Consider the following 72,089-nt stretch of genomic DNA (forward strand, 5'->3'; position numbering starts at 1 on the left):
GGTTGCTTCTGACAATCCAGACTTGATCTGCTTAACAGAGACTTTCCTCCTTCAAGATGTCTCTGATTCCTTAATATCTCTTCCTGGTTACTCCCTCCTCCGGTATGATAGACCTGAGCCTCGGCCTGGTGGTGGGGTGGCTATCTTTGTCAAAAACTCTCTTCCTCACTCTCCTTGCACTGCTCTCCTTCCTCCTCACCCGCAGGAGTACCTCTGGTTACGGCTTCCTCTCCGCTCCCACCTTTTGTTCATATGTGTTCTGTACCGTCCCCCAAACAGTGATGACTCCATCTACATTTCAATGTCTGACAACATGGACCAACTTCTATCCACTCATCCCAACTCTCTCTTCCTCATATGTGGTGACTTCAACTGTCATCATGCCACCTGGTTGGGTGTGGGTTCCTCTCTCACTAGTCATGGCACCTCAGCAAAGGACTTCTGTGACTCACTGGGATTGACACAATCTGTCAATTTCCCGACCCGGATCTCAGCCAATGGAGTATCTTCTCTTCTAGACTTGGTTATGACAAACTTCCCTGCTAATGTCTGCTGCTCTTCTTCTGCTCCAATCTGTTCTTCTGATCATGTGCTTGTCAAAGTGGACATCTCTCTGGCCATTCTCAGAGAGCCTCCTCAGCGTCGACGAGTCTGGCATTTCACTCAGGCCGACTGGGACGGTCTTCAAGCAGCCATCAATCATCTGGATTGGTCTCCCATCTCCACTGCCTCTGACATCAATTCTTCCTGGGAATTCTTCCAAAGCAAACTGATCTCTCTCATGCACAGATTTATCCCATCTCGCCTTCAATTGTCTTACCCTTCCTCCCGTCCATGGTACACTGAATCTTGTGGTGAGGCAGTTGCCCTGAAACAACTTGCCTTTGCCTCTTGGAAGGCTAATCCAACTGAAGGAAATCTCAGTTCCTTCCACCAAGCTCGGAACAAGTGTGTGTCTACCCTCAGGAGTGCCAGGAAGCACTATCTCTCCTCACTCAAGAATGAACTCTCAAACCTGTCTCCTTCCTGCAAATCCTGGTGGCGTCTGGTCAAATCCGTTTCTGGTGTTTGTTCCCCCTCCATCCCCTCCCTTACCTCAAATGGCCACGCAGTTGACATCGCACGTGACAAAGCCGAATGCCTCAACTCTGTGTTCGCCTCGAAATCCTTAGTCCCAAACCCATCTCTCTCTGTTCCCACCTTTCCCAGTCGAACCCAACTGCTCCTGGACTCTGTGTCCTTCTCTCCTGACAAGGTGGAGGAGTTTTTGTCAAACCTCGACTCTGATTCTGCAACTGGACCAGACGGCATCAGCCCACGGGTCCTAAAATCCTGCTCTGCCGCTCTATCTCACCCTCTCTCTGTTCTTTTCACCCTATCTTTTGCTCAAGGTCATCTGCCAGCATCCTGGAAATCAGCTAACATTACCGCTTTACACAAAAAAGGTGCAAAAACAGATCCTTGCAACTACAGACCAATCAGCCTGCTCCCAATTATCAGCAAAGTCATGGAATCCATCATTGCTTCGGATATGAAATCTTTCCTCTTCTCCAATGGCTTGATCTCTGATCATCAATTTGGTTTCAGACCAGGTCACTCTACTCTGGACATGCTGCTTCTGCTGTCTCAACAATGGATGGAGGTCCTCAATGCCAAACAGGAAATCAGAGCTGTCTCCCTTGACATATCAAGGGCCTTTGATACGGTCTGGCACCCAGCTCTGCTCACCAAACTCTCCTCCTATGGTATCCATGGAAATCTCCATGCATGGCTTGCGGACTTCCTCTCTGGTCGTAGTCAACGTGTGGCCCTGAATGGATTTCTCTCATCTCCCCTTCCTGTTCAGGCTGGAGTTCCCCAAGGAAGTGTGCTGGGCCGTGTGCTTTTTCTGGTCTTTATCAATGATCTCTCTGACTCTGGAAAATCCTCTCTATCTCTTTGCTGATGACTCCACTCTCTGCCGCTCAATTCCTCTTCCCTCAGATCGGCAGTCTGCAGCCTCCTCACTCTCTGAAGACCTGGACAAAATCACAGACTGGTCAAACAAGTGGAACATGTCTTTCAATCCTGCCAAATCTCACTCTCTTACTATGTCTCTCCAAAAAGATCGACTGGACAACCCTCCCATCTACTTTCTCAACAATCCTCTCCAAGAAGTTCTGTCACTCAAGCTTTTGGGTCTCACTATCTGCCATGATCTTTCTTGGGAAAACCACATTTCCAAGCTGGCCTCCAAAGCCAGTCGCCGACTGGGCATCCTCCGTCGTGCGAAGTCCTTCCTCGGCACACCTGAGCTCCTCACCACATACAAGGCTTTCATCCGCAGCTCAATGGAATACTGTTCTCCCCTATGGGCTGGTGCTCCTGCCTCACACCTGGCTCGGCTTCACGCTGTTGAATCCAAAGCTTTCAAAATCATTGGAATCTCCCGCGATGAAGCTATCTCTGAGGGCCTTTCACTCACTCACCGCAGGCAGGTAGGTGGTCTTTCTGTCTTCTACCGACTCCTCTCCGGCCTTGCTCCCCCAGCTCTCTCTGTGCTCTGTCCCCCAAATATTCCTACAGGTCGCACAAGATCTGCCAGCAACCCTCTGATGGTTAAACTGCCGAAATCTCGGCTCTCTGCTCACCTTCACTCTTTCATTCCTCTTTTCTCCCGCCTGTGGAACAAACTCCCACACTCCCTTCAATCCCTCTCCTCCCTCCAGGTCTTTAAAACAGCTGTTCACCACCATCTCTTATCTTCCCCCATCCATAACCTTGATCTTTTCTACCCCCACTAATTCACCCCAGATCCACCTTGTTTGAAATTCCAACTTATTTCCTGGAAATCCTGGCAGTGTCCATATGTTTATACCTCTCCCACCCCCCCCCCCCCCCTTCACATGCCTCCCCCCCAAAGCCCTCTCCCTCCCACAGATCTCTCGATGTCTCCATGTCTCTCGGTCCCTGCTCTCAAATGTTGTTTTGTGTCCTTCCCCCTCTCTCCCCATCTTGTCTACCGCTCCCGATGTTATTTGTTTTATGTGTCTGTTTGTCTTTCTGTGTGATTAATGTTCGCTCTTTCACGAGCCTCGATCTTGTATACAAAAAAAAGAAAGAAAAGAAAAAAAAAAAGCATTCAAGCTGGGGTCTTGATTTTTTGCATATGGGTGTATCTTGACTATACCTATTCGTGGGTCGAAGGTAAAAGTCATAGGTCAAGGTCAAAGGTCAAATATCTGGGTCAAACTTGTACAACACAGCATTGTTTATCTTTATACAGTGATATATTTCTCATTATACTGAACCTGTATCCATTGTTATAACATCTAACCACTCTAATGTCTTGTTATAAGGTCTCATGAGCTCAATACTGAATGAAGAATGCTAGACTACATAATATTTATTGAGTTCTTTATGATTTTATGTTCGAAGATTACCTCAAATCTGGTTACGTAAAGGATCTGTATATGGTGTACCTATTCATAGGTTACTAAACCATCAAAATATTATGTATTAGATGTACTCGGGGACCAGTTGACTTCCTGCAGGAACTGTAGTTGGGCAGAGCATATCCCCATCTTTGCTCCATCCATACTCTAATGGGTCTAACTTCTGAGGCTCAGACATCAAGGCATTCTTCCACAAGAAGGTTTGTGGGTGTGCTCTTTTCAGATTTCCCTGGAAAGCAGCATCAGTTGGTGGGAGTGAACAGAGTTTTGGCATTGTGCTGCTCCCCTTGCCTATTCTGGTCTTCCATACCTTTGCTCTAGCCTCACGGAGAGTATGGCAGCTTTTCTGACCACAAGTAGCAACAGCGAATTGAGTTGCCTGCTTCACTACTTCAGGCCAGGGGGCCGCAATTTCTCCAAGAAGACTCAGTGAGTGTTGTTTTATAGTGTTCAACATCTTCTTCTTCCCGATGCCAAAGCATCCGGCTGCAGTATCACATCCAGATAAGGAGTGTCCTGCAAGCAGGTTTGGAATGAGGTCTGCATATTGGGCAGCGGTTGCGTCTATGACACTTCTTCTATGTATAGGAGATTGCATTATAATTGGGATGTCAAGATTCTGCTCCAGATAGTGGTGCAACAGAAGGGCCCAAACATCTATCATCAGCCACCACAGCTACACCGGATGCACCCTCTGAAGCTGCCATAAATGCCTGCTGCACTATAATATTGTCAGCTTCCTCATGACTGGTATACAGATCTCGTCTTTCTATGACAATGCCCTCGCTAATCTCGATAGTTTCCTCCTGTCCTGTTATCAAAAGTGTGTGCTCCTGTGTATGGTTCTGAACAAAGTCTTCATCTCTTTGCAAGTCCTCGCATATCAGTTTGATGAGCTGCTTCTTATTGCCTGTAACAGTCAATACTGCTTTCTGTGCGGGGATTGGTGTTGAGGGTGTCAACTGATACACCCTGCCAGCACCCCTGGCTAATCGTGTTGAATCTTTGGTGGTGAATTCATTGTATCTATCAAAGACTAGATAGACATCACATCACATTTGGAGAGGTTCTCTGCTATTTTGTGCTTGAAGGCATCAATGTAAGTCTGCACATTTCCAACAGCAGGCCAACCAGGTATCCAGAGAAGGGCACACCCATCAACGACAGTGACTTCTATTTCTTCATGGGGTACTCTTGATGACACCTCAATTTTCATATCTCTTTTCAAGATGGATTTAGATGTGGATATCCGCATATCACCAGAGTCTGCAAAGAGAGCCGTTGGCAGTGGAGCCAATTCATAGGACAATGGAGTGGTCAATGTCTATATCCCTATTACTGGCCTGCAGACATATGACACGACTGTAGATTAGGTTTGTATCAAAAACGATCTGTGTGCCGATATTTACAGACTTCTTCGTGTCTGCCATTGAAGTTATCCTTCTTTCAATCTTATGATGAAAGCCTCGAGGTAAAGCCTCTGTAAATTCCCCGGATTGTTTGCTCCCGATTTCAATTGATTTGTGAACATAAACTGTTGAAGATGATTGTACCCTTCCAGTAACTATGTTCACAATTGATCCCTCTGGGTGCTGCTGGTGGTCAAGTGGTGGTATGCACTGGGCCATCTTCTCTTCACTTCACTTCTTCACAAGGGGAAGATGGTGATGATTACAATAACACTGATGATTGATGATGTTTATGATATAAGAAAGATTTTAAAACCAAATACAGAATATGTACAATTTTGATGGTTTAGTAACCTATGAATAGGTACACCATATACAGATCCTTTACGTAACCAGATTTGAGGTAATCTTTGAACATAAAATCATAAAGAACTCAATAAATATTATGTAGTCTAGCATTTCTTCATTCAGTATTGAGCTCATGAGACCTTATAACAAGACATGAGACGTTATAACAATGGATACAGGTTCAGTATAATGAGAAATATATCACAGTGTATAAACAATGCTGAGTTGTACACGTTTGACCCAGATATTTGACCTTTGACCTTGACCTATGACTTTGACCTTTAACCCACGAATAGGTATGGTCAAGATACACCCACATGCAAAAAATCAAGACCCTAGCTTGAATGCTTGTAAAGATATAAGGGTGTTTCTATTTTTCCACCCCCCTAAAACCAGTGTTATGCGTCCCAATAGCCGCAATTGTATAAAACCTGTTATATGAAAATGCTCAATGATGGGAGAATGCCATCACGCAGTTTTATAGAGTACAATACCGATATAACATGAAAACACTGAGAAAAAAACTTTGGACCCACTTTCTAGGTCAGGCCAAAATATGCATTTGACCCCCTGACTAATTGGGGGAAACTTTTTAAGGGACAATGGTGGCTAAGTGGGTTCCCTACACCTCGAGCCGGTGTTGCCATTTGCCGAAGTCACAAGATTTGTGCTCAACAGGTTTCATTTAAAGAAATCTATAAAGGGCATTTGATCTCCGTAGAATTTCTTTACAATACCCAAAAGATTATAGTAGTGAATGTTTATGCACCGTGTGACCCAATGGAGAGGAAAATTTTCTTTTCCACTCTGCGGGATTTTGTAAAAACTCTGGGCGCAACAGCTTTTATTTGTATCGCGGGAGATTTTAATTGCACAATTTGTCCGTCGATTGATAGGAATGGTCATGAGCCTCATGTTGCCTCTACGAAAGCTCTAGAGGACACCATCAACATCTTTCGGTTTAAGGATGTGCGGAGATCACAACACCCACTCTCACGCTGTTATACATGGTGTAGATGCAATGATGGTATTATGTCAATGGCAAGGCTGGACAGATCCTATGTGAACAAGCCAATGTTGAATGTGGTGTCTGTCTCCAAAATTTTACCAACTGGATTCACAGACCACAGTTTAATCTCAATGTCCTTTAAGTTACCCTTTCCACCCGGTGGTAGTGCTTACTGGTCTTTGAATACTCGTCTCTTACATGACAAGAATTTTAATGAGGCCTTTCACGTCGTGTGGGAGAAAATTCGCTCCTCCAGACCTGAGTATGATAGTCTCCGGCTGTGGTGGGACATTGCAAAATCCCAAATTAAGAATTTCTGTCAACAATATAGTGCATACACCACCAAAATCCAATCAATATCAATCGATCAGTTAAAATCTGAAATTGTATCCTTAGAACAGAATGTTGACGAGGTTGGGAGAGGTGCACGTGACCAACTAATATGGGCAAAGAAAGCAGTGCTAGCGGAAACGGTACGGCAACGGGCGATGGGTGCCTTGGTCCGAATGCGAATGAGCTATTTAACTCTGGACATGCCAAACAAAGAATTATTTAAGTTAGAGTCTTCCCTCAAAGGGTCACAACAAATTCATACTTTACTCACTCCCAATTGGTCCCTGGTGACCTCCCAGCAGGCGATCAGGTGTACTCTGAAAGGGTTCTATTCTAACTTGTATTCTCCTCAGAACGTGGACAATGAGGTGATACGAGAGTTAACTGCTGGGCTTCCGAGTGTCGAGGAGGATGAGCGATGCATGCTCGATTCCCCAATTTCGGCTGATGAACTTGAAGCAGCTGTGCGGAGCCTGAAAGATGGGAAAGCTTCTGGAATAGATGGCCTGCCCACAGAATTCTACAAGACCTTCTGGGCCCTTGTGGGACCTGACTTACTCGATGTACTCGATGAAAGCATACGTGTCGGAGAACTTCCAATGTCTTGTAGACGAGCAGTCGTTTGTTTGCTACCAAAAGCTGGGAATCTTCAACTGGTTGATAACTGGCGACCTGTCTCCTTATTGTGTGTTGATTACAAGATTTTCTCTAAAGTACTTGCTAATCGTATGAAGACTGTGATCAGTTCAGTTATACACCCGGACCAGACCTACTGTGTGCCTGGGAAATATATTTATGATAATATTTTTTTGGTAAGAGATATTATTTCATGCAATAATTTCCTGCGTGACGATTTTGGATTGCTGTTTCTTGATCAAACTAAGGTCTTCGATCGTGTTGACCACAAGTACCTTTTTCTCTCCTGAAAGGAATGGGGTTTGGTGAAACTTTCACCTCTTATGTGAAACTCCTGTATACTAATACTCAATGTATGATAAAGATCAACAATAGGTTATGCTCTCCCTTTCCTTTCCAACGGGGTATTCGCCAAGGGTGCCCCCTCTCTGGGCTTTTATATATAGTCGCCCTTGAACCACTCCTTCGGTCTATTAGACAGCAAATACCTCAGGGAATGAGAAGTATAGAAGGAGCAGAATTTGTGCAGACGGCTTATGCTGATGATGTCTGTGTTTTGATTAGAAGCTCCAATGATGTCTCTGCTTTACAACGTTGTATGCGAGCTTTCTCTGCAGCCTCTTCCGGTGGGATCAATTGGAATAAAAGTACAGCATTATGGTGTGGCAAAGGCAATCTCTCTTGTGTATCACCACCCTCACTCCCACACAAGCTGGTCTGGAGAACGGATGGGGTTAAATATCCTGGAGTGCATATTGGTAATCGTGAAACAGAAATGAAATATTGGGAAGGAGTGCTGGAACAAATTATGCACAGATTGAAAGCATGGGAAGGACTGCTGAGGTCCATCTCCTATCGAGGCCGTACCCTTGTCATAAACAATCTGGTTGCAACAAAATTATGGCACAGAATTATTGCTTTACAGCCATCAAACCAACTAATTATGGCTACTCAGCGAATGCTGGTAAACTTCTTTTGGAGTGGCTACCATTGGCTGAGGCCTGAAATATTGTACTACTGCCGGAAGGAAGGTGGCCAGGGCATTGTTGATATCTCTGGTCGGGTTGTGGCCTTTCGGCTGCAGTCTCTGCAGAGACTACTGTTCGCTGAACAGCTGCCCTGGCGGCCTTTTGCGTTTTTTCTGTTACAACAGGCTGGTAGACTGAGATATGATCGGCAGCTTCTTTTGATAGACCTCGAGCATATAAATTTTGCCCCTCTTCCGAGATTCTATCAGAGTTTATTGGATACTTGGAAAAGGTTTGACGTCCACCGCTTCCTTAAGGGCTATAATTGTCGAATGTTCCTTCAAGAACCCCTTTTCTTCAATAACTTTTTTCCTGGTATCCCTCATAGCCATGCCCTGTTTAAAAATTTTTATCCAAGGAGGGATTAACAAAGTATGTGATCTGAGAGATTCATCTGGAGTTAAGTGGAAACCTGCTGGTTTGGTGGCAACCTCAGTTGGATCTCGGTCTGTCCGACTTGTAGACCAAGTTGTACGTATAGTCATTAGAAAATTTAGACAGCTAAACATCGGCTGGGAAGGTGTTGGTAACATTGAGGACTTTCGGTTAGGTTTCCCTGAAATCAAAGTGCTCCTTTCTTCCTCTCTTCAGCCGGAGATTGAACATATCCACCTTTTTCATCTTGTAACTAAGATTGGAATCCGTGATCTCTCTCGACAAAATAAGAATGTACCCCTCTCTGGGAGAACACGAGTAGCTTTGTGGTCAGAGCGGTTAGGGTCGGGGTCTCCGTCTACTGCCCTTTGGCCTCACATGTACACCTTACCAATACATGGTGTGTTAGCGGATATACAATGGAGGTCAGCACACTGGGCGCTCCCCTCCAATATTTTTGTTCACCCTATTAACAGCTCGCTGCCGGAAACTTGTCCTTTCTGTGACCAGAGGAGGATTTGTTTCATGCTCATGTACAGTGTCGTAGACTGACATCGCTTTTCTTGTTCCTTGAATATCTTTTTCACCAACTGTCCTTCCCTCTCAATATGCATATTGTTGTGGAAATGAGGATTGTGTTTTTTTTGTTTTTTATTGCTTTATTCTGGACCATCCTGCCTCCAGTCTGTTGTATAAAGGTCAAAGGGCGTTCCCGTAGTTAATTCCATAAAGCATACACGAAGGACACCATATATCCCTGTTCAGTAGTTATATCCTTATTATGTGTATTAGGCTAAGGATTTGTCTTCCATTAATTTAAATACTCCATTGCACCAAGTGAAATAAGAGTAGATCCCCTTTCATTCACATTCCCCTTCCAACAATTGCCAACTGTTCCCTCCGCGACTCCATTCGCCACGAGGTCGGCTTGAAGAAGAAGGGGGAGGAGCTGCCGACTCCTGGGCGTGCCTGCCCATCGTCATCAAGGGCGGAGCCAGAGGGCCGTGCCGACCAATCAGGGCCGAGGCAAGCTGACCGATGGGCGTGTCCTGGACACCAGCGGCTTGATCGCCGGAGGCGCTATAAAGAGTGTGCGCGAAAGGAAGAGAAGTTGTTGTTGGACTAAGAGTTGGACTGAGTGGGACTAAGAGTTGGACCAAGCAAGAAAGTTGTTGTTGGACTAAGCAAGAGAGGACTGAGTTGGACTAAGAGTTGGACTAAGCAAGAGAGGAAGTTGTTGGACTGGGTTGGACTAAGAAAGAGAGAGGAGAGAAGGGGCGAAGCGAAGCAAAGAGAGAAAGAGTCCTGGAGTTTTGTGAGAGAGGGAGAGAGAACCCGTCATGCCAGACCCCCCACCAGCAGCGTTGGCTCCACCAAGCAGCTCCGACCCGTTACCCCGCGCACACGACAGGATCGGTGGCATCGGCGGCCGTCGAGGTCCAGCCCGACATCCCGTGCGGGATCAAGCTCCAGCCAGCTCCGTGCCTTCCTCCCCCTCCAGCCACCCACCTCCTGTCATTCCTGCCTGCAATTTCCTCATTCGTGTACGTGAGTTTGTTCTGTTTGTCTTGTCCCTGGGTTAATTAAGACTGTAGGTAAGCTAGCGATTTTCACTGTGTCACCTTTCCTCTTCTGTATTTTATTTTATTATCCTTCCTTCTCCTTGGTTTCTTTGATTGTGTAAATAGTAGGAATAAATTTAGTAGCATTTCCAACCTTTTTGCTTTGGTGTTCTTCTTCTTCACATCCTTCGCTTTAGTCTTTTCCCCATTGAATATCTGTGGCGCGATTTTGGCCAACGTTCAGGAATCGGGTTAGTCGGGGTAACTGTTCGGGCGCGGCGGCCATCCGCTCGGCAAACAACATCCTAGCCGTGTCCGTAACAATTGGTGCCAGGAGCGAGAACGGACCTGAAGCGCTTAGTGCGCTCAAATTACGAGTGGGCCGAAATTTGTTTTATAAAAACTTAAATTTGAAAATCGTGCCATGGACAATCAAGGCGATCGGATGCAGGTGGGGGCAATAGAAGAGGGGTTAGGGGTAACCCAGGACCGGAGGGAAGAAATGGTGGAGGAGAACAATGAGGAGGTGGTTGAGGAGGTATCAGGCACGCAAAATGGCGTCCTCGCACACGTGGTTGTGGCTGCACAAAATGGCGGCTTCCCGTACGTGACGGCGATAGCCGGGCCTCCTGTGCAAGACTGGGTGAGCATTAAACTATTGCTAATCCAGATGAATGCAAAAATGGACGCCATGATAGACGAAACAAGGTGTGATAGGGGAAAATTGGAGGGAATAAATGACCGGGCCAAAGAAGTAAATGAGGGACTGGCGAGGGACAAGGCCAGGTATGAGGCAAAGCGGGTGGAAGGGGACAGAGACCGCAGGTTGAGCGAAAAGGTCCCAAAGGTACACGACGAGGTAACGCGGGTCGAGGAGCACTGGTTGAGTGAAGTGGAGAAAAGCGCGGGTAAAATGACGGGTGTTGTGGAAAACCAATCAGGTCCACACAACTTTAGTCCAACGGGTGGTTTAATTGCATTTAGATCATGACATCATCCTGTAAAGTAGGAAATACAATAAGTATACGATGTGACATCACATGGGACCATTCATAACATTCAATGCAAGCAAGCTGGATATTCTATGCAGGCGTACCGTTAGCGAGTCTACCAGATGTAACGTGTCACAGGAGAAGTCTCGGAGCTCCGTCCGCAGCAGCGGGTCTTATAGTCACGCCCCTAGTGGTGTCAACGAGCAGCGAGCATCACCCCGGGTTCAGTACGAATACGATTTCACTACATTCTCCCCCCGTCAGAATTATACGGCAGCGCGGCTAAAAGCGAGCGAGCGTCAGCACGAACAGGGTGCGGAACATCAGTTGACCCAACCGTATCGGGCCGGGCGGCGAATTTCTTTGCCAGCACGCGTCCGAAATTCCCCGGGTACGGCATCACGTATCCCTGTGTCCCCGGCGTCGGAGGCGCCAACAGGGTCGGGTGACGAAGGGGGTAACTCCAAGTCGTCGGGCCCAGGTAGTCTCGGCGAGGGGAGGGTCGGTAGACTTTCGGCGATGGGAGCGTCGGGAGAAGCCATAGTCTCATAGATGGGTTCGATCGGTTCGTCCGATTCCCTACTTAGGTCGGTGACCCCGCAAGGGGCAAGGTGACGGACGGAGACAGTAGTCTCACGGCCATCAGTCGTCATCACACGAGCATGCTCAGGATTAGCCTGGAGAATCTGCACTTTGTCCACTAGGGGGTCGTACTTGCTCGCGCGAACCGCCCGTTTAAGGTAGGCCGGCCCGGGCCCAGCGAGCCAACTGGGCAAAGACCGTATACACCCCGAGCTCCTGGGGTGGTGGAAAAGTCGCTCGTGGGGAGTTTGGTTGGTTGCCGTACTCAGGAGAGCCCTGATCGAGTTCAACGCCGCAGGTAGCGACCAAGCCCATTTATCGAGGCCCCGGCCGAGGGTCCGGAGGTTGAGCATGACGGCCCTCCAGATAATCCCGTTGAAGCGTTCGATCTGCCCATTAGCCAGGGTCTGTATGGCGTGGTGTAACTAGAAGCAATGTTATTTTGGAGCAGATAGCCGCGCACCTCCTGAGACAAGAAGACCGCACCCCGGTCGGTATGGACATAGGCCGGGTAACCGAACATTGAGAACAAGTTCTGTAAGCATCGCATCACCGTGGCAGCAGTCATGTCCGCGCACGTATAAGCAAAGGGGAATCGCGAGTACTCATCAACGATAGTGAGCAGATAGCGAGAGCCGCTCGACACCGGCAATGGGCCCTTGAAATCCATCGCCAAGCGTTCCCACGGGCGCGTAGCCTTCACCAGAGTCCCCATGGGAGGGTTATAGAAACGCGGTTTGATTTCCGCGCAGATAGCGCAGTCGCGACAGATTCGGCGGATATCGTCAATCGAGTATGGGAGATTTCCACACCGCACAAAATGAGCGAAACGCGTTACGCCGGGATGGCCCGCAGTGGCATGCAGCACCCGTAGGCCCTCCAAAGAGGTGATACCCGCGCATGTAGCCGGTCGTGATAAGGCATCGGCGGCCCGGTTATCCTTCCCCGGGCGATATTTGATGGTGTAACAGAAGTCGGCGAGTTCGATACGCCAGCGAGTGATTTTCTCATTCTTAATGCGCTGGGCGTGTAAGGTGTCGTACATGAACGGAACGCTTTGCTGGTCCGTGATGATTTGGAAGCTCCGCCCGAGTAAGTACGGGCGCCATCGCCGAATAGACTCGACGATCGCATACGCTTCCTTTTCAACGGACGAGTGTTTCCGCTCAGCGGTGGTAAGAGTCCGTGAAAAGAAAGCCACGGGACGCCCCCCTTGGGAGAGGGTCGCCGCGATGGCCAGATCCAAGGCGTCACTTTCGAGGACGAACAAGCCGCTCTCGTCGATTGTCGCCACGGCAGCTCGGGCGATGTCGGCCTTAAGGCCTTCAAAGGCCGCCAATGCGGCCGGACTCAGGGGGAAGGTGTCGCAGGCCACGAGGGGGCGAAGTTTCGCGGAGAAACTTTGCACCCATTTGGAGTAATGGGCGAACAGCCCAAGGTCGCGCTTCAGGGACGCCCGATCACAGGGAGGGGCCATGTCGAGCAAAGGTCGCAGACGCTCCTTATCCGGAGCGACAGAGCCATGGGTCACGGTGTACCCCAGAAGATCTATCGTGCGTAAGGAGTATTGGCACTTATCCTCGTTCATAGTTAAGTGATACCTCTGCGCGACCTCAAGGAAGCGCTTCAGATTAGCATCATGGTGCCCTTGGTCATATCCACAAACCGTAAGATTATCGAGGTAGATGAAAACATCGGTTAAGTGCTCCCGCGCAACGAGGTCATCCATGGCCCTCTGGAAACAAGAGACCCCGTTCGTTACCCCAAAAGGCAATCGCGTAAATTGGTACAACCGCTGCCCCGACTCAAATGCGGTATAGATACGATCCGCCCTAGAGATAGGGATCTGGTGGTACGCACTACGGAGATCGAGAGTGCTATAGACCGAATACTGGGACACCTGTTGCACTAGCGCGTCCATCCCCGGAAGGGGGTAGGCATCCAGCTGTGTAAAGCGGTTAATCGTTTGGGAATAGTCGATTACCATGCGTCTGCGATGGGCCTCGCTGCGCACCACCAAGACCTGGGTGCGCCACGGCGACCTACTAGGTTCTATGATGCCGTCTTTCAAGAGCTGAGCCGTTTCGTCCGCAATGAATTGCATGTCTGCGCGAGAGTAGCGCCGTGATTTCACCGCGACAGGGGTGCAGTCGGAGGTTAGATTGGGGAACAGCGAAAGCGGCTGGACGTCCATTTGCGCTAGGGCGCACACCGCAAGCGCATCATCCGCCCCCACAACAAGCGTGTCAGGCCCACCAAACTCCATTACCAGACGTCCATGCAGCTTAAGAAAATCGTGTCCTAACAGAATATCAGCACATAATGCGGGTAAAACCATAAGGTGTACATCAGGGAAAACCCGTCCCTTTAGCACGAGTTTCAATCGGCATTCCCCCTTCGTGCTGAGTCGAAGCCCCTGGGAAGCCATGAAGATCCGTCTCGTAGACCTCCAGATCCGCCATCCATGCCTGAGCACAAGTCGCTGGTCGATAAAACTATCCGTAGACCCTGTATCCACCAAGGCCCGAACACAATGGCCTTCGACCATGAGGGGAATAAGGGCTTGAGCCAGGCCAGACGAGGCTGCTGGGAGCGGGACTGAGCCCCCCGAATGGGTCGGACAAGCCTCGCGGGTGGATCTTACGCCAGCAGCAGTTTTGCGGTCGTGGCCGGAGTCTGCGTTGACCATGGGGAATCCATTAACGCCATCAGAGGGCTTTCCCAAGCATTCCGGTGTTTCGCGATTCAAAATCTGACAATTCTGACGGGAAAAGGCCTCCGTAGTATTCGAAATCGCCTTTTGACACTTTTGGCAGAAAAAGGCCTCCGTAGTATTCAAAATCGCCTTTTGACACTTTTGGCAGCAAAAGGCCTCCGTAGTATTCGAAATCGCCTTTGTCGGGGCGTGGGCCACCGTTAGCTCGTGGACGACACGAGGAGAACGTTCCGCTGGGGCTTGGCGAGGCTTCAAAGCCCCTTGCGTGGCCCGGAGTTTGGTCAAGGACACGTACTTCGTGCCCGATGGAGGATGAGACGGTGGTGGCTGTCCGGTGACGCCCGCCAAGGACGTCTGAGCGCCCAGGGGCCCGCAGAGAGGGGCCCTCCCCTTCAAAGTCGGGTAAGGCGCCGGGTTTCGGGCTCGGCTCGCGGGCTCCGCAATGAGCCCATTCAAGGTCGCCGCGCCCGCGCGACCGCGCGATTCAATGAGCCGCGAGCCGCGTGCCGTTTTCCTGCACACTCTCGTGTAATGTCCCTTTTGCGAGCACAAATGGCATATAGCGTCTCGTGCCGGACACACGAGCCGGGCATGGCGTGGCCCCCCACAGAAAAAGCATGCGGCCCCACGTAAGGCCTTGGGTCTGGTCGTAACGGCAGCCGTCAGGGCTGGGTCTTCCTCCGGAGCATCCCGGAGTTCCGCGAGCTGATCCGCGTCCTCGGCGGTAGCACTCTCCGGCCGGGCGTGTAGTGTAGTGCCCGCCAAGAGGCGCGTGCGATCATAGGTGTTCGATTGCATCCGCGCTTCAGTGTATACTTTCCCTTGCTCGAGTGCCGTAGCGAAGGTCAGGTCGGTCTTCTCTAAGAGCTTGAGCCTTAGTTCCTGGGAGGAGACCCCTGCAATGAAGGCATCTAAAAGAAGATCATCCTGAGCCTGCGCGGGAGTCCGTGGCTCCCTGATGCTGTCCAGCAAGAGCTGCCGGAGCTCCTGGGCGTAGTGGTCCATCGCCTCGTTGGGTTGCTGACGTCGCGTTTGCAGCAAATATCGTGCATACACCGGGCTTTTTTCCTTTATGTACAGCCATTTGAGCTCCGCGATGGAGAGGTCATACGTCGCGCATTGAGCGATAGAGTTGTACACCCGGTAGTCGATTTTTTAATGTAGTGTTGCTCGCTTCGCGGCAGCCGTCGGCGCGGTCTCAGGCTCATCAAAATGATTCTCCAATGTTCTGAGCCAGTGCTTCAGTTGCAAGCCACCATCCGGGGCTTGCAGGTCGGCGCAGAATACGGAAACCGTCAGCGTCTTGTTGCCAGCCATGTCGGTAGATCTTAAATGCAATTAAGTGTTGTGGAAAACCAATCAGGTCCACACAACTTTAGTCCAACGGGTGGTTTAATTGCATTTAGATCATGACATCATCCTGTAAGGTAGGAAATACAATAAGTATACGATGTGACATCACATGGGACCATTCATAACATTCAATGCAAGCAAGCTGGATATTCTATGCAGGCGTACCGTTAGCGAGTCTACCAGATGTAACGTGTCACAGGAGAAGTCTCGGAGCTCCGTCCGCAGCAGCGGTCTTATAGTCACGCCCCTAGTGGTGTCAACGAGCAGCGAGCATCACCCCGGGTTCAGTACGAATACGATTTCACTACAACGGGTATAGAGATCGCGACCCAGGGTATGGGGCAGCCGGCGGCCACTGAGGTAGAAGAGGGAATTTTAATAAAGCCAACGGTCGTCGAGGTGAATAAAGAAAAAGTGCTGGGAATTAAAATTGAAGAGACGACGGAGGTAGCCCAGGAATTGCAGGGAGAAATGGATTATGCTCAAAGTCCCTGCTCACATCATGATGCTGTGCTTAACTCAAATGGAAGTTTGCAGGTGCGCGTGGAGAAGGGAATCCCCCAGGTGAGTCGTGCTGTGTATTGTGCGGGGAGATTTTGCAGGAGGATGTTTGACGACAAGAGAATTGTCGCGCGATTGGGATCGAGGAAGCACCCGGGCATTGGTGAAGGGTCGCGTGTGAAAAAAAAGTGTGCGTCAAGGGGTGAGCGTGTTACGAAGCGCGAGTGTGATACCGAGTGCGAGCGAGAATGCACGTTGGGGTGTACGGAGTGTGACACAGGGAGTGAGAGCGATACGGAGTGTACGTGCGAGGGTGAGTGTGACACGGAGAGTAAGGTGGTGGTGGAACATGTGCGAGGAAGCACACCTGAGTTGGTTGTGGCGCGGGTGTGGGAGAGCCCATCTGAGCGCGTTTGTGGGTGGATGCAAGAGTGCACGCCCATGGTGAGTGGTACGGAGTACGTACCGAGGGAGAGTGCGCAAGACGGTGCGCGAGGTGTGTTAAGGGAGTGTGCGAACGGCGAGTGTGCGCGAGAGGTGTGGTGTGTAACAGGGAGTGCGTTGGTGGAATGTACGGACGGCGTTGGAACGCCGGGTTTTGTGAGTGTCAAAAGGGTCGCGTGTGCGTGTGGGCATGCGAGTAAAGCATCGACGTTGAACGGGGCAGCGTTTAGGGCGACGGATAGCCGATGCGAGCACTCGGGGCGCGGTGCACTTTGTTGGATGCCAGGCCCGGCGCGGATCGATGCTGCGTCGCTTCTCTTCGAAGCGTCGTTGCCGATTCGGGCTTGGCCCCGCCCTGCACGGTCGAGTCCGGGCCTTGTCGGGCGAGGCGATCGGTCCGGTTCAAGGGCGAGTAGGAGGAAGCGGACTAGCCCCCTGGCGGGGGCGGGGTTCCGACCGGGCGAGCCTCGGTCATCGGGCCCGGGACCGCAAGGTACCGCGCCGAGATGGTGCGTGGAATCTCGGCCCGACCAAACCACCTCCCTTGAACCGAAAGCCGGACGGATTCAACCTGCAGGTGACCAAACCACCCGCGTTCATTGCTCGGCTTTGCGAAGCCGAGTTTAATGATGTCATGACGCACCGAGGCTAGGATAAAGCGGACTGTGATGATGATGATAGTGTTTTTGATCCGAAATTTAGAAAAGTGAATAGAATTGGCAGTAATTGGAAAATTTTTGATTGGTTGCAATTGGATGAGCCAAATTGGTAGTGAGAGGTGCCCGATGTGGTGGGATGGCAACTCTGCCATCTCTCACAGCGGGGGCAAAGGAGCACTAGTGTTATGGGGTTTGGCAGTGAAAACTAGCCCGGGAGGGTTAGGATATAGTGTGTAGGGACCTAGAAGATGACGTTAGGTAACGTTAAGATTAGGTAGTGACAATGATACCTGTAGTGGGGACGCAGGTAGATTAGTTTGGATGATAATGACGTGGTATGTGCTTAGTTTAAAGGGAAGACGGGGAGCACTAAGATAGCAGGGCACCAGGTAGATTAGATGATGCCGTGTGAGTGTTGGAGGTGTATTCAAGTGTATTGAGCAGGGTATGAGTAAATGATTGTGAGTTGTAGTGTGATTGCACAGGTGTGCAACTGAACAGGTGGATGGAGCAGTGTTTGAGTGATAGTGATGTGAGTGTGTTGACCCAAATGTTCCAGGAAGGAAGGAGGGTGCAGGTGGCACCAGGTGTGATTGCACAGGTGTGCAACGACAGGTGTATGGAGAATGGTTGTGTGGAAGACATGGAGTGTGGGATATATGGAGTATTGGAATGGATGGTCGTGGAGTGAGTATGGTGGAAACTGTGAGGTGGAGTGGATGGTGCGAAGGTGTGGATGGGGGAAAGGAGGATGGACCCCATCACGAATACCCGGGGAGGGTAGTGTAAGAGTTAGGTAGAGGGTACAGGTAAATTGTGGTTGGATATTGGCATCTGTGGTGCGTGGTGGAAGAATGATGGTTGAATGGGTGCATTCGTGTTGTGGAAATGGCTGGGCGTGTAGCCTGTTAGTGTGTGTAGTTGATTGGGCACTCCACCACTGTGAGGATGTCGGCCAGGTGAGGCCGCAGGTGGGCTCTGGGAGCCGGTAGAGTTGTTGTGGATGGGGCCCGAGGATCCGGAGGACGGACCCGGGTAGCCCAGTGCCAGAGGGCACCGAGGGGTGACAGAGCCAGGAGGGGCCTTCCCCAATTAGATAGGTTAGGGTGAGGAGCTAGGTAAGCTCGGGTGGCAACTACAGTGGTGGAGGTGTGCAGGTGGGTAGACCTGCTGGGAGAGCTACACGACTCAGCCCGGAAATTGTGCAAGGGCACCGGGAGATGAATCGGGGGAGTGAGACCCCAAATTGAGAAGCACCACAGTTTGGTCAATGGGAATTGGTTTTTAGAACCCATAGAGTAAGTTGGCCAATGGATTGGCAGGGAAAGACCCCGGGTAGTGTAAAGTGTGTTAATGTCATTTAGAAGATAGTTAGGATTAAGAATCTCCTCACACCATCTGCATCCACTCACCTGAGATGACGTACCTCCACACCATGCCAGGTGGTTTTTGTTATTTTTATGATGCAAATGTTTTGGATTGTGAGATGCATCATGACGTGGGTGTGACATTGTGCTTGTTGTTCCATCTCTCCCTCCTTATGAGGATTGATGATGAATTGGGTGATGGCAAATTTTGGTTAGAGGGATTGTGGTGACGATTTTGGTATAGAAGAGATATGGGGAGACGTGACAGTGGTGATGAATTTGTAAAGGTGTAGATTTTGTAAATATGGGGTAAGGGCAAGGGTAGAGTAGGTGACAGGGGGGGTGAAGTACGGTAGGGACGAGCTTTCTCACTTCGCTCTCCATACGCACTTCGCCTTGCATTGCCTTATTGATGTGTACCCTTGTGACCTTACCCCTCGCTCATCTGTCTTTTCCCCCTTTTGTCTCCCACATGAGGACCTGTGTGCCACTGGGCACCGAGGGGAGCATGCGTGGGTCTGCCATTGTGCGCCTGAAACTCCCAGAACCACAGCTGTCTGCATCGATGCACCACCTTATGGACCACATGTCAGTGGCTGAGCACCACTTATGGACCCCATGGGTTGGGGCATGGCCCCTCTGCTGGAACCGGCCGTGAAGGCCCGAAATCTTGCTGGCGGACCTTGGCCACAGGGCACCGATGCCCCACAGGTGAACCATACATAGTCGGCCCCTGTGGGCCATAAATAAAAGAAATGGACACGTTTTGTGCATGTTTTATGTCCAAATAGGCCGCCAGCAAAGAAGATGACAACAACAGGAAGATAGCAATAGCCAGCAGAGGGAGCCGAAGAGCAAGAGACCACCAGCAGGGTTTGTTGGTTTTATTTTTTATTGAACTGTGGTGACTGATATCGAACTCAATTCACAGGCAGTACTGTGTTAAACTTCTGTACGTTTTCCAGAAATATCTCTTTATTTTGCACATTATCCAAAAAAAATTTCAACAAAAACAAAAGCTAAATGATGACTGGGATTACGGACAGTAAAATTACAGTTCAGTACTTCGTGTAACCCCCACGAGCATTCAGGAGAGCACGTTCACGTCGAGGCATGCTGTTCAGGAGATTTGCCAAGGTTTGGACAGGAATCGCTTGCCATGCAGTGACAATAGTCGGCTGCAATTCACGCACAGAGGTAGGGTGCTGGTCCAAGTTGTCGATTTGACGCATTAATTCTGCCCACAAGTTCTCTATCGGATTCATATCCGGGGACATGGCAGGCCACTCCATATGCTCCACACCATGGTCAGCAAGAAAGTGTTGGATCATGCAAGCACGATGAGGCCGTGCATTGTCATCTTGGAAGACAAATTTCCTCGAAAGGCTGCACGAGCAAATGGAAGCAATGTTTCTTCCAGAATGACCCTGTACTTGAACTGGTTCAGGTTTCCATTCAGAACATCCAGGTCAGTTTTGCCCCCTGCATGAAAAGCAGCCCAAACGGTCACCCCACCACCTCCAGCTTGGACTCTTGGCACTATACAATCTTCGTTGTGGGCTTCATGCACTTGTCTGCGCACTCGGACATGGCCATCTTGACGATAGACCAGAAATCTAGACTCGTCACTGAAGGTCACGTGATTCCAGTGTCCTGGCTGCCATTGACGGTGCTCTCTGGCCCACTGCAATCGGCGCTGGCTGTGTTGTCTGGTCAGGCGTGGCTTTCTCAGGGGACGCCCGGCACGATAGCCTGCTTGAACCAGTCGGTTGACTAGCCTTCTGGATACAGGCACATTTGTCAGTTGCTGCCACTCAGCCCTAAGCCGATTAACTGACTTGGTATGGCCATTGCAGACTAACCGGTGCAGCTGGCGATCATCTCTCCTTGTGGTTCTACGTGCACGTCCTGGCCTCAGTATTGGAGTAGGGACACCCCTCTGAGCATGTCGTTTCAGGATCTTTGACACCTGACCTTGAGTGATGCCATACTGCCGAGCAATAGCACGCTGTTTCATGCCAGAATTTCGTAAAGCCACCACTCCATGACAAACAGCATTGTCAAGTTGACGGAGCATCTCCAGAGGAAGCGGCAATAACTTTTGTAGATGTGCAGCAGTTGTTTTCCACTAATACAGAACGCAACAAGCCTTATATACCCGATTGTGAAGCCAATCGTCAAATGTATCCGTCCTTACATTTTGTCATGCCACCTGTGATATAATCCTGTTATTGACTTCTTGCTGCGAAAGACAATGAGTGACATGGTTCTTTCAACAAAGACATCACCGAAGGGTAAAATAAATTCACCAGATTGATATACTGAGTTCAGAAAGTAAACCCAAGTCAAGAAAAAAAAATATTCCATATTAAATGCCAAGTCTGTATATATATATATTGTTACAGATACGGAGGACGGCTCTCCCATTAGCAAGGGGTGATTAGCCCCTTGTCCTGTTAAGCTGGCCGTCTCCCCGTTCCTTGTACTTGTAACGCTATCCCACGGGATGGAACGGATCAGGGTTATGGGCCCAGGGTTTATCCCGAATACCTTTATCCGTCCCTCCGCAGACTAGGGAGACAAGTACCGCTCGAACCCCGGTTTGGATGGTCTAGTTAGTTGCCGAGCGGTTTTTAGCAACCTGACGTTCGAGCCATTAGCATTACCAAAGACTAACCCGATTCTCAAACGTTGGCCGAGTCGCGCCACGTGCACTCAATATGGAAACCTCGAAAGCGACCGAAAGAGCATGAAGAAGTAAAAACAAAGTAGGGAATAACAAGATTTATTACTATTTATACACACTAAGCAGAAAGGAAAAGAAAGATGATTTATAAGGCAATTGAAGGAGCAGGAGACATAGTGCAATGATTAGCTTATATATGGCAGTCTTAATTAATACCCCAAGACAACATGAAAAACGGACAAACGGGCACACTTACACGGGGGAATTGATGGCAGGAATCACTGGAGGGAGGAGAAGGTCCAAGCCGATGGCAGGGCAGGAAAGGTCCGGGCAATTCCACACCGTCGAGGTCCACGTTCCGTGCTCGAAGCGAACAGCAGCTGGGTGCTCCGCGTCTCCACAGCCGGCAATAGGGCCTAGAGGGTCTCGGCATATTGCTCAGTATCAGCACCCCCTCACGTCTCGTTCTCTCTTGGCTGCTTTAGCTGGATCGCGCATCTGCCGCACCTCTCTCTCACTCTTCTTCGGACCTCCTCTTCTCCAAAAAGCTCATCTGCTCATCTCTGTAAAAGCTCATCTCTCATCTGTAAAAGCTCATCTGCTTGGGGAGCGTCCCGCGGCGGGTTATATAGGCCCCGCCCTTCACCCTTTGCGAACCTCCCCCAAGCGTTCTCTCTCCGCCCTCTCAAGCCAAACCCCTCGCTCTGGGTTGGATGAGGGGGGCCGACTTACTCCTCCCCTTTATGACGAGGTGGAGACCCGCCATTCTTCTTTGTCGTTACCTCGTGCGTAATGGAGTCAAATGCAGCAAAGTGGACGGCAGATGAAAATGCAGCAAAGTGCCTGAAGGGTCAATTGCAGCAAACTGGATGGCAGATGAAAATGCAGCAAAGTGCCTAAAGAGTCAATTGCAGCAAAGTGGCAAACCTGGCACTTGGAAGCTGCCATGGGGCGTCGGAGGGCCTACTCTTATTTAATTCGGTGCAATGAAGAGTCAAACTAGTGGGAAACACATCCTTAACCTACAGAGAATAAGGGACTAACTATTTAAAAGGATATATGGTGTCCTGTGTGTAGGTTTATGAAATTAACTAAGAGGACGAGCTTTGACCTTTCTTTACATTACGAGGGTCAGTTACACACAACAAAACCATACTTCTCACATTCGTTACACTTTCTCAAAATCGTTACACTTCTCAAATTCGTTACACTTCTCAAATTCGTTACACTGCACCCTCCTTCCTTCAGGCCCGGGCTCGGGCCTATAAAACTTTAACTTAGTGTGACACGTAGGTGTAATTCCCTCTACAATTAACCTGACCCTGAGTGTGACGATTTTAAAACACAAATAAATATGTCCCCCTGCTGCATTGCACCCTGCCTAACAGATTTGCGCCCACAGGATAACCGAATTGCGGAATTGTTTTCAAGCTATACATTTACGGTGGGGAGCATTATTTACAGTGACGTTATTTCTTATTTACAACGCAACCCAGGACCTGTGTTTTTTTTTTCTTTTTAGGGAAACAAAAAGAAGGAAATTCCTGTTGGGAGGGAGGAGACAGCACGCATTGCATCGATGCACCAGTACCAATAACACCAAAGCACCCAAACGCACCAACCAGTGCACAGTCATTACTGTTTGTAATAAACACACCAAAAAAAACAACTGGTGGTGGTCTTCTTCTTCTCTGCTGGGCCGATGTTCTTCCCGATGTCATCTTGCTTCATGCGGCCTACTTGGAAATATAAAAAGCACAAACCGTGTCCATTTTTATTTAGGGCCACAGGAGCCAACTAAGGGTGGTCCACCTGTTTGGCATAGGTGCCACCTTACCGAGGTCCGCAAGCAAGATTCCCTGGCCACTATGGCCGGTCTCCAACAGAGGTGCCCTGCCCCAGAACCTGGGGTCCATCAAGTGGTACTTGGCCGCAGAACAGCAGTCCATAAAGTGGTACATCAATGCAATGCATGCGGGTTGCGAGGGTCCTGGCACACAAGACGACCTCCGCACGCTCCCCTCGGCGCCCAGTGGTGCACTGGCCCTCATGTGGGAGACTAAGGGGGGAAAAGACAGATGAGCGAGGGGTAAGGTCACAAGGGTACACTTCAATAAGGCAATGCAAGGCGAAGTGCGTACGGAGAGCGAAGTGAGAAAAGCTCGTCCCTACCGTACGTCACCCCCCCCTGTCACCTACTCTACCCTTGCCCTTACCCCATATTTACAACAATCTACACCTTTACAAATTCGTCGCTAATGTCACGTCTTCCCCATGTTTCCCCTATACCAAATTCGTTCCCACAATCCCTCTATCCAAAATTTGCCATCACCCAATTCATCATCAATCCTCATAAGGAGGAAGAGATGGAACAACAAGCACAATGTCACACCCACGTCATGATGCGTCTCACATTCCAAACATTTGCATCAATAAAAATAATAAAACATGGCATGGTGTGGAGTTATGTCACCTCAGGTGAGTGGATGCAGACGGTGCGAGGAGATCTTCATCCTAACTGCTTTCTAAATGACTTTAATACACTTACACTACCCGGGGTCTTTCCCTGCCAATCCATTGGCCATCTTACTCTATGTGGTTTTAAAAACCAAATTCCCATTGACCAAACTGTGGTGCTTCTCAATTTGGGGTCTCACTCCCCCAATTCATCTCCCGGTGCCCTTGCACAATTTCCGGGCTGAGTCGTGTATCTCTCCCAGCAGGTCTACCCACCTGCACACCTCCACCACTGTAGTTGCCACCCGAGCTTACCTAGCTCCTCACCCTAACCTATCTAACTGGGGAAGGCCCCTCCTGGCTCTGTCACCCCTTGGTGCCCTCTGGCACTGGGCTACCCGGGTCCGTCCTCCGGATCCTCAGGCCCCATTCACAACAACGCTACCGGCTCCCAGAGACCACCTGCGGCCTCACCTGGCCGACATCCTCACAGTGGTGGAGTGCCCAAACCAACTACACACACGAACAGGCTACACGCCCAGCCATTTCCACAACACTAATGCACCCATCCAAACACTATTCTTTCACCTCGCACCACAGATGCCAATATCCAACCACAATTTACCTGTACCCTCTACCTAACACTTACACTACCCTCCCCGGGTATTCGTGATGGGGTCCATCCTCCTTTCCCCCATCCACACCTTCGCACCATCCACTCCACTCCACAGTTTCCATCATACTCACTCCCCGACCATCCATTCCAATACTCCATATACTCCAGACCATTTATTCCACACAACCATTCTCCCTACACCTGTCGTTGCACACCTGTGCAATCACACCTGGTGCCACCTGCACCCTCCTTCCTTCCTGGACCATTTAGTCAGCACAACTCACATCACTATCACTCACTCACACACTGCTCCATACACCTGTTCAGTTGCACACCTGTGCAATCACACCTTTTAACCACACACTTTTCACAATAGACTTCTGAATACATCTCCAACATTCACACGGCATCATCTAATCTACCTGTTGCCCTGCTAACTTAGTGCTCCCCGTCTTCCCTTTAAACTAAGCACATACCACGTCATTATCATCCACTCTAATCTACCTGCGTTCCCACTACAGGTATCATTGTCACTACCTAATCTTAACGTTACCTAAGGTCATCTTCTAGGTCCCTATCATTATATCCTAACCCTCCCGGGCTAGTTTTCACTGCCATAAACCCCATAAGTCAAGTGCTCCTTGGCCCCCGTTGTGAGAGATGGCATAGTTGCCATCCCACCACATCGGGCATCTTCCACTACCAATTTTGCACACCAAATTCCAGCCAATCAAAAATTTGCCAATCACTACCAATCCTCTGCCAATCATCACTCTGCCAATCCTTTGCCAATCATCAAATTTTGTTTTTCTAATTTCGTGGCCAAAACACTATCCTCATCATCACACGTCCACTCACTTGAGCCTCTCGGTGCGCCAATTCACTTCTAAAGCTCGGCTTCGTAAAGCCGAGCAATGAATGCGGGTGGTTCGTTGCCAGCGGATGGGTCCGTCCGGCATTCGGTGCAGGGAAGGCGGTCTACTCGGCCCGAGATTCCACGCACCATCGGGGCACGGGACCGTCCAATGGCCCGATCTCGCCCTGCCGGAACGCCTCAACAAAAAGGGGTCGCCATGACGACCCTTCCTACCGGGCCGCCCGTTCCGCCTGGCGGAGCTCGGACGCGACCGTTCCGAGCGAGGCCCAGCGTGGATCGCGTACGGCGGTTCTTTTGAAACCGCCGTGGTTCGGATCCCCGCTGGTCCTTGCGGCACGCGAAGCCCGGCACGCACCGAGGGCCCGTTTCGGCTAAACGTCGTTCTAACCGCTAACCCGGTTAGTGTCGATGCTCCATACGCATGCTTACACCCCGCAGCCCGTTCCTTGCTCATACATCCAGCTGTCTCCATGCTCTTTGTCATTGCACCTTCCCTGACACACCCAGGTACACTCAATCCGCTTACAGACTTTGTCACACACCTGACCACCGCACACCTTTGCACACACTCGTCGTTCGCACACCTCACCAACACACCTCTGCGCGCCCCCTCCTCGGTCACCTCCTCTGTGACAATCACAGGTGTGCTCTCACTTGCACACCCAACCACGTGCCTCACTACTAACTCAAGTGTGCATTCCCACACACGCTCTACCATTCCAGGTGTGCATCCTTCCATTCCAGGTGTACATCCTCTCTCACCTGCCACAACCAACTCACGCTCCGTGTCACTCTGACTACTCTCACCTCCACACTCGGTCGTGCACTCACCCTTACTCTCGACAGTGTACTCTGTACTCATGCACCCGTCTGTTACACACCTTTCTCGCGCACACTCTCCCGTTACTTCCTCCGTAACACTCACCACACCGCGCTTCCATGTGCCCCCTCGCACACGCGCTATGACTAACTCACTCTCGACAGCACACTCACTCCTCGGCGCGCACTTTTTCCTCACACACCCCAGAGTCGGACATTCTCACACACCTCCTCCTTCGCACACCGGACCTGTCGCACACTTCACCAACGGCCTCTCACGAACACCCGGATCCAAATCAACCCCCAAGCCGACTGAAGCTCCCCTCACATCATATACATTTCCGCGTATATCGTCACTCACCTCGGTACCTCGTCGTCGCACCTCCTCTGCCACCTGCAAACTCTTTATTTGGTTAGTGAGCGCATATTCATGATTTGAGCACCGACCTTGTACATATTCCATCACCTCCTCCTTTATCTCCCCCTTAGTTTCCCTCCATCTCTTCTTAATTTCACTCACCCCCTCTTCCACCTTCTCTAACTTTTGCTTCACCTCTTTTATTTCCCGGTGCGTCTCCTCAATCTCGTCCTCTAATGCCACCTTGACCGTCTCCATGTGCGTCCTTACCTCCCGGTCCTTTGTCTCCATTACTTCTGTCACCTCGTCCAACCTCGTTGTCAGTCCCTCACGTACCATCTGACATTGCCTCTTCGTCGCTATCAAGTCGTCTCTGATGTCTTTTTGTGTCGCCTTTAACCCTCCTAGTACCGCAGTGTTCCTTTGTACTTGCTCCACTAACTCCGTCTGTCCCACCGTCAGCTGTTCCACCTCCTGCGTCAGGTCCTCTATGCCCCCTTGTAACCTTGCCGTCCCATTTCTCACCTCTTTCTCCATACGCTTCTCACCTCGCTTTACCTCCTCGCTTACCCCCGAGACCTCCTCGCTTACACCTCGTCGTATCTCCTCCTTCATCTCTTTTGTAGATGCCACCCTCATCTGTCCCAATTCATCCCTCTGAGCATCCAATTTACCTTCTAACCCGATTTTCAACTCCTCTATCTGGTTCCCCATCCGTTTGATTTCCCGGGCGGATTGCTCCCCTATCTCCCGCAATTTGTTTTCCATCTTGTTTTCTAACCCCTCTAACCCATTTTTCACCCCCTCTATATGATTCTCCTGGGCAGCCATTCTATTTTCCACCCCCGTTAACCCATTCTTCACCTCTTTTATCCCGTTGTCTAACCCCTCAAATTTATTGTCCAACCCCTTAAAATTATTGTCTAACCCCTTAAAATTATTGTCTAACCCCTTAAAATTATTGTCTAACCCCTCAAATTTAGCTTCTAGCCGCTCCCCCATTCTGTTTTCTATATTTTCCATTTCCCTGCTAAATTTATTCCCTTCTTCACTCTGCTCGGCCATGTACGCCAGGCATTGTGTCATGAACTGCTGCATGTCAAACGGCTGCATGTTAAAGCCCGCTGATACAGCGGGCTCGGCTACCGCGCGCTCGTACGACGCGCCATTTTGCGCCTCTCCAACCACGTGCGAGCCGCCATTTTGTGTCCCTTCAACCACGTGCGCGAGGGCTCCATTTTGTGCACCTGAAACCCCCTCAACCACATTGCCATTGTTCTCCTCCTCCCTTTCCTCCACATACATTTCCCGAGGTCCTGGGTCGATTCTACCCCGTCTATCTCTCCCACCGGCATCCCATCGCCTTGATTGTCCATGGCACGACTCCATTTGAGATTTTAAAAAACAAATTTCGGCCGCTTTAAATATTGACCAAATTTTTTCTTTTAGACGTTTTAAAAATTTGGTTCGGGCCTCGATTCTCACTCCCAGACACCAATTGTTACGGCCAATAGTACAATTGGTGTTCCAAAATTTGGGCTAAATAAATTTAGTCCCAGGTTCGAATCCCAACTCCTGACTACCAATTGTTACGGATACGGAGGACGGCTCTCCCGTTAGCAAGGGGTGATTAGCCCCTTGTCCTGTTAAGCTGGCCGTCTCCCCGTTCCTTGTACTTGTAACGCTATCCCACGGGATGGAACGGATCAGGGTTATGGGCCCAGGGTTTATCCCGAATACCTTTATCCGTCCCTCCGCAGACTAGGGAGACAAGTACCGCTCGAACCCCGGTTTGGATGGTCTAGTTAGTTGCCGAGCGGTTTTTAGAAACCCAACGTTCGAGCCATTAGCATTACCAAAGACTAACCCGATTCTCAAACGTTGGCCGAGTCGCGCCACGTGCACTCAATATGGAAACCTCGAAAGCGACCGAAAGAGCATGAAGAAGTAAAAACAAAGTAGGGAATAACAAGATTTATTACTATTTATACACACTAAGCAGAAAGGAAAAGAAAGATGATTTATAAGGCAATTGAAGGAGCAGGAGACATAGTGCAATGATAAGCTTATATATGGCAGTCTTAATTAATACCCCAAGACAACATGAAAGACGGACAAACGGGCACACTTACATGGGGGAATTGATGGCAGGAATCACTGGAGGGAGGAGAAGGTCCAAGCCGATGGCAGGGCAGGAAAGGTCTGGGCAATTCCACACCGTCGAGGTCCACGTTCCGTGCTCGAAGCGAACAGCAGCTGGCAGCTCCGCGTCTCCACAGCCGGCAATAGGGCCTAGAGGGTCTCGGTGTATTGCTCAGTATCAGCTTGTAACGCCCTCACGTCTCGTTCTCTCTTGGCTGCTTTAGCTGGATCGCGCATCTGCTGCACCTCTCTCTCACTCTTCTTCGGACCTCCTCTTCTCCAAAAAGCTCATCTGCTCATCTCTGTAAAAGCTCATCTCTCATCTGTAAAAGCTCATCTGCTTGGGGAGCGTCCCACGGTGGGTTATATAGGCCCCGCCCTTCACCCTTTGCGAACCTCCCCCAAGCGTTCTCTCTCCGCCCTCTCAAGCCAAACCCCTCACTCTGGGTTGGATGAGCGGGGCCGACTTACTCCTCCCCTCTATGACGAGGTGGAGACCCGCCTTTCTTCTTCGTCGTTACCTCGTGCGTAATGGAGTCAAATGCAGCAAAGTGGACGGCAGATGAAAATGCAGCAAAGTGCCTAAAGAGTCAACTGCAGCAAAGTGGCAAACCTGGCACTTGGAAGCTGCCATGGGGTGTCGGAGGGCCTACTCTTATTTAATTCGGTGCAATGAAGAGTCAAACTAGTGGGAAACACATCCTTAACCTACAGAGAATAAGGGACTAACTATTTAAAAGGATATATGGTGTCCTGTGTGTAGGTTTATGAAATTAACTAAGAGGACGAGCTTCGACCTTTCTTTACATTACGAGGGTCAGTTACACGCAACAAAACCATACTTCTCACATTCGTTACACTTTCTCAAAATCGTTACACTTCTCAAATTCGTTACACTTCTCAAATTCGTTACAATGAAGGAGCTGCGCTCCAACGCGAGTCGAAATAATTGACGCGACCAAAGACGGAATTCGTCCGAGTTGCTTTATTGAAACAAAACAGCTCAGGTATTCTCCCAAGCCCGTTTATCGGGCAGCAATATATATACACATTTATGCCCGGGCGTTTGCCCGGGAAAACCGAGACCGGGCATGCCCGGGTGTCAAGGGCGAGTCCTGGAAAGGCGAGTCTGGACATGCCCGGGCGTCCTGGACGCGGCCTGGCAAGTCGAGGCTGGGCGTGCCCGAGCACTCTGGGCGAGCCCTGGAAAGGCGAGAGCGGGCATGCCCGGACGCTCTAGGCGAGCCCTGGAAAGGCGAGTCTGGACATGCCCGGGCGTCCTGGACGCGGCCTGGAAAGTCGAGGCTGGGCGTGCCCGGGCGCTCTGGGCGAGCCCTGGAAAGGCGAGAGCGGGCATGCCCGGGAAAGACGAGACCGGGCGTGCCCGGGAGGTTCGGGCGTGCCCGGGAACAGCGAGTCCGGGCATGCCCAGGAGAGGCGCGTCTGGGCCCGTCCGGACGAGCCTGGCATGGCGATCGCGCCCTGGCCGCGTCCTGGCAGGTGCAAGGCGATTGTGTACATTCAGCGGGAACCGCTACACACGCCCCTCCAGAATCGACCTGCACCGGCAGGGTCAATTTAAGGGGGGTCCGGATGACCCGGCCGAAGCGACCCCTGGAGGGTCGTGGGGGGGGGGGGGGGTCCGATCCGGTGGTGGGTGGTCGAGCGGGGGGAACTGTAGACGGGGGGCGGCCTCGCCGCGGAGGAAGGGCCAACCGTGGTGGTCGGTCGACGTCCACGTGCGCCGGTTTGAGGCGGTCCACAGAGATCCGGTCCGACCGGCCGCCGACGTCGACGACGAAGGACTTGTCGCCCCATCGCAGGACCCGGAAGGGCCCGTCGTACGGCGGCTGGAGTGGCCCCCGGTGCGCATCATGACGCACAAAGACGTACTCCGCTGTGCGAAGCGCCGGGGGGACATAGGATTGGGGGCCACCGTGGCGGGACGTTGGCATGGGGGCAAATCGGCAGGCGGCCTCCTGGAGGTCCGAGTGTTGGTGTGCGGCAGACCAGGGACTGGTAGCGTCGGGCACGAACTCGCCCGGGACGCGGAGCGGCTGGCCGTAGACGAGCTCGGCGGCGGACGCCGGAGGTCCTCCTTGGGGGCCGTGCGGAGGCCCAAAAGGACCCACGGCAGCCGGTCGGTCCAACCGTCGTCCTGAAGGCCGGCCATGAGTGCGGCCTTCATGGAGCGGTGAAACCGCTCGCACAACCCGTTGGCTTGGGGGTGGTAGGCCGTGGTGCTGTGCAGCGTGACCCCCAACGAGCGGGCGACCGCGCCCCAAAGTTCGGACGTGAACTGTGGGCCGCGGTCGGACGAGATGTCCGCCGGTGCGCCGAAGCGCGCGACCCAGGTGGCGATGAACGCCTGCGCCACGTCGGCGGTGGTGGTGGAGGTGAGGGGCATGGCCTCTGGCCACCTGGTGGTCCTGTCCACCATGGTGAGCAGGTGGGTGAACCCCCGCGATGGGGGCAGGGGACCCACCAGGTCCACGTGGACGTGGTCGAAACGCCATGCAGGCACGTTGAAAGGTGCTAGCGCGGCCTGGGTGTGGCGGTGGACCTTGGCCCGATGGCAGGCCGTGCAGGCATTGGCCCAGTCGCGGACGTTCCGTCGAAGGCCGTGCCAGACGAAACGCGCCGACACCAGCTTCTGAGAAGCTTTCCGGCCCGGGTGAGAAAGGCCGTGGATGGAGGCGAAGATGCGGCGCTGCCAGGAAACGGGCACGATGGGGCGAGGCTGGCCCTGGGAGACGTCGCAGAGCAGCACGGTGCCCGCGAAGGGGATGTCGGCCAGGCGGAGGCCCGTGTCCGCCGCCCGGAGGGCCTGCACCGAGGTGTCGGTGGTCTGGTCGGCCGCCATGAGCGCGAAGTCCACGCCGAGGTGGACCGCATTCGCGCTGGCCCGAGAAAGCCAGTCGGCCACGGCGGTGTCTTTGCCGGCGACGTGCCGGATGTCCGTGGTGAATTCCGACATGGCGGAGAGGTGGCGCTGCTGGCGGGCCGACCACGGCTCTGTGACTTTGGCCATTGCATAGACCAACGGCTTGTGGTCGACGAAAGCCGTGAACGGGCGGCCCTCCAGGAGGTGTCGGAAATGGCGAACGGCCAGGAACAGACCGAGCAGCTCGCGGTCGAACGTGCTGTATTTTAACTCGTTCGGCCGGAGCTGCCGGCTGAAAAAAGCGAGTGGCTGCCAAACCCCGTCCACACATTGTTCATGGACGGCGCCCACTGCGTAGTTGGAGGCGTCCGTAGTGAGGGCGATGGGCGCGTTGAGCACCGGGTGAGCCAGCAGCGTTGTGTCGGCGAGGGCCCGTTTTGCGCTCGCGAAGGCCGCGTCCATGGCCGCGGACCAAACGATGTCATGCTTGGCCGGCTTGCCCCGGAGGGCCTCGTAAAGGGGCCGCATGAGCTGAGCAGCGCGGGGCACGAATCGGTGATAAAAATTCACCATGCCGAGGAACTCTTGTCGGGCCTTGATGGAACGGGGACGCGGGAACGTGGTGATGGCCTCGACCTTGGTCGGCAGCGGCACGGCCCCAGTCTTGGTGATGTGGTGGCCCAAAAAGTCAACGGTCGTCGTACCGAAGTGGCATTTGACCGGGTTGACAATTAAGCCGTGCTCGCTGAGGCAACCGAACAGTGTTCGGAGGTGGAGGAGGTGCTCGGCGCGGGACGTGCTGGCGACGCGGATGTCGTCCAGATAGACGAAAAGAAATGGCAAGGCGCGCAGCACGCTGTCCATTAAGCGCTGGAACGCCTGGGCTGCGTTCTTGAGGCCAAACGGCATCCTCAAAAATTCGAACAGGCTGAAGGGCATGATGACGGCCGTCTTCGGGATGTCGGCCGCCTGGACAGGTATCTGGTGGTATCCCCATATCAGGTCAATTTTGGAAAATATGACCCGTCCCGCCAAACGGGCGGAAAAGTCCTGGATGTGTGGGATCGGGTACCTGTCGGGGGTGGTAGCGTCGTTGAGGCGGCGGTAGTCACCACACGGGCGCCATCTGCCCCCCGGCTTTGGCACGATGTGCAGTGGTGAGGCCCACGAGCTATTGGAGTGCCGCACGATGCCGAGGTGCTCCAACGCGTCGAACTCGGCCTTTGCCATGGCGAGCTTGGCCGGGTCGAGGCGGCGGGCCCTGGCGTAGACCGGCGGGCCCGTAGTGGGTATGTGGTGCTCGATCCCATGCCGCACTGCGACGGCCGAAAACGTCGGCCACGTGAGGGCCGGGAATTCCGCGAGCAGGCAAGCGAACCCGTTCGCCGTCGGGAGGGCGCACGCCAGTTCGGTCGGCGCTGAGCTGCTCATCGTGCACGCCAGGGAGCTGAAGGTCTCGGCGTTGACAAGGCGACGACGTTTGACGTCGACCAGCAGCACGTGCGCGCAGAGGAAGTCGGCGCCCAGCAAAGCCATGGGGACGTAGGCGGTCACAAAGGTCCACTGAAAGCGCTGGCTGCTGAAGCAGAGGGTGACGTCGCGCGGGCCGAAAGTGCGTATGGCCGAGCCATTAGCAGCGACCAAAGAGGGGCCGCAAACAGCGTCCCGCCTGTCCTGCTCGGAGGCGGGTATGACGCTCAGTTGGGCGCCGGTGTCACAAAGGAAACGCCGCCCGGACGCTTTGTCCCGAATAAAAAGCAAGTTGCCCGAGTGGCCGGCGCTCATGGCTGGGAATGAATGCCGGCCCGGCCGTTTCCCGACTTGCCGAAAGTGCACGGGGGTCGGCACGTCCGAGCCTTGTGTCCGAACCTGGCGTGGTAATAACACCACGCCTGGTCAGGTGGAGGCCCCGGCCGTCGTGTTGGAAGCGGTCGGCGCGGTGTGGCGGCCGCCAGTTGCACCGGCAGTTCGGCCTCCAACCGTGCAGGGTGCTCGGGCGTCGCCTCGGACGGCGGCAGGCTCCAGGTAGCCGCGCCGATGTGTTGGCCCGCCGAGGAGATCTTATCGGCTTCCCTGGCGAGGGCGCAGGGATCGGTGATCGACGTGCCAGCCAGGGCGAGGCGTACCGGGTGAGGCAGCTGGCGAAGGAACAGCTCGCGGAACAGAAAATCCAGAGAGTGCTCACCGAGCAACGAGAGCATATAGTCCATGCGCTCGGACGGGCGCGTGTCGGCGAGCTCGGGCAGGTCGAGCAGGCGCCGTGCGCGTGCCGCCGGTGAGAGGGTGAAAGCGTCGAGGAGGGGCGTCTTCAGCGCGTCATACTTGTCGGCAGCCGGCGGGTGCTCGAGGAGGCTCAGGGCGCGGGCCGCTGTGGTGGAACCGAGCGCTGCCACGACGTGGTGGAAGCGGGTGTCATCCGCGGTGGTGCCTCGCAGGGCGAACTGGGAGTCCGCCTGGGCTAACCAAACAGCCACGTGAGCCTCCCAGAAGGTAGGCAGTTTAAGAGTCACTGCCGTGTCCATGTCGGTAGGTCACCAGTGAAGGAGCTGCGCTCCAACGCGAGTCGAAAGAATTGACGCGACCAAAGACGGAATTCGTCCGAGTTGCTTTATTGAAACAAAACAGCTCAGGTATTCTCCCAAGCCCGTTTATCGGGCAGCAATATATATACACATTTATGCCCGGGCGTTTGCCCGGGAAAACCGAGACCGGGCATGCCCGGGTGTCAAGGGCGAGTCCTGGAAAGGCGAGTCTGGACATGCCCGGGTGTCCTGGACGTGGCCTGGCAAGTCGAGGCTGGGCGTGCCCGAGCACTCTGGGCGAGCCCTGGAAAGGCGAGAGCGGGCATGCCCGGATGCTCTGGGCGAGCCCTGGAAAGGCGAGTCTGGACATGCCCGGCCGTCCTGGACGCGGCCTGGCAAGTCGAGGCTGGGCGTGCCCGGGCGCTCTGGGCGAGCCCTGGAAAGGCGAGAGCGGGCATGCCCGGGAAAGACGAGACCGGGCGTGCCTGGGAGGTTCGGGCGTGCCCGGGAACAGCGAGTCCGGGCATGCCCAGGAGAGGCGCGTCTGGGGCCCGTCCGGACGAGCCCGGCATGGAGATCGCGCCCTGGCCGCGTCCTGGCAGGTGCAAGGCGATTGTGTACATTCAGCGGGAACCGCTACAACAATATATATATATATATATATATATATATATATATATATATATATATATATATATATATATATATATACTGTATATATATATATATATATATATATATATATATATATATATATATATATATATATATATATATATATATATATATATATATATATATACAGGGTGAGTCAGAAGTAGCACCCGATTTCTGTTTATATATACATTTATTTCTACCTTCTTGTACACTGTAAAACAAATGTATATAACGATTTCTGTTTATATACTGTATGTATATATATTTCTGTCAGTTGATTGTTTGTTTGCCATTTGTATTACAGTGTGCAAGAAGGTGTAAATAAATGTATATATAAACAGAAATCGGGCGCTACTTCTGACTCACCCTGTATATGTATTTATATATATATGTGTATATATCTCTATCTATCTATCTCTATATCTCTATCTCTATCTCTATCTCTCTATCTCTCTCTCTCTCTCTCTCTCTCTCTCTCTCTCTCTCTCTCTCTCTCTCTCTCTCTCTCTCTCTCTCTCTCTTTCTCTTTCTTTCATTAAACGCTTAATTTTGCTCTTGATGTATTCATAGCTCTTGCATGAGCATTTCCTTTAAAATTGTTTGTGGTTTTGTTTGTGTCTGCACCTTTGGTTTGTAAAATATTTTTATACTTGCTGGTTTCTTTTAAATATCCTTTGCTCTTTTTGGTGTATTCATGATCCTTATACAATGTTTCTTTAAACTGGTTGCTTTGTTTACAACTGCTTTGTGGAATGGTTTTACACTTTTATAACAAAAGGACACAAAAGTCTCTCTCTCTCTCTTTCTCTCTCTTTCTTTCTCTCTCTTTCTTTCTCTCTCTTTCTTTCTTTCTTTCTTTCTTTCTCTTTCTCTCTCTCTCTCTCTCTCTGTCGCCACCTATCGGCTGTCGGTGCATGGGTGTGGCATCATGGCGGCTGTGAGCAACTGCTCTGTGCTTTGGTGAGGCCGTTGCGTTTTTCCCCTCCCCTCCCCTGCCCCCCTCCCTCTCCTTCTCCATCCTGTGTGCTTCGGCATTGTGTTTTCATCCGTTCTGCACCCTTGTCTTCGAGAGAGAGAGGATTGAGAGCGGGCCCTTGTTGGGTGCGGCCTACTGGCTTTGACGGCGCTTTGTAAGCCATTTTTGTGCTTAGAACGCACGTTTTTTTATTTACTTTAGCTCAATTATTTAGGTTTGATACCCTCTTGTCCGGTCCGGACAAGGGGGGGGGGTGGGAATTTGATCTGTTTGTTGGTGTTCGACAAACATTGGGTTCTCTCGGTTCTTGGCTACGAACTTTTATTTGGTCGAGTTAGAATGGCGGGCGAACGTTTCCGCATTGATACGTACGAATCGCTAACTCGTAAACACGGGCTAGCTTGTGTTCCTCCCAACGAGGTGGAAATTAACGATGTGCTTTCCGCCATTGGAAACATCGTTGGTGCACACAGTATTCGCGCTGCCTCTCGGATGAATAAGAAATTCGTCGTTTTTTTGTCCGAGGAGCACATGTAGTGCAGCGGCATAGCAAAAATTTAAGAAGAATTGTGCATTTTGTGATGGAAGCACCAAATTTGGCACAATGATAGAATGTTATATTTAGAACATTTTCAGATATGGAACCACTTTGAAATTCACCCAAGGTCGCCGCCATGTTGGATTTCAAAATGGCGGCTTTAAAAATCTGTAACCCTTAGGGGGGGTGGCGGAAACAAATCCTACAGGCACAATTATTGCCCCATTCACCCTATATCTTTTCTAACATCAGTAGACACATTACAGCGGCGATTCTGAGCTCAAGGGAACATCTTGGGGTCTGGGGAGTGAAAAATTTGAAAATTTCGGCCAAAAATACCCCTAAAAGAGGTCATTTGGTGTCAAATTTCAGGGGGGGTCGTGTATTGTCCTGTAGATAAAACATGCTGGTCCGTTGATTAACCCCTAATTAAACGACTTTTTTGTTTGTTTGCTCCATCCAGGTTTCAATCATGTCGAAGCAGTTCAAGTTAGTTCATGTTACCAAGCATGTAACTTCAACGCCAAAGACGCCACTGGACTGGGAACTCTGTGTTCTGTGTCAAGTTGATATAGGAGAGTCCCTACAGTGTCCTGCTGTCACGAAAAGAACTGATGCAGGTGCTGGATACAAGACACTTGAAGACAATCTATCAGCATTCAATAAACTAGGCAAGCTGCCACAAGACGTGGACTTGCAACGACTGGATGAAGGCCAAGGGATAGCTGCCACTCTAGCTGCCCACCAAGCCAAGTGGCACAAGTCATGCAGGGTGAAATATAACACTACCAAGCTACAGCGGGTACAGAAGAGAAGTCATTCAGAGGGAAGCCCTATCCCCAGTACAATCACAGATAAGTACAAGCTTACTAGGTCTCAGGCAGCTTGTGTTGATAGCATATGCGACAATTTGTGCTTCTTCTGCCAGCAAGAGCTTGGTTTGGAGTTTCATCAAGCAGCGACATTGGAACTAGATAAACACGTTCGCAAGGCTGCAGAGTTTCTTCAGGATACCACTTTGTTAGCCCAACTGAGTGCTGGGGACATGGTCGCAAGAGAGGCCAAGTACCATAAGAAATGTTTGACATCCCTATACAACCGCATGAGGGCAGCAAAAAAGCTTGCTGAGCAAAGCCAGAGCACGGTAGATGTCTTTTCAGCAATAGTCCTTGCTGAACTGGTAACGTACATAGAGGAAACTGCTAAAGAAGAAGACACTGCTCCTGTATTCAAGATGGCAGACCTCACCAAGCTCTACACAATGAGAATGGAACAGTTCGGAGTTGTGCTGGAAACACGAGTCCATACCACCAGACTCAAGGAGCGTATCCTGGCACACTTCCCTGATCTGCAGGAGCACAGGCAGGGAAGAGATGTCCTGCTGGTGTTTCAGGAAGACATTGGCAGTGCATTAGCCAAGGCATGTCAACATGATATTGACAGTGATGTTGTGCACCTGGCACGAGCTGCAGGGATTATAAGGAAGGATATGTTCCAGTCATCTCAGCCTTTCAATGGGTTCTTCTCAAACAAATGTCAAGAAGAGTCTGTGCCACAACTGCTGCTGACAATGGTCTCCATGATTTTAGAGGGCGCAGGCATCAAAGATCAGGCATGTCAGTCATCGGCATCGGCGTCTGTGACAATAGCTCAACTTCTCAAATACAACAGTGTGAAGCATGAGAGGAGAGGTGCAGGCACAGACGTATGACACAGCATTAGTCAAGAGACTCCTTTGCCAATATATCTTGGCTTGATGCTTCATGCCCATACGAGAAAGAGGGAACTGGTTGACACATTATCTGGACTAGGGATCAGCATTGCCTATGATAGAGTGCTACGGATCTCTGCAGAGCTGGGGAACGGGGTCTGTCAGCGCTTTCGGGCGGAGAAGGTGGTCTGTCCCCCAAAGCTCCGCGGTGGAGTGTTCACCACATCAGCTGTGGATAATCTAGCCCACAATCCCAGTTCCACGACAGCACACGACTCCTTCCACGGAACTGGTATTTCATTGATACAACATCCAGACTATGACAATCAAGGCACAGACCGAGGTATTGTCATCATCGGGGGTGTCTCAAATGTCAAGACTGTGGAGGACCTTCCACGGTATTACACAGATGTACAACCAGTTAGTTCACTTGCCAAAAGCCACCCTGTACCAGCTGGAACCCAGGCGTCGCTGCAGAGGAATCCTGCACAAGCTGAACTGGATAAAGAGAAGAGGTGGCTCCAGACTGTGAAGGATGCATGTGACAGTGGTGACACACAGAATCCAGGAAACATTTCTTGGGCTGCACATCACGCAGAGAACCAATCGGCCAAGGATACTAGTATCACAGTCACACCCACTGCCTTGCTTCCCCTCTTCCATGACCAAGCCCACTCAGTGGCAATGATCCGCCATGCCATGGATGTCGTGAAAGCAGCGATCAATGAGCTAAACCCTGGACAGATACCCGTCGTCACACTGGACCAACCACTTTATGCGATCGCCAAGCAGGTGCAATGGAACTGGCCAGACACACATGGTGAAGATCTCTTTGTGGTCATGCTGGGTGGTCTACACACAGAGATGGCAGCTTTGAAGACAGCAGGAGACTGGCTGCAAGACAGCGGTTGGACACAGGCATTGGTTCAGGCAGAGATAGCAACAGCTGGCACAGCAGACTCCTTCTTGCGTGCAGCTCACGTCAGCCGTACAAGACGCACCCACCAAGTAACTGTTGCTGCTCTACACATACTGCAGCATCGTGCATATGACATATACAACGAAAGAGCAACTGCAAGAGATGAGGAACCATTGGAGTTCGAGGCATGGTGTGACCAGAGAGCAGCGGCATGTCCACAGTTTCAGTACTGGGCCACTGTACTTAACCTGGAGCTCTGTATACTCCTCTACATACGTTCACTGAGAGAGTCCAACTTCACGCTGTACATGGACACCCTACCAGAGCTAGCTGCATGGTTCGCTGCATTGGGCCATATCCACTATGCTCGCTGGTTACCAGTCCACATCAGGGACATGGTTGGCATTGCAGAGAAACACCCAGATGTTGCTGCCAAGTTCCATGCGGGGCACTTCACATCCAAGAAGACTAGGCATGCTTTCTCCGCCATCTCCCTAGACCAGGCTCATGAACAAAACAATGCCACGGTCAAAGGCGATGGCGGGGCAGTGGGCCTAACTGAAAATCCAAGTGCCCTTCGACGGTGGATGGTGGCTGGCCCTGAAGTTGCTCGGGTCATCACAGAATTTGAGACCTCACAGCAACTGCGCCAAAGGGGAGAGCACACCCACCACCATGAGCAAACCGACAGTGTGCAGAAGAAGTTCGTCCAAGATGTCCGTGCACTGACAACAGTCATCGAAGAGATGGGCAGCCCCTTTGAAGAAGAAAGCACAGATTTGCTGGTCCTGGGCACACTGGAGATCTTGGGCCCAGCTGTTGTAGATACTGTGCGTACAGCTTTACAGATTGGGAGAGATCAGTTCCATTCATTTGAGAAGGAACGTCTGGCAGACAGATCCAAGCCACTCAATGATGTCATCAAACGCAACAAACTCCCGTTGTTTTCATCCATCAAGGTCAAAGCTGCCCAGAAGAGCAAACAACAAGTAGCCTCTGCAAAGAGTGATTCAGAGCTCTTCTCCAGACTATACATCGCATGCCAAACCAGAGATGGGGGTCTCGAGCAGTTCTTCAAACATGAGAACAGCGCACATCCGCCAGCACTCTCGCAAAATGGACAGCTCCGCTTTGGTTCCAAAGCTGACTTGTTGCAGCCCTTAGAACAGCTTGTCGAAACAAAGTCGGACCCACCACAAGTATCTTCTGTGATCCTCGATGGAGCTGTAATAGTTCAAATGCTGAGGCCAGGCCAGACCAAAACATTTCTTGACTATGCCACAAAAGTATTCGTTCCATACATTATGTCACAGCTTCAACATCGATCTCGTCTCGATCTAGTGTGGGACCGCTATGCAAAGTCAGGCAGCCTGAAGGCAACTGCAAGGACCAACAGAGGCAAGGGAATACGCAGACGTGTCACTGGCTCTGCCCTCCTACCAGGCAACTGGCACAGTTTCCTCCGTGTCGACGAGAACAAGGAGGAACTCTTCAGCTTTCTGTCTAAGCAGGTCACGGAGTCCATCGATGTGCCAGACAAACAGCTGATTGCTACTGACGGTGAACAGGTAATGTGCATGATGTATGTTAGTGTGTGTTAGTGAAAGTGTGTGTATGTGTCTGGGTGGTGAGAGTGGGTGCGTGCCTGCTTGTGTGTTTGAGAGTGTGTGTACAATCTTCTGTGGTTTCAGTACATATTATACAATGTATTATTGATTTATGCTGTTGTAGAGTAAATTCTTACCCACATATGTGTATTATTTTCATATAATTTAATTTTGATTATATAATCCCGATTTGTATTATCTATTCGGAAGAATATTTTGTATTGTATATATAATCTTTAGCTGTCCACGGTACACTCCCTCAAATTGTTAAGAAAGGCCTATTGGCCATAGTGTTCTTGAATTGCTTTTTTCTTTCCTGGCATCTTGGGGGAGTGTACACGAACAGGCTACTGTTATATGTGCAATGTCATATTGTATGATTTCATGTGTTTGATGCCAAGTAAATAACAATAATAATAATAATAATAATAATATTAATAATAATTGCCCTGTATTTATGTACTTGAAATAATGTACTGAAATAAATTAATAAATGTTATGCAGATTCATGTCAGGTTTTATTCGTGACCACCTACACCAAAGGAATTCACATTTAATTTACATCACGGTATTGTTCATGCTTACACCAACAGGTCATTGCTGTACCACCATGTGCAGACACAGCCGCTTTGGCCCCGTGCAATCACGAGGAAGCAGACACGCGCATGATGCTCCATGCAGCAGCTGCTATGAAATCTGGACACCGCAGAGTACTCATCCGCACCGTGGACACAGATGTGGTGGTTCTCGCTGTGTGGATGGCCCAGGAGCTTAATGAGGTAGTGGACGAACTCTGGTTAGCGTTTGGAACCGGAAAGAACTTCTGCTACATAGCAGCACACGAGCTGTCTGCTACCCTGGGACCAGACAAAGCCAAGGCACTGCCAATCTTCCATGCAATCACAGGGTGTGATACCGTCTCGAGCTTTGCAGGTCGTGGCAAGAAAACAGCATGGGCAGTATGGGAAACTTTTCCAGAAGTGACCAATGCATTCCTGGACCTGGCATCTGCACCAAGTGAGATCTCTGAGGATACACTGGCAACCCTGGAGAGATACGTAGTGCTTCTGTACGACCGCACATGCACATGTTCTGAGGTGAATCTGGCAAGAAAGAAACTCTTTGCAAAGAAATCTCGATCCATTGAAGCAATACCTCCAACACAGGCCGCCCTAGTACAACACGTGAAGAGAGCAACTTACCAGGGTGGACATTGTTGGGGACAGTCTCTTGTCCCACACTGCTATCTCCCATCACCATGCGACTGGGGGTGGGTGGACAATGACGGACAGTTCGATCCTCTGTGGACAACACTACCAGAAGCTGCCAAATCCTGCTATGAACTCATCTGTTGTGGGTGCGAAAACGGTTGCAGTGGGAGATGCAAGTGCAAGAAAGCGGCTCTGAAATGCACAGCACTGTGTGCCTGTGATGGTGACTGCTCACATTGAGTTGGAACTGTGACACTTGGCATGACTTGATGCAATACGCTCGCTAGTTCTCTTGCTGAACGTGTGTATACAATGTACGTAATATGGGATTATCAGTTGCTTATGTGCATTAAAACATATTTCAATACAACCATTCAATTCATTGACCTCAGAAATGTACATCTAGACACCAGAATCAAGTATCTAGCTGGCATAGAACCAGAGATATCGGTCAGCAGATTTTCGGAAGCCGCCATCTTGGAATCCAATATGGCGTCAGTAAATCAATTTCCGCCATCTTGAAATCCAATATGGCGTCAGTAAATCAACTTCTAAGTAGAACCATTCAATTCCTTGACCTCAAGTTTGTACATCCAGACACTAAAATCAAGGCTGTAGCTGGTATAGAACCAGAAATATTTGTAATTAAAGATTTTTAAGCCGCCATTTTGAAATCCAATATGGCGGCCACATTGGGGTGAATTCCAAAGTGGTTCCATATCTGAAAATGTTCTCCATATAATATTCTATCATTCTGCCAAATTTGGTGCTTCCATCACAAAATGCACAATTGGTTTGCTATGCCGCTGCACTAATGGTAGCGAGTGTAGTCGAACAAGGCTTGTTCATTGAACCGAACACGTTCCTCTCTGTGTTCGCTTTACAAGCCCCGACGGTAAAGATTAACATCAGTAATATCCCGCCATTTATTAGAAATGAGGAGTTACGTGAACAATTAAACAAGTTCGGTGAGGTCGTATCGAGGATTTCGATGGTGCCGATGCGAAATGTTTGCGATCGATTCAAACATGTCATGTCCTTCAAGAGAGTGGTGTACATGATACTGCCTGCACATGTAAAAACGCTCAATGTCGTGTTGAGTGTGAAAATCAACGGCTTTGAATACAAAATGTATGCCTCCTCGGAGGCTATGACGTGTTTCGGGTGTGGGGCTTACGGGCATGTGAGGAGTGCCTGCCCCAATGCGGTTAAACCGCAGGAACGCGGAGGATTGGTGAGGAGCGACTCCTCTTCACCGCACCATGAAGGGGAGGAGGCGGATCGAGTAGTTAATCCACCCACCGCACCGACTGCGGTGAGTGAAGCGCCAGACCCGTCCCCCCCGACTGGGGGGGGGGGGGGTGGGGGAGGGAGTGATAGACTTAGAACGTGAGGTGACTAACCCTGCCCCTCCACTTAAGGTGGGAATAAAAGTGGTTGAACCCTCTCTCATTTCGTCCACGGTACACGACAGTGCGGGCGATACCATGGAAGTATCCGTAGTGGACACCAGGAAAAAAGGTCAGAAGCGTTCAAGTGATGAATCCTGTGATTCCGAAGAAAAACAAAATAAGATTCAGATCGTGTCAGGTTCGCAGGACCTCCAGGGTGAGGCCTACACCGGAAACTCCTTGGCGGTAATGGAGATGGTACAGGAAGTGTGTGTACATGAGGAAGATTCGCTGGCACCACTTGCTGAGATTGAGTATGACCCGGAAAATAGTCGATCCTCTCAGGATGTGGTAAGTCCTTGTCCTGATAACCAAACTCGCTCAGACGAGTTAGCAGCTGGATCTGCTAGTGAGGAAAAAATAGATAAAGGGGAAAGTCCTTGCGACTGTGAGGATAACGTTAACCCTTCCCTGACAGATAAAAATGAAAGGGATGATGAGGTGGGGGACATACTTATAGCCACAGAGGATATAGTAAATCTGGAAGGGTCTGCAAAGAGTGCGGAGGTCCTTGACCCTGTAGAATTGCTGTTTCCAAAACTAAGTGTTCAGCAAATAGTAGGAAAAGGTGCAGATCAAGATGAAGCACTTGAATCTGATGAAACCTCTTCTACTCCACTCTTTAGTGCTTCAAGTGCTCAAGAGAGTGAGGCGGGTGATGACAATACCATCACCAGGGTTTCTCAAGAAAATGTTATTAAGTTCCTTGAAGAAACGTTCAGGAAAAGACATGTAAAAATCAAAGACTACTTTCCGAATCTGCATGATTTTATTTTGACTGCAAAGAACATGATTCGTGAACCTTATCAGGTTAACATGTCAGAACCTCAATTCCAGAGGCTAAGAAAATGTGTAACTCGAGCGGGCAAGGAACCTCATGAATAGTTAACAGAGTGGAGATAAAAGTAGCATCCTTAAACATCAACGGTGGTCGCAGTTGTGTGCGTCGCCTCCAGGTGTTTCAAATGTTTCAGAATGAAAAAATTTATGTGCTGATGTTACAAGAGACGCATGCAAATCAGTCTTCTGAGGTTGAGTGGCGTAATATCTTTAAAGGTTGTCACTTTTTCTCCAGTGCTTTTGTTGATGCCAAGGCTGGTGTTGCAGTAGTCTTACATCCTAGACTCCAGCCGTTGGAGATCAGATGTAGAGAAATTTGCAAGGGCCATTTACTATCTGTGGAGTTTGTCAGCGGTAACCAAAAGATTTGCACGACTAATGTATACTGCCCTAGTGCTAACTCTGCAAGAAGTGCTTTTCTTCACAAGTTAGCAGGTTTTTTAAGCACTATTGACCTGTCCATGTTGGTTTGCTTGGGGGGAGACTACAACTGTACCCTCAACCCACAACTTGATAGAAACACTCCTGAGCCTCATCCACCGAGTGCAAGGCCTTTGGCACAGCTCATTAAAAAATTACAACTTGTGGATGTGTGGCGGGTACAGAACCCTAACATCCGGCAGTACACGTGGGTTTGTGCCGCAAGAAATCTTTTGACAATGGCTCGTTTGGATAGAATTTATGTTAACCATGATAAGGTAAATCTTGTCAAGAATTCATATATAAGGCCATCTGGTTTTTCTGATCATCACATGGTTGTTGTTGTATGTGGCCTACCTCATCACGTGTGTAGAAGTGCATATTGGACTTTCAATGTCAAACTTTTACAAAGTGAGCATTTCAAAGAAGCATTCAGAATGGTATGGAAGGAATGTGAAATGCAAAAGTTTTCCTACCTAAATTTAAGGCAATGGTGGGATTGCACAAAATCCCAAATTAAGTGTTTTTGCCAGCAATACTGTCGTTATAATACCTGTAACACACTCGGTGTGATAACTGCCTTAAAAAACGATATACTTTATTGTGAGCAGAAATCTGGAATGTCCAACGAAAATGTCCAGCAGTTGTCAGAGAAAAGAACACTACTGGCTGAAATGGTGAGAGAGCGTGCATCTGGTGCTTTCGTCCGACTGCGAATGGACAATATCCAACTTGACAAACCAAACAAAGACTTTTTCAACCTGGAAAAGACAGCCAAGACCCCTCAACAAATTCACGCTTTGCGCTCTTCTGCCGGTGCGCTTCTGTCTTCTCAAAGTGACATCAAAGATGAATTACGAAACTTTTATTCAAAGCTGTTTGCCTTGAGAACTGTGAACCAGGAAAACAGAAACGGGATGTTTGAACTGCTCCCATCTCTGTCTGAAGACCACCAACAACAACTGGAGCCTGGCATCTCTCTCGGAGAACTTACTGTTGCTCTTAAAGGAATTCAAGATGGGAAAGCCCCTGGACTTGACGGCCTCCCAGTTGAATTTTACAAGGCCTTTTGGGACATTCTAGGCCCTACTCTACTTGACATCTTTCATGATAGCCTTGAACAAGGTGAATTGCCACTAAGTTGTCGGAGGTCAGTTTTGTGTCTCCTTCCAAAAAAAGGGAACTTGCAAGACGCCACAAATTGGCGGCCTGTGTCACTCCTAAATACGGACTATAAAATATTGTCGAAGGCGCTCGCGATACGTCTAAAGGAAGTCATCCCCCTTTTGATTGATATTGATCAGTCTTATTGTGGTGTGTTCCTGAGCGTTCTATTTTCGATAACATTTTTTTGGTGAGAGACTTGATCAGTCTCGGTCGTACTACATCTCATGGTTTTGGTTTGGTTCTTTTAGATCAAGAAAAAGCTTTTGACAGTGTTGACCATTCTTTTTTGTTTGCTGTACTACAGAGAGCTGGTTTTGGACAAAATTTTGTTTCCTATGTTAAGTTGTTGTATGAAAATGCATCCTGTCTGTTGAAGGTAAACAACAGCTTATGTTGCCCTTTTCCCTTTCAGCGAGGCATCCGTCAGGGCTGCCCGCTTTCAGGAATGCTATACAGTCTCTCGGTCGAACCTTTACTAGCTTTGCTCCGAAACTCAGTGGAAGGAGTCTCCTTAACAAAAAACCACAAAATGGTTACTTCAGCTTATGCGGATGACATTTGTGTTGCTGTTTCCAGCCAAAATGATGTGGGTGAGGTCTTTCGATGTCTGTCCCAGTTTGAGCTCGCCTCCACGGCAAAAGTAAATTGGAACAAAAGTGTTGCCTTATGGGTGGGCCCCAGTCCACCTTCCTCAGCTCTGCCTGTGTTACCAGGAGGAATGCAGTGGAACAAAGAGGGGTTTAAATATTTAGGGTTATTTCTCGGAGTCCAAGCATATGAACAAAAAAATTGGGAGGGTTTCTTGGAAAGAATTAAGCAGAAACTGGCTAGATGGAAACGGTTGCACCACCTTCTATCGCTTAAGGCAAGGGTGACAATAATAAATAACCTGGTGGTTCCTTTTATTTGGCATAAAGTTATCCCCCTCCAACCTCCGAGATACTTGGTCACAGGCATTCAGAGGGTTCTCACTCAGTTTTTCTGGGGAGGCCACCATTGGCTTGGACCAGACACGGTGTGCAGACCCCGAAATGCAGGTGGCCAAAGCTTGATACGTGTTCCGAGTCGGATAATGGCTTTCCGCATGTGGACGATAAAGCGTTTATTGTATGGTGAGTGTGTCCCGTGGCGGCCTCTCACAAACGCTTGGCTGCCGGAAGCAGATGGGTTGAAGTATGACCGAGAGCTCTTCCTCATGGACCTGCAGCATGTCAACACGACTCTGCTCCCCGAGTTTCATCAGAACCTTCTGAATGCCTGGCAAGTCCTTGGAATACAACGATTAGAGGTGTCCTACGATGCAAAAAAATATATGCATGAGCCATTGGTTCTGAATCCTTTATTCCCTGAAATTTCAACCTCCAGGTCATTTATGCATTGCTTCACCTGTAATGGAATAAACAGAGTGCGAGACCTGATGAAGCCTTCCCTAAATGGATGGTTATCCACCGGTTCTCTCACATCAAAAGTGGGGGTTCGGTCATCTAGAATGGTGGACAAAGTTTTGAGAGTTGTGATTAAAACTTTCAGGGAATTAAATATCGGGTGGACTGGGGCAGATGAAGTGGTGGACTCTCGTCTCTATTTCCCCGAGCTCCAAGTCACCTCAAAAAAACAACAGGGTGTCTTCTCAAAGTCAGATGGTTGCGGTGTGTTCCATGTGATGGGAAAAAAAGTTATTTATGGGATATGCCAAGAGGTGCTTATACCGGGTTTCACAAAACCTTTAAAAAATCGGTGGGATGAGATCATTCCGGCTAATTCGTTCCTATCTCCAGTGTGGAAAGAGATGTATAGGTCTCCAACCTTAGGTCGAACCGGAGACTTAAATTGGAGACTAGTTCATCAGGCCCTGGTCACCAAATACTTACTTAATAAGTTTGATCCTTCTGTACTGAATGTTTGTCCTTTTTGTGAAGAGGCTGAAAATGTGACCCATGCTTTTGTGAAATGTAAGAGATTGGTACCCCTTTTTTGTTTCCTCCAACAGCTCTTTTATAAATTTCAGTTTGTTTTTTCTGTTGCAATTTTTGTGTATGGCATTGAAAGGAGCACCAAGAACAAGACAGCAGTCCCTTTCTTGAATTTTCTGTGCGGAATTGCTAAACTCGCAATATATAAAACTAGAAAGATCAAATTGAGTGGCAGAGATGAAAATGTGCTGTTTTGCTTCAAAGGAATAGTGTCGGCCCGGATAAGTTTCGGCAGTGTGAACGACGATTGTTTTACAGATGAGGTGTTGAGTTTGTTTTTGTAAATTATACTTACGCTCAATGTCCACATATACATGTATATACATTCTTTTTGCTTGTACAACTTTCTTTTTCTTGTAAAAATTTTGCGGTGTTCTTCCATGTGTGTTTTGATACTTTTATAATAAAAGCACATAAAAGTCTCTCTCTCTCTCTCTCTCTCTCTCTCTCTCTCTCTCTCTCTCTCTCTCCATGGTCTCCTCTGCGGCAGGTTCACCAACCTGTTCGCCGTGTGCCTCATCTATCAAGGGCCAATCATGTTGGTGCTCCGTCGTGCGAAGTCCTTCCGGTGCACATCTGAGCTCCTCACCACATACAAGGCTTTCATCTGCAGCTCAATGGAATACTGCTCTCCCTTCTGGGTTGGTGCTCCTGCCTCACAACGAGCTCGGCTTCACTCTGTAGAAACCAAATCTTTCAGAATCATTGGAATCCCCCATGATGAAGCTGTTTGTGAGGGCCTTTCACTCTCTCACTGCAGGCAGGTATGTGGTATTTCTGTCTTCTACCGACTCCTCTCCAGTCTAGCTCCCCCAGCTCTGTCTGTGCTCTGTCCCCAAATATTCCTGCAGGTCGCACAAGATCTGCCAGCAACCCTCTTCTGGTGAAACTGCCCAAATCAAGACTCTCTGCTCACTTTCACTCCTTCATTCCTCTTTTCTCCCACCTCTGGAACAAACTCCCTCACTCTTTTCAATCCCACTACCGCCCCAACCCCACCCCGTCTTTAAAACAGCTGTTCACCACCATCTCTCATCTTCCCCCATCCAAAACCTTGATCTTTTCTACCCCTGTTAAAACACCCCAAATCCACCTCTTTCAATCTCCAACCTCTTCCCTGAAATTCCTAGTCGTGTCAATTTGTTTTATACCGTGTACCCCTTCCCTCCCACCTCCCACCTCCAACCTCCCCTCCCACCGACGCTTTCTCTTTCACACATCTACCGTCGTCACTGTTCTCTACTGTTGTTGTGCTTGTTTGATTTCCTCTCTCTCCCTCTTGTCTCCCGCTCCCTTTATTTAGTGTGGAACAACTCCCAAGAAATACCTTTGCATGATTGAAATGTGGATGTTTGGGTGTGTTTTTGAAGATCATTCGTGCTGAAATGGTTTACCTTTGGTCAGCCTGCATTCAGGTCGCTCAGCTTGTGGTCTTCATTTCGCCATTTTGTCTGCTCAACTCAAGTATGCCTTGCCTCAGAAGAGGTCGGTTTCTGTACAACAAAGTTTCATATCTATGAATGGTAATATCACTGATCCTCGTACATACAGATTGCTGTATACCTGTATACATCACAATGCTTATAAACGCTAGTGTTCGTGCCTTTATTTAATTTCTGCAAATATCGAGAATCTCTTCATCTGAACCGAATTTCAAAATTTTTACTGCGGAATTGACGTCAGCAGCAGTTTCGACTCTTAAAAAGTGTTCATTTATATAATTTGGATGTTGTGGGACACTCGAGGCATCTCAGCAGTATTGTTGGAGTGCTTGTTTGAGTGCTTAAGCTGCTTGGTGAACGTTCTACAATCAGCTTGGTAAAGGAACACCCCGCTGGATAGAACACACCTGCTCCCTCCTCAGATCGAGTCTATTTTATTTATTTCCTTCTTTTTAAAAGTAAAAAGTACATATATCGATGAACGTAGGCAGCACTCTTCCGCTCTGCTACCCCTCCCCCTCTTTGATTTGATTAGATTCCTCTACCTCCGCCTCGTCTTTGTTGTGCTATTTTATTTTCTCCCTTTTTGTACGATATGCTTTCATTATATGACCCGTCACTTCCACATAAAAAGATACATATAAAAATAACGTCCATCAACCTCGTGTTAGAGTTCCAGCAGATTGTTCGAACTGTAGCGGCTGCCGCTGGGGTTTCACAATCGCCTTGCACCTATCAAGGACGCGGAGCGATCACCATGCCGGGCTCGTCCAGGACGCCCGGGCAGGCTCGCCCTCAACTTGCCAGGCCGCAGCCAGGACGCTGGGCCGCGCCCCCTGGCGCCGGGCCTGGGCAAACCCCCTGGGTTAATAGATATATATTGCTGCCCGATAAACGGGCTTTTCAGAGTGCCTGAGTGTTTGATTTCAATAAAGCAACTCAGATGAATTCCAGCTTTTTGTCGCGTCCATTCTTCTGATCGACGTGGGAGCCCAGCTCCTTCATTGGTGACCTATCGACATGGACACGGCAGTCGCCCTTAAACTGCCTACCTTCTGGGAGGCTCACGCTGCGGTTTGGTTCGCACAGGCGGAGTCCCTGTTCGCCCTGCGAGGCATCACGGCCGACGACACCCGCTTCCACCATGTGGTAGCTGCGCTCGAGTCGGCTACCGCAGCCCGCGCCCTGAGCCTCCTCGAAAGCCCGCCAGCCGCTGACAAATACGGCGCGATTAAGCAGCTTCTCCTCGATGCTTTCGCCCTCCCATCGGCGGAACGCGCACGGCGCCTGCTCGAACTGCCTGAGCTCGGCGACACGCGCCCTTCCGAGCGAATGGACTACATGCTTTCACTGCTCGGCGAGCACTCTCCGGCATTCCTGTTCCGGGAGCTGTTCCTCCGTCAGCTGCCTAACCCGGTACGCCTCGCCCTGGCAAGCACGACGATCACAGATCCCCGGGCCCTTGCCAGAGAAGCCGACAAGATCTCCGCTGCAGGACGGCGCATCGCAGCGGCGACATGGGACCCACCGCCGTCCGACGCAACAACCATGGCGCCCGAGCACCCGGCACGGTCGACGGCCGAACTGCCGACGCAATTGGCGGCCGCTCTACCGTGCCGACCACCTCCACCCGACCAAGCGTGGTGTTACTATCATGCCAGGTTCGGACAAAAGGCCCGGACATGCCGACCCCCGTGCACCTTCGGCAGGCCGGGAAACGGCCGGGCCGGCGTTCATTACCAGCCATGAGCGCCGGCCATACGGGCAACTTACTGTTCATCACGGATAAAGCGTCCGGACGGCGCTTCCTGTGCGACACCGGCGCCCAACTGAGCGTCATACCCGCCTCTGACCAGGACAGGCAATCCGCGGTTTGCGGCCCCTCCTTAGTTGCGGCCAACGGATCGACAATCCGCACCTTCGGCCCGCGCAACGTCACCCTCTGCTTCGGCGGCCAACGCTTTGCTTGGACGTTTGTAACCGCCAACGTGCCCGTGGCTCTGCTAGGCGCCGACTTCCTCTGCGCACACGGACTGCTGGTGGACGTCCAACGGCGTCGTTTAATCAACGCTGAAACCTTCAGCTCCCTGGTATGCACATTGAGCAGCTCCGCGCCGACCGAGCTGGCATGCACCGTCCCGGCGGCGAACGAGTTTGCTCGCCTGCTCACGGAGTTCCCGGCCCTCACGCGGCCGACGTTTTCGGCCGTCGCAGTACGGCATGGGATCGAGCACCACATACCAACCACGGGCCCGCCGGTCTACGCCAGGGCCCGCCGCCTCGACCCAGCCAAGCTCGCCGTAGCGAAGGCCGAATTCGACGCGTTGGAGCACCTCGGCATCGTGCGGCGCTCCGATAGCGCGTGGGCCTCGCCACTGCACATCGTGCCAAAGCCGGGGGGTGGATGGCGCCCGTGTGGCGACTACCGCCGTCTGAATGACGCTACCACCCCCGACAGGTACCCGATCCCGCATATCCAAGACTTCTCCGCCCGTCTGGCGGGACGGGTCATTTTTTCGAAAATTGATCTCATACGGGGATATCACCAGGTACCTGTCAGGGCGGCCGACGTCCCTAAAACGGCAGTCATCACGCCGTTCGGCTTATTCGAATTCTTGCGGATGCCGTTTGGTCTCAAGAACGCGGCTCAGGCGTTCCAGCGCTTGATGGACGGCGTGCTGCGTGACCTGCCGTTCCTTTTCGTTTACCTGGACGACATCCTCGTCGCCAGCACGTCCCGGGCCGAGCACCTCCTCCACCTCCGAACACTGTTCGAGCGCCTCAGCGAGCACGGCCTCATCGTCAACCCGGCCAAATGCCACTTCGGCACGACGGCCGTTGATTTTTTGGGCCACCACATCACCAAGAACGGGGCCGTGCCGCTGCCAACCAAGGTCGAGGCCATCACCACGTTCCCGCGTCCCCGCACCATCAAGGCCCTGCAGGAATTCCTGGGAATGGTGAATTTTTATCACCGCTTCGTGCCCCGCGCTGCTCACCTCATGCGGCCCCTCTACGAAGCCCTCCGGGGCAAGCCGGCCAAGCACGACAACGTCTGGTCCGCAGCAATGGATGCGGCCTTCCAAAGCTCAAAGCGGGCCCTCGCCGACGCAACACTGCTCGCTCACCCGGTGCTCAACGCTCCCATCGCCCTCACCACGGATGCCTCCGACTACGCGGTGGGCGCCGTCCATGAGCAATGGGTGAACGGGGTTTGGCAGCCACTCGCTTTTTTCAGCCGGCAGCTCCGGCCGAACGAGCTCAAATACAGCACGTTTGACCGGGAGCTCCTCGGTCTACACCTGGCCGTCCGCCATTTCCGCCACCTCCTGGAGGGCCGACCTTTCACGGCGTTCGTCGACCACAAGCCGTTGATTTACGCCATGGCCAAGGTCACGGAGCCATGGTCGGCCCGCCAACAGCGCCACCTCTCCGCCGTGTCGGAGTTTACCACGGACATCCGGCACGTCGCCGGCAAAAACAACGCCGTGGCCGACTGTCTTTCCCGGGCCAGCGCGAATGCGGTCCACCTGGGCGTGGATTTTACGCTTATGGCGGCGGACCAAACCACCGACACCACGGTGCAAGCCCTCCGGGCGGCGGACACGGGCCTCCGCCTGGCCGACATCCCCTGTGCGGACACTGTCCTGCTCTGCGACGTCTCCCAAGGCCAGCCTCGCCCCATCGTGCCCGTCACCTGGCAACGCCGCATCTTCGCCTCCCTCCACGGCCTTTCCCACCCGGGCCGGAAAGCTTCCCAGAAGCTGGTGTCGGCGCGTTTCGTCTGGCACGGCCTTCGTCGGGACGTCCGCGATTGGACCAGCGCCTGCACGGCCTGCCAACGGGCCAAGGTCCACCGACACACCCAGGCCCCGCTGGCACCTTTCACCGTGCCCGAACGACGTTTCGACCACGTCAACGTGGATCTGGTTGGCCCCCTCCCCCCGTCACGGGGGTTCACACACCTGCTCACCATGGTGGACAGGACCACCAGGTGGCCGGAGGCCGTTCCCCTCGTCTCCACCACCACCGCCGACGTGGCGCAGGCTTTCATCGCCACCTGGGTCGCCCGCTTCGGCGCACCGGCGGACATCTCGTCAGACCGCGGACCACAGTTCACCTCCGAGCTGTGGGGCGCGGTCGCCCGCAACCTGGGGGTCAAGCTCCACCGTACTACGGCCTACCACCCCCAAGCAAACGGGTTGTGCGAGCGATTCCACCGCTCCATGAAGGCCGCGCTCATGGCCGGCCTTCAAGACGGCGGTTGGGCCGACCGGCTGCCGTGGGTCCTTTTGGGCCTTCGCACGGCCCCCAAGGAGGACCTCCAGGCATCCACCGCCGAGCTGGTCTATGGCCAGGTGCTACGCGTCCCGGGCGAATTCGTGCCCGACGCTACCAGTCCCTGGTCCGCAGCTCACCAGCGCTCGGACCTCCAGGAGGCCGCCCGACGGTTTGCCCCCGTGCCGACATCCCACCACGGTGACCCCCGGTCCTACGTCCCCCCAGCACTCCGCACAGCGGAGTATGTTTTTGTGCGTCACGACGCACATCGGTGGCCACTCCAGCCGCCGTACGACGGGCCCTTCCGGGTGCTGCGACGGGACGACAAGTCGTTCGTCATCGACATCGGCGGCAGGTCGGACCGGATTGCAGTGGACCGCCTCAAGCCGGCGCACGTGGACGTCGACCACCCACCACGGGTGGCCCTTCCGCCGCGGCGAGGCCGCCCCCCCGTCCACGGGGCCCCCCACTCGACCGCCCACCACCTCACCGGACCCCCTCCCACGACCCGCCAGGGGTCGCTTCGGCCGGGTCATCAGGACCCCCCTCAAGTTGACCCTGCCGGTGCAAGTCGATTCTGGGGGGACGTGTGTAGCGGCTGCCGCTGGGGTTTCACAATCGCCTTGCACCTATCAAGGACGCGGAGCGATCACCATGCCGGGCTCGTCCAGGACGCCCGGGCAGGCTCGCCCTCAACTTGCCAGGCCGCAGCCATGACGCTGGGCCACGCCCCCTGGCGCCGGGCCTGGGCAAACCCCCTGGGTTAAAAGATATATATTGCTGCCCGATAAACGGGTTTTCAGAGTGCCTGAGTGTTTGATTTCAATAAAGCAACTCAGATGAATTCCAGCTTTTTGTCGCGTCCATTCTTCTGATCGACGTGGGAGCCCAGCTCCTTCAGAACTGTGAATTTCAAACTCGACGAGACACTTTTCATTCAAAGTTGGAAAACATTACAGAGAAACTCAGCCATGATAATTCTTCTTCTTCCGGAGAAACAGCATGAACAAAACATTAGCTCTTCTTCTTCTTCAAAGTATGACGGAGAAACTCAGCTACTTAAGAGATTGTCAAAACATCAACATATAAAACAACATACTGAAGGAGCTGGGGCTCCCACGTCGATCGGAAGAATGGACGCGACAAAAAGCTGGAATTCATCCGAGTTGCTTTAATCAAACCAAACACTCAGGCACTCTGAAAAGCCCGTTTATCGGGCAGCAATATATATACATATTATCCCGGAGCGTTTGCCCAGGAAAGGCGAGAGGGGGCGTGGCCCAGCGTCCTGGCTGCGGCCTGGCAAGTTGAGGGCGAGCCTGCCCGGGCATGCCCGGGCGTCCCGACCGAGGCCTGGCAAGTTGAGCGCGGGCCTGCACGGGCGTCCTGGACGAGCCCGGCATGGTGATCGCTCCGCGTCTTTGATAGGTGCAAGGCGATTGTGAAAACCCAGCGGTAGCCGCTACACACGTCCCCCCAGAATCGACTTGCACCGGCAGGGTCAATTTGAGGGGGGTCCTGATGACCCGGCCGAAGCGACCCCTGGCGGGTCGTGGGAGGGGGTCCGGTGTGGTGGTGGGCGGTCGAGTGGGGGGCACCGTGGACGGGGGGCGGCCTCGCCGCGGCGGAAGGGCCACCCGTGGTGGGTGGTCGAAGTCCACGTGCGCCGGCTTGAGGCGGTCCACCGCAATCCGGTCCGACCTGCCGCCGATGTCGATGACGAACGACTTGTCGTCCCGTCGCAGCACCCGGAAGGGCCCGTCGTACGGTGGCCGGAGTGGCCCCCGATGTGCGTCGTGACGCACAAAAACATACTCCGCTGTGCGAAGTGCTGGGGGGACGTAGGACTGGGGGTCACCATGGTGGGATGTTGGCATGGGGGCAAACCGTCGGGCAGCCTCCTGGAGGTCCGAGCGCTGGTGAGCTGCGGACCAGGGACTGGTAGCGTCGGGCACGAATTCGCCCGGGACGCGTAGTGCCTGGCCATAGACCAGCTCGGCGGTGGATGCCTGGAGGTCCTCCTTGGGGGCCGTGCGGAGGCCCAAAAGGACCCACGGCAGTCGGTCGGCCCAACCGCCGTCTTGAAGGCCGGCCATGAGCGCGGCCTTCATGGAGCGGTGGAATCGCTTGCACAACCCGTTTGCTTGGGGGTGGTAGGCCGTAGTACGGTGGAGCTTGACCCCCAGGTTGCGGGTGACCGCGCCCCACAGCTCGGAGGTGAACTGTGGTCCGCGGTCTGACGAGATGTCCGCCGGTGCGCCGAAGCGGGCGACCCAGGTGGCGATGAAAGCCTGCGAAACGTCGGCAGTGGTGGTGGAGACGAGGGGAACGGCCTCCGGCCACCTGGTGGTCCTGTCCACCATGGTGAGCAGGTGTGTGAACCCCCGTGACGGGGGAAGGGGGCCCACCAGATCCACGTTGACGTGGTCGAAACGTCGTTCGGGCACGGTGAAAGGTGCCAGCGGGGCCTGGGTGTGTCGGTGGACCTTGGCCCGTTGGCAGGCCGTGCAGGTGCTGGTCCAATCGCGGACGTCCCGACGAAGGCCGTGCCAGATGAATCGCGCCGACACCAGCTTCTGGGAAGCTTTCCGGCCCGGGTGGGAAAGGCCGTGGAGGGAGGCGAAGATGCGGCGTTGCCAGGTGACGGGCACGATGGGGCGAGGCTGGCCTTGGGAGACGTCGCAGAGCAGGACAGTGTCCGCGAAGAGGATGTTGGCCAGGCGGAAGCCCGTGTCCGCCACCCGGAGGGCTTGCACCGTGGTGTCGGTGGTTTGGTCCGCCGCCATAAGCGCAAAGTCCACGCCCAGGTGGACCGCGTTCGCGCTGGCCCGGGAAAGACAGTCGGCCACGGCATTGTTTTTGCCGGCGACGTGCCGGATGTCCGTGGTAAACTCCGACACGGCGGAGAGGTGGCGCTGTTGGCGGGCCGACCACGGCTCCGTGACCTTGGCCATGGCGTAAACCAACGGCTTGTGGTCGACGAACGCCGTGAAAGGTCGGCCCTCCAGGAGGTGGCGGAAATGGCGGATGGCCAGGTGTAGACCGAGGAGCTCCCGGTCAAACGTGCTGTATTTGAGCTCGTTCGGCCGGAACTGCCGGCTGAAAAAAGCGAGTGGCTGCCAAACCCCGTTCACCCATTGCTCATGTACGGTGCCCACCGCGTAGTCGGAGGCATCCGTGGTGAGGGCGATGGGAGCGTTGAGCACCGGGTGAGCGAGCAGTGTTGCGTCGGCGAGGGCCCGCTTTGAGCTTTGGAAGGCCGCATCCATTGCTGCGGACCAGGCGATGTCGTGCTTGGCCGGCTTGCCCCGGAGGGCTTCGTAGAGGGGCCGCATGAGTTGAGCAGCGCGGGGCACGAAGCGGTGATAAAAATTCACCATTCCCAGGAATTCCTGCAGGGCCTTTATGGTGCGGGGACGCGGGAACGTGGTGATGGCCTCGACCTTGGTTGGCAGCGGCACGGCCCCGTTCTTGGTGATGTGGTGGCCCAAAAAATCAACGGCCGTCGTGCCGAAGTGGCATTTGACCGGGTTGACGATGAGGCCATGCTCGCTGAGGCGCCCGAACAGTGTTCGGAGGTGGAGGAGGTGCTCGGCCCGGGACGTGCTGGCGACGAGGATGTCGTCCAGGTAAACGAAAAGGAACGGCATGTCACGCAGCACGCCGTCCATCATGCGCTGGAACGCCTGAGCCACGTTCTTGAGACCAAACGGCATCCGCAAGAATTCGAATAGGCCGAACGGCGTGATGACTGCCGTTTTAGGGACGTCGGCCGCCCTGACAGGTACCTGGTGATATCCCCGTATGAGATCATTTTTCGAAAAAATGACCCGTCCCGCCAGACGGGCGGAGAAGTCTTGGATATGCGGGATCGGGTACCTGTCGGGGGTGGTAGCGTCATTGAGACGGCGGTAGTCGCCACACGGGCGCCATCCACCCCCCGGCTTTGGCACGATGTGCAGTGGCGAGGCCCACGCGCTATCGGAGCGCCGCACGATGCCGAGGTGCTCCAACGCGTCGAATTCGGCCTTCGCCATGGCGAGCTTGGCTGGGTCGAGGCGGCGGGCCCGTGGTTGGTATGTGGTGCTCGATCCCATGCCGTACTGCGACGGCCGAAAACGTCGGCCGCGTGAGGGCCGGGAACTCCGTGAGCAGGCAAGCAAACTCGTTCGCCGCCGGGACGGCGCATGCCAGCTCGGTCGGCGCGGAGCTGCTCAATGTGCATACCAGGGAGCTGAAGGTTTCGGCGTTGATTAAACGACGCCGTTGGACGTCCACCAGCAGTCCGTGTGCGCAGAGGAAGTCGGCGCCTAGCAGAGCCATGCGGTTACAAACGTCCAAGCAAAGCGTTGGCCGCCGAAGCAGAGGGTGACGTTGCGCGGGCCGAAGGTGCGGATGGTCGATCCGTTGGCCGCAACCAAGGAGGGGCCGCAAACCGCGGACTGCCTGTCCTGGTCAGAGGCGGGTATGACGCTCAGTTGGGCGCCGGTGTCGCACAGGAAGCGCCGTCCGGACGCTTTATCCGTGATGAACAGTAAGTTGCCCGTGTGGCCGGCACTCATGGCTGGTAATGAACGCCGGCCCAGCCATTTCCCGGCCTGCCGAAGGTGCACGGGGGTCGGCATGTCCGGGCCTTCTGTCCGAACCTGGCATGATAGTAACACCACGCTTGGTCAGGTGGAGGCCCCGGTCGTCGTGCTGGAGGTGGTCGGCTCGGTGTAGCGGCCGCCAATTGCGTCGGCAGTTCGGTCGTCGACCGTGCCGGGTGCTCGGGTGCCATGGGTGTTGCGTCGGACGGCGGTGGGTCCCATGTCGCCGCTGCGATGCGCTGACCTGCGGCGGAGATCTTGTAGGCTTCTCTGGCAAGGGCCCGGGGATCTGTGATCGTCGTGCTTGCCAGGGCGAGGCGTACCGGGTTAGGCAGCTGACGGAGGAACAGCTCCCGGAACAGGAATGCCGGAGAGTGCTCGCCGAGCAGTGAAAGCATGTAGTCCATTCGCTCGGAAGGGCGTGTGTCGCCGAGCTCGGGCAGGTCGAGCAGGCGCCATGCGCGTTCCGCCGATGGGAGGGCGAAAGCGTCGAGGAGAAGCTTCTTAATCGCGCCGTATTTGTCAGCGGCTGGCGGGCTCTCGAGGAGGCTCAGGGCGTGGGCGGCGGTGGCCGAACCGAGCGCTGCTACCACATGGTGGAAGCGGGTGTCGTCAGCCGTGATGCCTCGCAAGGCGAACAGGGAATCCGCCTGTGCGAACCAAACCGCCGCGTGAGCCTCCCAGAAGGTAGGCAGTTTAAGGGCGACTGCCGTGTCCATGTCGGTAGGTCACCAATGAAGGAGCTGGGGCTCCCACGTCGATCGGAAGAATGGACGCGACAAAAAGCTGGAATTCATCCGAGTTGCTTTAATCAAACCAAACACTCAGGCACTCTGAAAAGCCCGTTTATCGGGCAGCAATATATATACATATTATCCCGGAGCGTTTGCCCAGGAAAGGCGAGAGGGGGCGTGGCCCAGCGTCCTGGCTGCGGCCTGGCAAGTTGAGGGCGAGCCTGCCCGGGCATGCCCGGGCATGCCCGGGCGTCCCGACCGAGGCCTGGCAAGTTGAGCGCGGGCCTGCCCGGGCGTCCTGGACGAGCCCGGCATGGTGATCGCTCCGCGTCCTTGATAGGTGCAAGGCGATTGTGAAAACCCAGCGGTAGCCGCTACAATACTTTATTATTCCCCGCGTTTTTGGAAACATACACCACCAGGATCTTCTTCAAACTCACGAGAAACTATTTATTCAAACTCAGAAAACAGAGAGAAACAATCTACTTCTGACATTTATTCCTCTTCTTCTTCAAACTCGCCACTCACATGCCTGCATCGATGTTCATGGTGTCGTGCATCAGGCGGTGTCTCGTCTGGTAAAAAAAATCTTTTATTTTGCCCTTTTTTGTGCAATCTTTCATTATGTTAATACAGTTATACTAATATACTTATAAAAAATATAATTGAAAACAAACCAACGTCGAGTGCTTAAGTCACTTGGCATCAATGGTGATACGGTGTCTCGATACTCTGTAGGGACATCCCAGGAAATGGAAGGCAAAATAAATGAGATGATTAAAGCAACAGGACAAGCACAATGCCCGAGACGTATGCACACTCGCTCTAAACCACCTAGCCTGGGTTTCATTTCCGGCCCAGGTATAAACTGTCATCCTGGTGTTTCACAGGCAGAGTGATTAATCAATGTGTGCCGTCCCTCAGATGGACGATGAACTGGACGTCACATCTGCCGGATTTTCAAACCCCCTTTAGTTCCCCTTCTGAGCTCCCTGAGTTCTCCTGCCTCCCCACACCCTCCATCCCCTGCCTCTCCCTGCCCGGTGGCTCTCTTGTCCCATTCTCAGCCTGTTTCACGTACGTTTCAGCTGGATTAGTCATGGATCCACAGAGAGTCTGACAACACACCCTGTTCCAATACGGGGTAAACTTGAAGGCCCCTTTTACTGCGAATCCATGAGGAACTCGCGCATACAAACAGCGAGTTCCCAATCATGGAACATACATACATTGACACTGTAAGGTTACATCACTTTTACCATTAGTTTGTTATTGATGATGTTGGTGTGAGTCGGCGCTTTGGACGAATCTCTTCCCTTCGTTGGTGTGCTCACTGTGCGGTGTGCGATGGCTGTGTATTCCAATTGCGGGACCCACAGCATCTACCTCAAACATCACAGGTATAGACTGGTTCTTGCGGAGGTTTTCCTTTCTTGCCTCCGCTGTCTCTCGATAGCAAGTCCCCCGCATTCAAAGTGGTCCAGGCCTTTGCGGTAAATGCTAGACCAAGGTGACCTGTTTGTGGCCTGATGTTCCCAGGTGACAACTGGAATGGCACAGGACTTGAGTGTAGACTTAAGGACGTCCTTATACTGCTTTCTTTCTCCACCTCGTGACATTTACTAAAGTTTACTAAATTTGATCAATGCAAATCAATTAACTGACTAACTCGTGACACTTTGTAATTTAATTACCACACGTATTGTTCGAACTATCACAAGCAAAAGCATTCATCATGATGACATTGTTTTAAATTGATGAAGTCTCACACGTCAAGAGCTCCACTTGGTCGCTGCTAAGCACTCGAGACTTCAACATAATCGAAGCCAGGGATGTCGATGAGCAGCTTCTGGAATCTGGTCGGCTTCACGACTGCTCTGCCACTGCAGGGGTAGTATGGAGTCCGTTTCTCTCTTGATGTCTGGACAGGTGGTTCCCCTGAATGCTGCAGTTGAGGTAGTGGTCCCGTCAACTGGGCCAGTTGACTGTCGACGTGATCTGGCCTCTGCACGCTGCCTGCGGCTGGCTGGACCTCCTGCTGGACGTAGTCTGAGGTGTTTGCGGTTTTGCCTCATCTCCCCTCCTCCTTAAGTCTGCACGATCTATGACCAGCAAGCACATTGCTGAACCATCTCAGTTGGCTACTTCCTACCCTCATCTCCGCCATGTTTAATTGCGGTGCTGTCACACTCCTGCACTTATGGTTGAAACAAGGCAAGAGCATAGATAGTATGATGGGTAGTGTTGTCCGTAGTGTCCGACCATACATGAGCTCAACTGGGCTCACTCCCAGAGCAGGGATTGGAGTTGAGCAGTAGATCAGTAGAGCAAGGAACAGGTCTTCCTGCTTGAGGATCTCCTTCACTGTCTTTACCACTCTCTCTGCCTCTCCATTCACCTGTGGGAAGCCTGGACTACTTGTGACATGCCTGAAGTTCCAATTTGTAGCGAATTTCCTGAAGTCTGCCGAAGCAAACTGTGTGCCCTCATCTGATATGATATGACTTTTGGGATCTCGTTGAGCCTGGCATCTGATACCGGCAATGAGGAGACGACCTCACTGACGAAGGCCTGGACGTCTTCTTGAAGAATGATGTCGTCATGAGTAGACACAGGACTTCGTGACAATGTGGCAGCAACAATCATGTCCTTCCCTGGGGTGTGAATAGCCTTGGTCGCATAAGCATCTGATGGTATCTCAAAGGTGTCTCTGACAAGTCTTTGGTGTTAACTAGAGGAACTAGTGGCTTATGGTCTGTACACAAGGTGAACGTCTCAAATCCTACCAAGTGCAGTTCCAATCGCTCATAAGCCCACACTGCTGCCAAACGCTCTTTTTCTATTTGCGTATGCCACCGTTCAGCTTCCGTAAGTGTTCTTGAACAGAAAGCAACTGGTGGAAGTCCATCTTCATGTTCTTGCAGCAAAACTCCACCAAGGTCATAGCTGCTAGCATCAGCGCCTACTGTTGTTGGCTTACCTGGGTCAAAGTACACCAAGGTTGGTGCTTTGGTGAGCATTTCTTTTATTTTGGAGAAGCCTCTGCCTGTTCTGATCCCCAGGTCCATGCAGTTTCTTTTCTCAGCAGTTGGTTCAGTGGTGTCAAGGAAGTTGACAGGTGAGGAAAATACCTGCCCAGGCAGTAGACCATGTTGGCCGAATGGTTAGGGCGGCGGGCTTGGGATCCCAGGGGCCTGAGTTTGAATCCCGTTCAGCTGTTGAATTAATACCAGGTGGAGTTGACTCAGCCTGTCATCCTTCCGAGGTCGGGGAAATGAGTACCAGGGTACTGGGTCCTCTCTCAAGGAGGTTGGTAGCAGGATTTGCACTCCGGCCACCATAACAAAAATCTCATTCCGTAGCACACAGTTGTGTGTGTCGGGATGGTGCTGAGGAGTCATCCAAGGACGCATAGACGTGCTGATCCAGTGTACACTCCCATATATATTGTTACAGACGTGGCTTAGATGTTATTTACCGAGCGGTTTGGTATGACCACGTCTGCACAAGTTACCCGATTATACCCGAACGTTGACTAATCGCGCTACGCTAGGTCAATGAAGGAAAAGACACACGGCTGGGATTAAAATGACACACCAGGGATACGGTTCTCAAGACCTCCGGAGGAGATTATATTCGTTCGGAAGGTTAGATTACAACTACAAGAGGGACAGCAAAGGAAGATAGGCACTTAGACACAATCTTATATTAACCCCAACAGACGACAGATAAACGGGACAAAAGGCTGACTCACACGGGGATGGATGGCTAGGAAAGGCAGGATCGATGGCTCCAGGTGCACCTGGGCTCAGGGACAGAATCGACTCGGTCCGGTCCAGAGATGCAGCATGCAGGGAGGTCGCAGCGCTCGGAGGTAGTGACTTGCTCTTCTTCAAGCTGGGGGCGCATCTCCCCTCACATCCGGTGAGTCGCTTCGTATATCCGGCGGGGAGTGACACGCCCTCGGCTCGTTAGCTCCGCCTCGTGGAATCGGCACGTTGCTTCTCATTGGGTGCGTGCGGGGGGTTTACCAGGCTCCGCCCTTGACGAGGAGCTGACAGCCAGCCCCTTCGTGGTAACCCCGTGGAGCGCATGGTCATGGCGGCTAACCGAGCTGGTGGGAGGACGCACACTCCCCCCGCGCGCCGTGGTTGTAGTTGTTGTTGTAGCTGTAGTTGTTGTTGTTGTTGTTGTTGTTGTTTGGGGAAGAAGATGGAAGGAGGTATGGGAAAGGTCCTAAACTCACTACTGGTGCCATATAATCACATTCTGGTGCAACGAAGAGTCAGAATTAATGGAAAGGAGTCCTTAACTGACATAGACTAAGAATAACTAGCAAGATGTCCGAAAGTTGTCTACGTGAGATGCGGTGGACCTGGGCACGACATTTAATGGGGGAAAAAGGGGAAGGTCAGCTCTACTGATTGTTGTTTACAGACAATGGGACTAGGGAATGGGGGATTGGGGATAGTTGGGGAGTATTGGGGAAATAGGGGAATATTTACAAGCGGATATGGAGGCCAAATTCCATATTCGCAACATTGCACCCTTCTCTACCCTCGGGGCGTCCCGACCCGATAAATTTTTACCTACTTTAGTGTGGCACGCAATGTAGTTCCCTCTACTATTAACTCTACCCTGAGTGCGACAGTTTTACAGATATTCACAAATGAGTAAATATGTCCCCCTGCGACGTTGCACCCTTCTCCTCACAGAAACACACCCACAGGATAACCGAATCCGGAAAGAATCCTCAAACTAAACATACAGCCGGTAGGGAGCATTATTTACACAAGACTACGCTGATATTTACACTACGATCCAGGACCTGTTTTTGGAGGAACACATGCAGATGTTATGCATAGAGAGAGCACGCATGCTAGCATCGATACACCAACCCACGAGTGCTCTGTGGCCTACGGCCTTTAATAATGTGCAGAGCACCCCTTCCAAGCATCAAGCACCACCCCATCACACAGTGAGCACCATCCGGTGCACCAATAAAGTGTCTATAAATCATTGTGTGGTGTCGCAGCCGGCCGATGTTCTGCCGCTGGTCTTGCCTTCGTGTGGTGCACTTGGCCTTCTTACTTCTTTCAAAAATAAAGAAAGGCGCCAACCGCGTCCATTTCTTTATTGTGGCCGTCAGGGGGCCAACTGCTAGTGGTTCACCTTGTATGGCATAGGTGCCACGTTGACCCATAGGTCCATCCATGGGTGGTGCTTGGCCGCAAAAGAACTGCGGTCCATTGTGGGTGGCCACAAACATTGCGGTCCATATGGTGTATCGATCCAAGCAGCAAGCAGCGAAAGTGCAGGCCCACAACTGCGAAGCCAGCACCTCTCTCTCCTCTCTCTCTACCCCAAAGCCAGATCCTCGGAGGTGGGAGACAAAAGAAGCAGACAAGTGAGTAAGGTGGTAAGGGCGCAAAAGTGCACGCAATGCAAGGTAATGCACACTGGGGGCACATGGGAACCAGGTGAGACAGGTACGTTCCTACCGTACGCCCCCCCCCCCCACCAGGTAACCTACATGGCCCCTCCCTTACCCCTTACTGTATCCACAAAACACAACACTACCCATAAACATCTACTTTACAAATCAACAAACATCCCTACTGTCTTCCCCGTTCCTCCCATAAACCAAATTCGTCTTCTCTCCCTCCTAACCAATCAAATTTGCCATTTTCAACTCAACATCATAATTTGCCATCTCCAACTCAACATCATAATTTGCCATTACCAATTCATCATCAGTCCCTCCTAGGGAGGGAGAGATGGAATCACCCCAATGTCTCATCCACGTCGTGATGCGTCTCACAATCCACACAGCAATTTCATTTCCTGCAACAAAACAAAGAAAACACAGGTGTGGAGTCATCATCATCACCACAGGTAAGTGGCTGCATATGGTGCGACAGGTTCATCAATCCTAACTATTTCCTAAATGACTTTAACAACTTTACACTACCCGGGGTCTTTCTTCGGCCAAACCATTGGCCCTCTTACACTATGGGTTCTAAAAACCAATTCCCATTGGCCAACTGTGGTGCTTTTCAATTTGGGGTCTCACTCCCCCGATTCATCTCCCGGTGCCCTCGCACAATTTCTGGGCTGTGGCGTGTACCTCTCCCAGCGGGTTTACCCACCTGCACACCTCCACCACTGCGGTTGCCTCCGAGCTTACCTGCTCCTTACCCTAACCTAACTACCTGGGGAAGGCCCTCTGGCGCTCTCCCCACTCGGTGCCCTCTCTGGCACTGGGCTACCCGGGTCCATCCTCCGGATCCTCGGGCCCCATCCACAACTCTACCGGCTCCCAGAGCCCACCTGCGGCCTCACCTGGCCGACATCCTCACAGTGGTGGAGTGCCCAACCAACTACACACACTAACAGGCTACACGCCCAGCCATTTCCACAACACTAATGCACCCATTCACAATAGCATTCTGTCACCCGCACCACAGATGCCAATATCCAACCACAATTTACCTGTACCCTCTACCTAACACTTACACTACCCGCCCCGGGTACTCGTGAAAAGGGTCCACTCTTCCCCCATCCACACCTTCGCACCATGCACACCACTCCGTACCACTTACTCCAACTCTCTCCACACACCTGTACTTGCACACCTGTGCTCTCACACCGGGTGCCACCTGCACCCTTCTCTCCCCAAGCGCATTCGCGCTGATCTACAACACTCACTACTCACACACTGCTCCACACACCCGTCCAGTTGCACACCTGTGCAATCACACCTGTTCAATGCTCACACACACGGCATCATCTCAGCTAACTACTCCCTTCTGAAACTTGCGCGTCCCAGTCGTCCCTTTAAACTATTGCGCTCCCTCGTCATTATCATCTACACTAAACTACCTGCTTCCCCACTACAGGTATCAGTCACTAACTAACCTTAACGTCACCTAATGTCATCTTCTCTAGATCCCTATCAATCTAACCTAACCCACCCGGGCTAGTTTTCACTGCCATACACCCCATAATCTATTGCTCCTTTGCCCCCACATGGGAAGGGTGGCAGGGATGCCAGCCTTACCCACCGGGCCCATCGCTCACTACCAATTTTGCACATCAAATTTCAACAAATTAAAAATTTGCCAATCACTGCCCATCATCTGCCAATCACTACTGCCAATCCTTTGCCAATCATCAAATTTTGTTTTTCTCTAATTTTGGGTCCAAAACACTAACCTCATCACCCAGTCTACTCACTAATGCCTCTCGGTGCGCCAATTCCTGTCCAAAGCCCGGCTTCGCAAAGCCAAGCCATGAATGCGGGTTGTTCTGTGCCAGCGGCTGGATGCGTCCGGCATTCGGTGCAGGGACGGGGGCTTACCCGTGCCGAGATCCCACACACCATCTCGGCACGGAGCCATCCAATGTCCCGATCTCGACCTGCCGGACTGCCTCAACAAAAGGTGGTCGCCATGACGACCCTTTCTATCGGGCTGCCCGCTCCGCCTAGTGGAGCACGGACGCGGCCGTTCAAAGCGAGGCCCAGCACGCACCGAGGGCCCGCTTCGGCTAAAAGTCGACCTAACCTCTAACCTGGTTACCGTCGATGCGACGATGCTTCACCTGGACGCTTACACCCCGCAGCCCGTTCCTTGCTCACACATCCAGCCGTTTCCATGTTCCTTGTACCGTTCCTTACACACCCAGGTACACCCATTCCACTCACAGCCTTGGTCACACACCTGACCACCGAACACTTTGGCACACATTCGTTGGTAGCACACCTCACTAACACACCTCTTCGCGCCCCCTCCTCTGTCACCTCCTCTGTGACAATCACAGGGGTGCTCTCATTCGCACACCCAACCACGTGCCTCACCACCAACTCCAGCGTGCATTCCCACTCACGCTCTACCATTCCAGGTGTGCATCCTTCCATCCCAGGTGTACATCCTCGCTCACCTGTCACAACCAACTCACGCTCCGTTTCACTCTCACTACTCTCACCTCCATTCTTGACAGCGCACTCACCCTTACTCTTGACAGCGCACTCTTTCCTCATGCACCTGTCCGTCACACACCTTTCTCGCGCACACTCTCCCGTTACACCCTCTGTAACACTCACCACAGGTGCGCATTCTTCCTTGCCTTTGACAGCGCACTCTTTCCCCATGCACCTGTTCGTCACACACCTTCCTCGCGCACACTCTTGTGCACACTCTCCCGTCACACCCTCTGTAACACTTACCACACCGCGCTTCCATGTGCTCCCTCGCACCCGCGCTACGACCGACTCATTCTCGCCAGCACCCTCACTCCTCGGCGTGCACTTTTTCCTCACACACCTCAGAGTCGGACTTTCTCGCACACCTCCTTTTTCGCACACCAGACCTGTCGCACACTTCACCAACGGCCTCTCACGAACACCCGGGTCTATCTCGACCCCCAAGCTTCTCAAATCCCCTGGCGCATCATACGCACGACCATATTGGTCACCACTTACACCGGGTCCTCTTCCTCTTCGCTTCTCCTCCATCACCTGCGAATCCCTCATCTGGTTAATGAGCACATCATCACGATCCAAACACAGACTTTGGACCAATTCTTTTATCTCCTCTTTTATCTCTTTCTTATCCCCTCTCCGTCGCTTCTTAATTTCGCTCATCCCTTCTTCCACTTCTTCTAGTTTCTGCTTCACCTCTTTCATTCCCCGGTACGTCTCCTCCAGCTCATCCTCTAAGGCTACCTTGACCGTTTCCAGGTGCGTCCTCACCTGCCGGTCCTTCGTCTCCATTACCTCTACCACCTCGTCCAACCTCGCTGTCAGTCCCTCACGTACCATCTGACATTCCCTCTTTGTCGCTTTTAAGTCGTTTTTTATGTCGTTTTGTGTCGCTTTTAAACCTCCTAATACCGCAGTGTTCCTCTTTACCTGGTCCGTTAGTTCTTTTTGTCCCTCTGTTAGCTGCTCCACCTCCTGCGTCAGGTCCTCTATGCCCCCTTGTAACTTTACAGTCCCCTTTCTCACCTCCTTCTCCATGTGCTCCTTACAGTGCCTCACCTCCTCGCGCACTCCTCCGACCTCCTCACTCACTCCTCTCCTGATCTCCTCTCCCATCACTTGCATCTCCTGCCCAGATGCCACCCTCATCTGCTCCATTTCCCCCCTGTGAGCATCCAGTTTGGTTTCTACCCCCATTCTGACCCCCTCTATCTACTGCCCCATTTGGTTAACTTCCCTTTCCGCTTGGTCCCTCATGTCCCTCAATTTGCCTTCCATGGTGTTTTCTAACCCCTCTAACCCTTTTTGCATCCCTTCCATTTGATTCTCTTGAGCGGCCATTCTGTTTTCTACCCCCATTAACCCATGTTTCACCCCTTCTATCCCATTGTCTAACCCCTCTAATTTCTTGTCTAATCCCTCACCGGTACCCCTCGCTTCGTCCCTCATTACCCCCATTTGGTTTCCCATTACCCCCATTTGGTTTCCCATTACCCCCAATTGCTCACTCCGAGCCCTCGCTTCGTCCCTCATTACCCCCATTTCGTTTCCCATTACCCCCAATTGCTCACTCTGAGCCCTCATTTGCTCACTATTCTGGGCCATAAGGGCCTTCATTTGTATTAAAAACAAGTTCAAATCCACCGGTGGCGCTGCCACGGTCGCGGGCGCGGTGACCAGCGAGGCGCCATTTTGTGCGTTTGCTACCCTCGCTGCTTCGCTCTCCTCCTGTCCCTCATGTCCCTCAATTTGGTCCTGGACCGACCCTGCCTCACTCTCCCCTACCGGACCCCAGCTGTCTTGATCCGCCATAGCGCGACTTTCAAAATTCGGGTTTTTATTTTCGTATAACAAAATCAAATTTCGCCGTTATAATTTCGCGCGGGAAACGCGCTCCGAATCGATTCTAATTGTTACAAATTTGGGCCTAATAAATTTAGTCCCGGGTCCGAATTCCACTCCTCGACACCAATTGTTACAGACGTGGCTTAGATGTTATTTACCGAGCGGTTTGGTATGACCACGTCTGCACAAGTTACCCGATTATACCCGAACGTTGACTAATCGCGCTACGCTAGGTCAATGAAGGAAAAGACACACGGCTGGGATTAAAATGACACACCAGGGATACGGTTCTCAAGACCTCCGGAGGAGATTATATTCGTTCGGAAGGTTAGATTACAACTACAAGAGGGACAGCAAAGGAAGATAGGCACTTAGACACAATCTTATATTAACCCCAACAGACGACAGATAAACGGGACAAAAGGCTGACTCACACGGGGATGGATGGCTAGGAAAGGCAGGATCGATGGCTCCAGGTGCACCTGGGCTCAGGGACAGAATCGACTCGGTCCGGTCCAGAGATGCAGCATGCAGGGAGGTCGCAGCGCTCGGAGGTAGTGACTTGCTCTTCTTCAAGCTGGGGGCGCATCTCCCCTCACATCCGGTGAGTCGCTTCGTATATCCGGCGGGGAGTGACACGCCCTCGGCTCGTTAGCTCCGCCTCGTGGAATCGGCACGTTGCTTCTCATTGGGTGCGTGCGGGGGGTTTACCAGGCTCCGCCCTTGACGAGGAGCTGACAGCCAGCCCCTTCGTGGTAACCCCGTGGAGCGCATGGTCATGGCGGCTAACCGAGCTGGTGGGAGGACGCACACTCCCCCCGCGCGCCGTGGTTGTAGTTGTTGTTGTAGCTGTAGTTGTTGTTGTTGTTGTTGTTGTTTGGGGAAGAAGATGGAAGGAGGTATGGGAAAGGTCCTAAACTCACTACTGGTGCCATATAATCACATTCTGGTGCAACGAAGAGTCAGAATTAATGGAAAGGAGTCCTTAACTGACATAGACTAAGAATAACTAGCAAGATGTCCGAAAGTTGTCTACGTGAGATGCGGTGGACCTGGGCACGACATTTAATGGGGGAAAAAGGGGAAGGTCGGCTCTACTGATTGTTGTTTACAGACAATGGGACTAGGGAATGGGGGATTGGGGATAGTTGGGGAGTATTGGGGAAATAGGGGAATATTTACAAGCGGATATGGAGGCCAAATTCCATATTCGCAACAATATATATATATATATATACAGTAGTTGACCATGCCGAGGTATCTCCTCAGCTCCGAGGTATCTCCTCAGCTCCGAGGTATCTCCTCAGCTCCGAGGTATCTCTTTGCTATCGCCTCAACTTTGGACGAATCTGGTCTCACACCCTTTTCACCGATTGTGTCTCAGGAAGTTGATCTCAGACTTAAGATATTCACACTTCTTGTTGTGGAGTTGGAGACGCATTACACTTTGACCAAGAGTCGTTCATGTTCTTCATTGGTGGATGTATGACGGAGAACGTCATCGAAGCAACAGATATCTCCATCAATCCATGCTCGGATTTTATTCATTGTCCTCTGGGAATCTCTGATGCAGATGATATTCCAAAGGGAACTTGCTTGAAGAAGAAACGTCCAAATGGTGTCATGAACGTGGTTAACTTTGTGGTTATCAGGTCTAGGAGAATCTGCTGGAATCCTGAGGAGGCATACAGCTAGGAGAAGACCGCTGACCCACGTAGCAGGTGGATTACATCATCAACTGTAGGAAAGATGTTTCCCTCACGTTTGATCTCTTGATTGAGTTTCTTCAGGTCGACAATTTCTGATATCTCCTGAAGGATTAACAACAGGAACCATCGGTGAGACCTACTCTGTTGCCTCGATGATTTCTTCAATCACCCTTCATCCTCTTGATCTCCTTCTCCACTTTCTTGAGTAGCGCAATAGGAATGCACCTGGCAGGTGTAGGGCTGTATGGCGTTGCCCCATCTTTAAGCTTCATTTTGACTGGTTCGGACTCAATTTCACTAAAGCTGACTGAATTGATGCGTTGGACAAGCCCCATGGCGGTGGCTGTTGTTCCACAGAGGAGACCATCAGTGTCATTATCAATCATGGAAATGGTGGCTCTTCTCCCACTGATGTGTCCAATCTTCCCACCTCGTCCATTTTGCCTCCTGGATTCAGGAGCATAACTGAGTTAGCAGGACACAGGTCGAGTTTTCCAAGGAATGCCCACGTTTTCTTGCAATTGCAATGACGTCGTCTCCCGTGCCCATCTTGAAGTTCACTCTTCTGCCACGTATCTCCAGGTTTACCCTCCATGGAAGTTCATCATTGGTTTGTACAGACCCAACGAAAAATGGTGTACGTACTCGTGATTCAGACACATCAGCTTAATTTCTACTCTTTGCCTTCACCTGCAAAGTGTGAAAACTTCCCACATTTCATGCACTTCTTTCCTTCTGCTGGACAAGTCTCTCTTAGGCACATAACCACATCTGCCGCAGGTTGAACCTTAACCTTCACCTTCACGCTTATACCTGTCCGTGTCACTTCTGTGTGGCTCCTGCTTCACGCGTGCTGCATCTACGGACAACCCTCTCTGTGGCTGAATCTGTGATTTGACCGGTTCATACTGCCATGGCCGAAGTCAGGTCACTTTGCAACTGAAGTTTCTGTGTGTGTGTGTGTTTGTGTGTGTATGTCTGTGTATGTGTGTATGTGTATGTCTGTGTCTGTGTCTGTATGTGTGTCTCTGTGTCTGTCTGTGTGTGTCTGTCTGTGTGTGTCTGTCTGTCTGTGTGTATCTGTCTGTCTGTCTGTGTGTGTCTGTGTGTGTGTGTGTGTGTGTGTGTGTGTGTGTGTGTGTGTGTGTGTTTGTGTCTGTGTGTGTGTTTGTGTGTGTGTTTGTGTGTCTGTGTGTCTTTGTGTGTGCGTGTCTGTGTGTGTGTGTCTGTGTGTCTGTGTGTGTGTGTGTGTGTGTGTCTGGGTGTGTGTTTGTGTGTGGATGCGTGTGTCTGTGTGTGTGTCTGTATGTGTGTGTGTCTGTATGTGTGTGTGTGTGTCCTGGAGGAATATCTTATTATAATTGAGCAAACGTATGTGGTTATGTCGTTATGTCGCTATGTTTGTCGTTATGTTTATATGCAACGAAAACGTCTTCTTCTTCAAATAAAATTACCACCCTCTTAATTAACACTCTTAATAGCGTTAAGACTGCTGAGACTCCTCAGACCTTTGACGACCCTTTAATTCCCCGAAGACCCTTCAGACCACCAAGTCCCCTAAAGACTCAAAATACCCAAAATACCCCAAAGACCCAGAATACCCTTCAAGGCCCTGAGGCTCAAAAAGACCCAGAATACCCTTCAAGGCCCTGAGGCTCAAAAAGACCCAGAATACCCTTCAAGGCCCTGAGGCTCAAAAAGACCCAGAATACCCTTCAAGGCCCTGAGGCTCAAAAAGACCCTGAATATCCTTCAAGGCCCTGAGGCAAAAAAAGACCCTGAATACTCTTCAAGGCCCTGAGGCTCAAAAATACCCTGAATACCCTTCAAGGCCCTGAGGCTCCAAAAGACCCCGAATACCTAAAAACCCAAAACACCCCGAAGACCCAAAACACCCCGAAGACCCAAAACACCCTGAAGACCCAAAAC

The 72,089-nt window shown here is 51.9% G+C and overlaps 1 protein-coding gene across 1 annotated transcript; it reads left to right on the forward strand.

Moving 5' to 3' along the window:
- Positions 1-6,642: 6,642 nt before the first annotated feature.
- LOC144892883 (uncharacterized) lies at positions 6,643-60,241 on the forward strand. Its single transcript, XM_078781224.1, has 4 exons — positions 6,643-6,673; positions 40,354-40,478; positions 41,111-41,870; positions 60,165-60,241. Exons 1-4 carry the CDS (start codon positions 6,643-6,645, stop codon positions 60,239-60,241), a joined length of 993 nt encoding a protein of 330 aa, XP_078637350.1.
- The last annotated feature ends 11,848 nt before the right edge of the window (positions 60,242-72,089 follow it).

This window comes from Myxine glutinosa, chromosome 7 (genome assembly GCF_964187855.1).
Source record: "Myxine glutinosa chromosome 7, kmMyxGlut1.1, whole genome shotgun sequence".
NCBI classification, from domain to species: domain Eukaryota; kingdom Metazoa; phylum Chordata; class Myxini; order Myxiniformes; family Myxinidae; genus Myxine; species Myxine glutinosa.

Bases quoted from the DNA above. Each gene is read 5' to 3' on its own strand.
- LOC144892883 (XM_078781224.1), top strand. From the start codon at position 6,643: ATGGGCAAAGAAAGCAGTGCTAGCGGAAACG. The intron at 6,674-40,353 runs GTACGGCAACGG...CCCTCCTACCAG, and splicing joins AAGCAGTGCTAGCGGAAACG to GCAACTGGCACAGTTTCCTC. The intron at 40,479-41,110 runs GTAATGTGCATG...TTACACCAACAG, and splicing joins TTGCTACTGACGGTGAACAG to GTCATTGCTGTACCACCATG.